Consider the following 67,012-nt stretch of genomic DNA (forward strand, 5'->3'; position numbering starts at 1 on the left):
TTGAACCAGGTCTTCTGAAGTTCATGATGAAAGGTCTTCTGTTATACCACAATTACCTTACTCTTGTGTGGCATTTTATAATTTTCAAGGGACTTTCACTTATGTTATATCCTGTGAGGCTCCCTACAAACCACTGAGGTAGGAAAGGATTTGACAGATTAGAACACAGACTTAGTGTGTTAAATCACAGCCCAAGGTCACAGACACTAATCCCTCCTAGCAGAGGTCTTGCCCTCTACTATCCTGACTTGGGTTTCTTACTCTTTACCCTCAGTCAGCTTTTTCTTTTCTTACTATCCTTTTGTGGGTTGCTCAGGGGTACAAAGTTTTTGAGAACAGCCAAGGTTAAACTTATTTCCTTTCCCTGTGTCCCCAAGTAGAGTACTAGCAATAGTTTAGTGTACAGCCTCTTATTTGGAGTAAAAAAACATACTACACATTTTATATTTATATATATATAATTTATTTATTATAATATATTATTATATATAAATAATATATATTTATATATATATATATATATATATATATATATATTTGTATATTTATATATACTTACAACAGCCCATGAAGTACCTGCTATTATAGTTGAGGAAAACAAAGCACATAAAAGTTAAGTAATTTGTCCAAGGTGGTGGTGAGTGGTGAAGCTGGGATTCTAACCAGGCAGACTGGCCCTAGACAAACCCGCAGAACAGAAAATTAATTGGCTGCAGAACAGTTAACATTGCTTGACTTCAGGATCTTCAGACCTATCCTCTGCCCTAGAATGTTTTGTCTGAAAATCACCCCAGAAAGACAGTGTTCACTATTGATTTGATTGGAAATCTGGAGACATACCGGAGATACACCAACCACCTATTTCTTGGGGAGTCTAGAATCACCCCCTCCTGTTCTGTTATATTTTATAGGGTCCTGAATGTGAATAGAAACCTGAGAACATATTCTTGCCATGTGTGGTGTGGTTGGGTGTGGAGGGGGGTTGGCATGGGAATGGGGGATAGTTGAGCTGTCAGAAGTTAGAGCAATAATGTACCAGCATACCTACTCTACCACCAAGGGTTCTCCATCCTTCCTTTCCCTAAATCCCTGGGCTCAGATTAAATACCCATAGTTAGCCAGGGCATCCCAAACTTCCTTGATCATAAGGATTACCTGAAGGGTTTGTTAAAAAATGTAGACACTCAAGCCCTTCCTCTGAAGATTTGTATTCCATAAGACTGGGGTGAGACCTTGGTCTAGATATTTATATTCTTAGGCACTGGTTATGGGTCAGTTAACACAAGTCAATGCTTACCCTATGCAAGAAGTTGGTGATTCAAAATGAGTAGGGCTCATTCCCTTTCCTTGATGAGCTCAGGGGCCTACAGGCTGTACTGAAAATTAACATATAAGTTTATTTTAAGACATAGTGGGAAAAGTACAGGGTGTGGTGGGAAAACAAGGTGATGGAGGGGTTGGCAGATCCTAAGTTCATCAGATCTGATATAGCATGCACTCTTATCCTGAGATGAATGGGATCTTTCATTTTACTCCATCAGCCAACTGGAGGGCCCCCACATTGTGTCCTCTCTTTCTTCTGGATCCAGAAATCACCTACTGTGGGTCAAGGATGGTGGTGGGTCAAGGATGGTGGCGAAAGGGTGTGGATGGTAGGTCAAAGATGGAGACTCCTCCCTATACCTGTCCTTTTCCACTTTCCAAGCCTCATACTTGTTTGCTTCATATATGGTCCCCACTTTTCCCAAGGTCAGACATTTTATTTTGTTTTATTTCCCATGAACAGCACTGCTCAGCTCAAATGACAGCCTGGCTTAAATGGATGCCCTTGGCTGAGGTGGTGCCAGAGTGGACCTCTGCCTTCCCATTCCCCCACCCCAAGCCCTCCTCTGGACATTTCTCTGCAGAGGTGGGCATAGATGATATGTCACTGGGCTGTGGTACTCTGGCATTGCAGGGAGGGATCCAGCTCACATGGAAGAAGTTGTCTGGTCCTCACCCCTGTGTCATGGAGCTCCGTGGGTCCTAAGACCCTGGTGTCAAAACCCAATTCATTCTGCTGGATCAGGTGCTGTCTGAGTTCCCTAAGTCCCCTGAGGAAATCACAGGGAAGAAGGGAGGAGAGTTCCAGTCTTTTGTCAACTGTGGCAAGTTTGGGTGATTAAGCTAAAAAAGCAAAGTCATTTTGGTCCAGAGGATTAGTTTGGAGGAGTGTTGCAAGTCTACAAGTAACTTATTGCCTGGGAGGCAAACCAAACCCAAGATGAGTCTCAGCTAATTGCTTGCCTTTCCTTGTGCCAAGCCTAGCTCTCTGGTATATAAAGGCCACCCTCCTTTTTGTCCCCATCCTCTGCCTTCACCCCTCTCAGCCCTTGCTAAGTGGTTGCTAGCTGACCTCCAAGCTCTCTCACCATGAACAGACAAGTCTGCAAGACATCTGGTGGTGGCAGCCAGGGTTTCTCGGGCCGCTCTGCCGTGGTCTCTGGCAGCAGCAGGATGAGCTGTGTGGCCCGCTCTGGGGGAGCTGGCGGAGGGGCCTGTGGGTTCCGGGCTGGAGCAGGCGGCTTTGGCAGTCGCAGCCTCTACAGCCTAGGTGGCAACAAGAGCATCTCCATCAGTGTGGCTGGTGGCTGCCGGGCTGGTGGCTTTGGGGGAGGACGTAGCAGCTGTGGCAGTGGCTTTGGAGGTGGCTATGGAGGTGGCTTTGGTGGTGGCTTTGGTGGTGGCAGAGGAATGGGAGGTGGCTTTGGAGGAGCTGGTGGCTTAGGAGGGCTTGGTAGCTTTGGAGGAGTTGGTGGCTTAGGAGGGGCCGGTGGTTTTGGTGGAGCCGGTGGTTTTGGTGGGCCTGGTGGCTTTGGTGGGCCTGGTGGCCTTGGGGGGCCTGGTGGCTTTGGTCCTGGTGGCTTCCCCGGAGGAATCCAGGAAGTGACTGTCAACCAGAGCCTCCTGCAGCCCCTCAATGTGGAGATCGACCCCCAGATAGGGCAAGTAAAGACCCAGGAGCGGGAGCAGATCAAGACCCTCAACAACAAGTTTGCCTCCTTCATCGACAAGGTGAGGGCAAAGCTCAGAGGTGCCACGGAGGGTTTTGGCTGCCCAAGGTGTTGGTGTATGAAGACACCAGGGGGATCTGCCAGGCTTATAGGCAGAGGTATTAGCTTCCTGTCCTGGTTTTGCCTTGGGCTCTTCAGGAGAGCAGGCATGCTCTTGCTCTTCAGGCCCTATTTTCCTCGCTGTGAAATAGGGAAAGGATTCTAGCTTCTGGTTTTCTTCTAGGGATAGGACTAGGGAAAATGAAGTGAGGGTCCAAACTTGTTTGTTGTCCTTTGAAGAACAGGGCATTAGCCACGAAATTATTATGGTTAACATTCAATTTCTCTTGAAAAGCAACTTCCTGATAATATAAACTAGCTGGTAATCAAACTTGCATTAGTAAGAATCTTGGGACTGCCTCTTAGTGATGAGTGTTGGCAACTAATTTACCTTCTGAATGGTCCTGCATTTTAACTGATATTAATTTGTGTTGTCTATGCTGGGGCAAGGAAGGGTGTGCTGGGTCTGGGGTAATGAACCTGGGGTTTGAAGTTAAACCCAGATCAGCTATATGCTGAGTAACTGAAAGGGAAAAAAAACTAGAGGAAATATGAAACAACTTAGGAAAAGTTAGATGCTGTTGACTGTTTTCACTGCCTGTAGGAAGGTAAAATTTTCACTTAAAAACAATTATAAATAACTTTATTTATGCCTATCTTCTGTACTTGTGTTCTGAAGGATCACCATAGACTAGGGCAGTGATGGCTGTGACTCTTAGCTTGGTCACTTAGTAGTCAGGTCAGTTTGGGCAACTTAAACTGTTTGAGATTACATTTCCTAGGTACAAAGGAATAATAACACTTCCTTTTTAGGTGGTGGTGAGGATTAAATGAGATCGAATAAGTGAAAATGGTAGGTACAGAGTAAATAACACATTGTAGCTCTCCCTTGTCTAAATTCTCATTCTTCTCAGTTAAAAAAAACCCAGAGGCTACTGCAGATTGGAAAACTGGGTTCATTTCCACATTTTCATTCTTTGGGATGCATGGTCCCACTTGCCCAACTCAAGAGGCTCATTCCTTTTCTTTTTCACCTGATACAGGTGCGGTTCTTGGAACAGCAGAACAAGGTCCTAGAGACCAAGTGGGAGCTGCTCCAGCAACAGACCACAGGCTCTGGCTCAGGACCCAACAACTTGGAGCCTTTCTTTGAATCCTACATCAGCTTCCTGCGCAGGCAGTTGGATTTGGCTCTGGGGGAGAGAGGGAACTTGGAAGGAGAGCTGAAGAACATGCAGGACCTTGTGGAAGACTTCAAAAAGAAGTAAGGGCCTCAACTGGGGAGTTTCCCCTTATGGGGGATTAGCAGGGAGGTGTAGCCCCAGCTTGAGATTTTAACTGTTCCAGACTGTACCTTCAGTCAATACTCTTAGATGGACTTGCTGAGTGAGGCATGACCAAGTGGAAGGGGATAAGAGGGTGGGGAATGAGACTTCAAGGTGGCTGATTGTGACAGATTTTTCAGGCTCCAGGGACCCCCTCCTACACTAGCCTAGTTGGATAAGAGAATCTACCCAGAGTTAAAAGCCCTTGGGGATGGAGAGTCTGCCCTCCACACTTACTGTACATAGGAATCACTTTGGAAGCTTGTCAGAAATGCACATTCCTGTGCTCTGGTCATAGATATTCTGAATCAGTAGGTGTGGGGCAGGTCCCAGGAATCTGAGTGCCCCATAGCTGCCAGGAATTCCTGGCAGATGCTCTAGGGCCACACTTTGTAAAGTACTCTTTCATTGTGCCCAATACCCTGTCTCTGGAGCTTTAGTCAGCCCCCTTCTGCATGTTTGGGGTTGTAGTTGACACCCTCTGAAGTCTGTAAGAGGTAAATTGGGCCTCTTAAGGTGGGGAGGGAGCTCTGGACATCCCCAGGGTCAGGACCCACAGGGGTGGGCACCCCTGTTCTGAGGAGGCCCCGTTTGGTTTAACTGCGCAAACCTGGCAGACACCCAGGCTTTGTGCTGAGCACTGGGAATCCAGTGGCAACTCAGATTAACATTGCTCAGAAATCTCTTCTCCTGGAACCATTCCATTTTTCAATATTCATTTGATCTAGACCCCTGGTGGGAGATTATAGCCATGAATAAGCAGGAATCTCATAACCTTGATGCATTCAGAAGATATGAATTTATTCTTAACCCAAATTCCATAAAAAGCAACTCTCATTAATGAAAAGAAGCAGAACAGAGGCGGAAAACCTGGTCTGAGCAAATACCTTTCTGGGTCTCATATACACATCTTATGCTTTGTGATGTCTTCCAGAGCCAGGCAAGTAGTCAGGCTCCTTGAAATCTTCTCCCACCCTGCCTACCCACACTTCAGCCTGTCACCAGGACTTGGGGGAGAAGGGTAAGGTAGTGGCCTCAGCTCTGAGAGGCCTGTAAGCCAGACTGGCTACATAATTCTGAGGGCTCAGTGCAAAATGAAAATGCAGGGCCCTTGTTAAAAAAATTACTAAGAATTTCAAGATGGCCCCAGCAGAGCATTAGACTGAATGAATGTGAGGACCTTCTGAACCCAGGGCCTTGTGTAACTGCACAAGTCACATGCCCATGAAGCTTGTCTTGTCTCTGGGTGAGTGGATTCTGTGTGAGTACTTGGGATCCTCTCTCTCTTTCTCTTTACTTTGGAAATGTCACTGTCCAAATGTGTGCTTCTTTCTGTCCCAGGTATGAAGATGAGATTAACAAGCGCAATGCAGCTGAGAATGAGTTTGTGGGGCTCAAGAAGGTAAGAGAGCTGGGAAGAAAATGTCGAGGCTTTATTTCTGAGCACTAACCCATGGAGTCAGCTGCTCTGGGGCATAAGGACCCTATGCTGTATGTGGGGTTTACCTTTCTCCTTACATTTTCGGAAACAAAGGAACCTGCTCTAAATACATTACTGGTGAGGGAGACATCTTACAATGTTACTGTGCTTAATGAATTGATTAGTAATGTGAACTAATAATGAAGGTTTTATGTGTAGCATTAATCAAGGTCTTCAGCCTACAAGTGCACCTTGGATGTTATTAATAATAACAATCATCCAGAACTTGTAGCTTACTTAACTAATCATCATAAAGATGAGGTAGTGAGAAGAATATCCTCATTTCTATTCAGAAGGTTGGTTATATAGCACCCCAAACCCAAAGTCACAGTTAGATAAATGTGATTTTTCTACCCTTACTCCAGTGTCTTGCTAGTGGTTTATATCTTATTAAAGCATTGGGGTTTAACTGGTCAAGGCAACTAAAGGGAAGAAAACCACTTTGATTTTCTTTTAGAAGGGAAAGTGAGGAGTGGAAATTAGGAGAACAGGGGAAGGATAAGGAGGAAGGATGAAGGCTTAGGAAAGAGCTGTGGTGTTTGGGGTAGAGTGGGTCATCCTGTTGGGTTTCTAATTTCCTGCCTCCATACCCTGTAGGATGTGGATGCAGCATACATGAACAAGGTGGAACTGCAGGCCAAGGTGGACAGCCTGACAGATGAACTGAACTTCTTGAGGACCCTCTATGAGATGGTGATTTTTTGATTCCTTGGTTTGCCAAGCTCCAGAGCCTTCTTGTCTGCATCTTCCCAGACATACTTCCTGAGTAGGACTTTAGGGGATAGTCAAGTGGCAGAACTCACCCAAAACAAGCAACAGGGCTCGGAACTCAGCTATGCTCCACCCAGAAAATGCTAACTTTGCTCTCCCAGCCTGCATAGACCTGAGCCATAGGGCCAAGATCCCTCTTTTTCTTTGTTTTCCCTCTGTTCTCAAGCTATTTTGCTCTATACCTTCCCTCTGGTCCTATACCAGTATCATAGATAGCTCCTTCAGAGTACTCCTTCCTACAGTAGTCCCATGGAAACCCACACAGTCGGGCTCACTGCCTGATACTCTCAGGCTGACAACATGATTGTATTTACACATTTGTCTTTCTCTTTAACTTTGTTGTCTGGGATCTCTTAGGCTATAGCCAGGCCTGAAACACAAGCTTAGTTTTTTAACTGTCCCATTCCTGGCCCCACTGTTGGGATATCTTTGTTGGCAAAAGATTCTTGGACTTCTTCATTCCCAGCATCTTCTGGGGCCAAGGGGTGGTGAAAATGACCATCCATGTCCCCCATAGGAACTGTCTCAGATGCAGAGTCATGTCAGTGATACGTCTGTTATCCTGTCCATGGACAACAACCGCTGCTTGGACCTGGACAGCATCATTGCCGAAGTCAAGTCTCAGTACGAGGACATTGCCCAAAGGAGCAAGGCAGAGGCTGAGGCACTGTACCAGACCAAGGTGGGAGCCTTCTCCTTGCCCCCATAGTCTAGGTTTAGGTCTTGCTGACCAAGAATGTTCTAACCCTGCAAAACTATGTTGATTGGTTTCCCTCTGTTAGCTTGGGGAACTGCAGACCACCGCTGGCAGGCATGGGGATGACCTGAAGAACACTAAGAGTGAGATCATGGAACTCAACAGGGTGATCCAGAGGCTGCGAGCCGAGATTGAGAATGTTAAGAAGCAGGTGGGTCCGGACCTAATGGAGAGATCCTGGAGGTCCTCTGGGTCTTGAAGAGAAAGAGAAGCAACAATTATGACTCTGTCACATGCTTTCTCTGTCCTTTCATGGTGTCATATGTGGGGTAGCTGGAAGAGTCCATCCTCCCAGAGATTCTTTCTTGAATCTGAGCTTCTTGGAAAGTTCCCTAAGGAGAGATGGTTGCTCATTCTGGCTTTCCCAGCAAATCTTGCAACTGTAGGGATGGCCTTAAACACTTGGTTTCAGTAAGATCTGCCTTCAGTGAACTATTTATCATGCACTTCACATAACCTCACTGGCTAATTTGTATTACTGGAACAAAGTGATTAATTAGGCAAGGGAGTTTTTAACAGTCTTGCAAACAAACAAACAAACAAACAAACAACCAGTTACTAGACCATTACTCCCTTTACCAGCAAATCAGTGTTCCTTTGCTTGATGAGACAGAGTTAATTTCAGTGGGGTGTGGGATGGGGGTGTGGGACGGGGAAGAGAACTTTCAAGAAAGATCAGCTGTTTTGTTTCTTGGTCACTATGCTAATTGGTCTCCTACCTCTTCCTGTCCTAGAATGCCAACCTGCAGGCAGCCATTGCTGAAGCTGAGCAGCGTGGGGAGATGGCCCTCAAGGATGCCAATGCCAAGCTCCAAGGCTTGCAGACTGTCCTACAGAAGGCCAAGGATGACCTGGCCCGGCTGCTGAAAGAATACCAGGAGTTGATGAATGTGAAGCTAGCACTGGATGTGGAAATTGCCACCTACAGGAAGCTGTTGGAGGGCGAGGAGTGCAGGTGAGGTGCTGTGGAGTCAGCATTCTCCTGATAGGATTTTAGAGTGACCTTTGATAACAAAGAAAGAGAGAAAAATGATTGGAGAGGACAACCCAGACAAAGGGTAAAGAATCTCCTGAATGACAGAATTTAGGATTCAAGTGCCCCCATTTTTTGGTCAATCAAGATCATCCAGTTCTCCAGTTTACCGTGGCCAACGATGTTGTATTACATAGCTCTGTTGATCTTCTTTATGAGCAATGAGTAAGGAGGAGTGCTTTGGGGTTATAACAAAAGTTACAGTGCTGTCCACTGAATTTCCTGAGATGACAGAAATGTTCTATGTGCTAATACAGTAGCTATTACTCACTTGAGTATTGAAATGTGGCTAGTGAAACTGAGGAATTGAGTTTTACACTTAATTTAATTTTAATAAAGTTGGCTAGCTTCAAGTGGCTAGCAGTTACCATATTGGACAGCACAGTACAGACAGTCCTGTAGCCCTCCACCCCTGAGACTGAATCCATAGGGAAAGTGGCTGATGCACACACACTCTGGAAAAAATAGCACAGTATCAAGTAGCAGATAAGGGTTTAGTGAGTGGATATCAAATGCCAAAGGACTGTCAGGGCTCGAGAGATCTTTCTGCTGAAAGCTGCTCTATGTATCCTATCCTCAGACAGCTTCCAATTTGATGGAAGAAGCAGAACTCAGGTGTGAGAAGGAAACTTAAGGATTTTTTTATAACTTCCTGTGAAAAGGAGTGGGAGTGATGATGGTGCTATGTGTACTGGGAATTCCGGGATGAGGTTGGAGTGGTCAACAACAGTAGGTCCCACACTGGTAAGGTGTGCAGACATGCTCCATGTCTGCTCAGATATGTGGACATGCCTTCTCCATGAATAAGAACAAGGCATAGAAAGATGGGTTGTGTGGACAGGCATCTTCAAACTCATCATGTGTTGAGTGTCAGCCCCTCTCACATTTTACTCATCTGAACCATTGAAAGGCTAACCATCTGGGAGTTGGGTGTTGAGCAGTTGGCCTGGAACAGATGCTCTGGAAACTAAGGGAAAGAGGATGGACAGATGGAGAAATAGAGGGTGGCTGGTGAAGCTCCTGAACACCTCAACTCCCCCAAAGCAGGCTCTTTTCCTGGGGATACGGGTTATAGAGACACTTGGAATAGCCTTTCTTCCCCTGGGGGCTTGACCCTTCATAGGGCAAATAGGGGTGTGTGGCTCCCAAGGTTATGAACCCTCAGCTTTGTGGCTAATGACTCATGGCAGAAATAACCCATGTTTCCTTCTTTTCCTTTTAAGGATGTCCGGAGAGTGTCAGAGTGCTGTGAGCATTTGTAAGTAGCCCTTCAAAACTTTCTCCCTGGGTTGCAAAAAGGGTGACCAGGAACATCTTCACTGCCAGCCTACAGCAGGACAGCTTGACCCATGCAAGGAGGCCAGGCCACCAAACAGTGCCACAGTCTCAGGCTATGGCCACACAATCCCCTGCTAGCATAAGCAGGGAACTCTAAGGCCAAAGCTAAAATGCCTGTGGTCTTGGAGAGTTCCCTAGATTGGAGAACCAGAAATTTCTGTGGATGCTGCTGGCTCTTGTTCTTGGGGGACACCAGAGGGCCAGACTCACTCTTATCATTTACCAGTTTAGCCCTCAGAGAAGTTGAGTATCTTTCTCAAATTTGCACAGCTAAGCAGGGTAAAGTTGTGATCCAGACCTGGGCCTTTGCCTGAACTGAGTGCCTCTTCTCCACAGCGGTGGTCAGCAATGTCACCAGCACAAGCAGCAGCTCTGGTGGAAGCCGTGGAGGGTTCAGTGGCAGCAGCAGTGGTGGCTACAGAGGCAGCAGCAGCAGAGGCAGCAGTGGTGGCTATGGAGGGGTCAGTGGCAGCAGTGGCAGCGGCTACGGGGTCAGCAGTGGCAGCAGTGGGGGCTACCAGAGTGGTAGCAGTGGGGGCTACCAGAGTGGTAGCAGTGGGGGCTACCAGAGTGGCAGCAGTGGGAGCAGGCTTAGTAGCGGAAGCAGCACCTCTGTGAGTCAGAGTGGAATTGGCTCCAGCTGCGGTGGCATCCAGACCTCAGGAGGCAGCAGCTATAAGTCTGGCACTGGAGGCAGCACCGGGATCCGCTTCTCCCAGACCACCAGCTCGAGCCAGCACTGCTCCAAGTGATCCTCTGGGGTTAAGTGTCTGTGCCCACTTGCAACCCTCTCAGCCTGCCCACAGCACTTCCCACTCTGCTTGGCATCAACAAATGCCAAACTCAACCTCGCTTTTCTTCAAGTTCCCTGGAGAAAGGGCTGAACTTCTTGGCTCCTCCATCCTCAAGATCTCTCCTAGGCCAGGGAGGTCCAGCTGCTCATCTCAGATGATGATGCCCCTGACGATGGTAACGGTACCTGAGCCCAAACTCCTGTGGGCCTTCCAGCCTGGCCTGTTCCACCCTGGCCCATCTGCCTCTCTCACTGGGAGCTGATGGCCTGAAGCAGGCATATGTCAGTCCCGCTGAGGAGGGGAGTGCTGGAGGGTGAATGGTTAAGTTCTCCGGACTGTTGGTTTGCAGGGTGCCCTCCCCACATTTGGGCATCTTGTCCTAACTTATCTCTGTCCCTTTAATTCCCCCAGCTCTGGATCCTCTGGTGATGATTATGTTGTACTTTCTTTTCTCAATAAATTGCACTGTATTTCACATTCTGGTGTTTGGCTTTCATTCAAGGGGTCATAGAATAGACCGAGGTCCAAGAGTGGAGAGAAATCAGGTGTGGATGGTGGTCTTCCAAAGTTCATTGGTGGGTAGAAAGGATACTCAGTAGTCTTGGCTTCTCCTTTATCCATTTAGCCAGGTTCTTGTGATAGGTCTGCCCAAGAGTATTTATGTTACTTAAGTGGGGGCCCCCATTCCCAAGGAGGTCTTCCCATCCATCCTCCCTGCCTCTGAGCAGGCCTCTGGGATCCAGTCTTGGAAAAAATAAAGTTTTACAGTTCATCAAGGGAATAGATTCTACTGAGACTGCAGCTCCTTTTCTTCAACTCTCATGCTGGCCAGACACAACACATTCTCATTTATTTATTTATTTATTTAATTTCTTTTCAGTGTAACAGATTTCATTGTTTATGCACCACACCCAGTGCTCCATGCAATACGTGCCCTCCATAAAAACCCACCACCAGGCTCCCCCAACCTCTCACCCCTCTCCCTTTGAAACCCTCAGATTGTTTTGCAGAGTCCATAGTCTCTCATGGTTCATCTCCTCCTCCAATTTCCCTCAACTCCCTTCTCCTCCCCATCTCCCCATGTGCTCCGTGTTGTCTCTTATGCTCCACAAATAAGTGAAACCATATGATAATTGACTCTCTCTGCTTGACTTATTTCACTCAGCATAATATGGACGGGACTGGAAGAGATTATGCTGAGTGAAATAAGCACAGCACATTCTCTTGCTGAAAACACAGCTCCTGGAGTCTGGAGGGGTCAATACGTAACACCCTCTTTTCCGTGAGCCAGTTAAATAAAACAAAGGAATGAGCACATGGAGACCCAATATTGCTTTTATTACCAACAAAGAAGATACTGGAGAATACGTTTATACCTCTGATAGAATGGGTCTCCTAAAACAGGACCTCAGGATTAGGCCAGATTTCCCACCTGGGCAGACATAATATAGGGCCATCATTGCCTTCCCTGAAATATAGCAGCCCTGGTCTCAAGACTTGGAGGAGACTAATTTTAAAGTTCCCACTTGAGAGTGTAATAAATCCTTGCTGATTTTTTCAAGGCCTGCTGGCAGGAGGTAGCCCCTTTCCCATTGACTCTTGGCACAGTTCTGGGTACTGTGGGAGCAGGACAGGCCACTCTGGTTTGTTGCTCTTACTGGTCTTTTGGAGACCTTACAAGAAGCATCACCAATCCCTAAGAAGACATCCCAGATACTCTGCTCCTTGTATTGCCTAACTTCCTGGGTAGAGGCTGACAGCACTGCACTAACCCAGCTGTCATCAGACTGAAGAAACAGGGTTTGGGGATGGCTGCTCAGACCCTTATCCATCATTCCATGTGTGGAGAGTTTGTTCCTGAGTGTGGTCTTAGGGCTCTGCACAGCGTGTGGGACATGCAGTGAACATTTCGGGGGTTAACTGAAAGAACGAGGAGAGTAATAAGAGCAGGACCTTCCTTCCCTCAGCCTGGAATAAATCACACCCCAAGTAGGATGAGGCTGAAAGTTGACAGTGAGAGCCTGGCACCTTCTTATGAGTGCTTTCGAGGAGACATGGTGGAGAGGGTAACAGAGGAAGGAGGTAGTGAGAGATTACAGGATGCTTGGAATTGAGAGAGGGGGATGATCAGGTGTGTTGGAGAAGAAGCCCAGAGCAGGCCTGGGAAGGAGAATCTGGGTGACATGGAGAAAGGGCAAGGTTATAGAGTAGATATCCAGACCAAAGCCCAGGAGAATCTAGGACTAGCATCTTGTTTCATGTCCTTGACACAGGCTGGGACAAAGCACATGCTAGTGGAACAGGGAAGCTTCCAAGATGAGGCCATCATGTCTGAGGCTAGGCTAGGGGCTGGAGAAAATTGATTATCCCTAAGTTTCTGGGAAGGTGGTAATCCTGAGCTTTTGGAGCCATGAAGAATCCCTGAAATCCATCTCCCATGTGAAGACACAGCTGCGGCCATCTTTTGCTTTTGAAGGCAGCCAGGATATGGAGAATAGGTATTTACTTTTATGGAATGGGCAGAGGGGTAACAGGAGTCTACCCAAATGGAAGCTTGAAATCCTACCAGTTATGTCCTTAGGATTAAACAATCTGTCTCCTAGAGGCAACTGTTTCTTTGTTCTCCATCCTTTAACTTTCCTCCTCCTTCTTTTTTTTTTTTTTTTTTAAGATTTATTCATTTGAGAGAGAGACAGAGAGAAAGAGAGAGGCATGGGAGAGGAAGAGAGAGAATTTTGAATAAACTCTGCACTGAGCGGAGCCTAACACAGGGTTCATTCCCATGACCCTGAGATCCTGACCTGAGCTGAAATCAAGAGTCAGATGCTTAACCAACTGAGTCACCCAAGCACACCTGTCTTTTATTCTTTATCCTTAGTCTTTCCTTCTTCTTCTAAAAATCTTCCTCTAGATTATAAATACAACACATACTTGTATGAAATACATAAAATTTAGGAAAGTAGAAAAAAGAAAGATGATCTATAATTCCACCTCCCTATGAGATTTTCCTAAGTGTACACAAGTGCATGCACACCCACACATACATGGAGATAGGTATGTTAAATGTATCATCTTTTACAGAATAGGGCCTTAAAAATACATACTGTTTTACAACCTGATTTTTCACTTTGTTGTGGAATTTATCCATTTAGTCATTCAACAACTAGACTGAGTGCCTATCATTTTCCAGACATTGTGCCGGGATCAGGAATAGAATGGGGACCACGGGTAATCTCAGCTCTCAAGAGTTTACAGTCAAGCTGGGAAGAAACCTATCAAATAATATTTCCTATAACAATGAGTATAGATGGAGATCATTATTTTCTTTTTCAGTGCAGATTCTTATTTTTTCTTAAGTAGGTTTCATGCCTGGGGTGTCTGGGTGGCTTAATTGGTTAAGTGTCTGCCTTCAGCTCAGGTCATGATCTCAGGGTTGTGAGAATGAGCTCTGCATCAGGCTCCCTGCCTGTTCAGCTGGGAGTCTGCTTCTCTCTCTCTCCAAAAATAAATAAATAAATCTTAAAAAAAAAAAGTAGGCTCGACACCTAATCTGGGGATTAAAATCACAACCCTGAGATCAAGAGTTGAATGCTCTATTGATTGAACCAGCCAGGTGCCCCTCAGATTCTTATTTTTACTTAAAAAAACCCCACGGACATGTTGCTACAAAACTTGGGTATTCATCCTTTCTTTTTTCTTTTTTCTTTTTTTTTTTTTTTTTTACAGCTTTATAAACATATATTTTTATCCCCAGGGGTACAGGTCTGCGAATCGCCAGGTTTACACACTTCACAGCACTCACCATAGCACATACCCTCCCCAATATCCATAACCCCACCCCCCTCTCCCAACCCCCTCCCCCCATCAACCCTCAGTTTGTTTTGTGAGATTAAGAGTCACTTATGGTTTGTCTCCCTCCCAATCCCATCTTGTTTCATTTACTCTTCTCCTACCCCCTCAACCCCCCATGTTGCATCTCCTCTCCCTCATATCAGGGAGATCATATGATAGTTGTCTTTCTCCGATTGACTTATTTCGCTAAGCATGATACCCTCTAGTTCCATCCACGTCGTCGCAAATGGCAAGATTTCATTTCTTTTGATGGCTGCATAGTATTCCATTGTGTATATATACCACATCTTCTTTATCCATTCGTCTGTAGATGGACATCTAGGTTCTTTCCATAGTTTGGCTATTGTAGACATTGCTGCTACAAACATTCGGGTGCACGTGCCCCTTCGGATCACTACGTTTGTATCTTTAGGGTAAATACCCAGCAGTGCAATTGCATGGACGGGACTGGAAGAGATTATGCTGAGTGAAATAAGTCAAGCAGAGAGAGTCAATTATCATATGGTTTCACTTATTTGTGGAGCATAACAAATAGCATGGAGGACAAGGGGAGATGGAGAGGAGAAGGGAGTTGAGGGAAATTGGAAGGGGAGGTGAACCATGAGAGACTATGGACTCTGAAAAAACGATCTGAGAATTTTGAAGGGGTGGGGGGTGGGAGGTTGGGGGCACCAGGTGGTGGGTATTGTAGAGGGCACGGATTGCATGGAGCACTGGGTGTGGTGCAAAAATAATGAATACTGTTATGCTGAAAAAATAAAAAAAAAACTAAAAAAAAAACAACAAAAACCCCACGGAAGTACACATTGGGAATTAAACAACATTTTTTCCTTCTTTCTAACGGTGTGACATACATGTTTTCTGGTCATTAATACTCTAACAAACATTTTATTAAACTTAAGCCAGATAGAGGATCATTAAAGTTCTTTGGTATCCCTCTCTATTCAGGCTGAGTTAGAACAGTGAACATCACTTTGGCAGGGAGAAAAATAGAGTTGGAAGAGCAGAGCTTGAAGAATCACATTTTTTTTTAAGATCTTTTTTTTTTTAAAGATTTTATTTATTTATTTGACAGACAGAGATCACAATTAGGCAGAGAGGCAGGCAGAGAGAGAGAGAGGGAAGCAGGCTCCCTGCTGAGCAGAGAGCCCAATGCAGGACTCGATCCCAGGACCCTGAGATCATGACCTGAGCCGAAGGCAGCAGCTTAACCCACTGAGCCACCCAGGTGCCCTGAAGAATCACATTTTTACCAAATGCGTCTTAATCCCAACCCAAAACCTAACAAACTGATTTATACATAAAGAATTTTAAGCAAATCTGCCTAAATACTCAATGTGCCATAAGAAAAGGATAACTTTAGTCTATTTCCAGCATACAGTATATATTCCTTCGTGTCTAGTAAAATAGTAACTCCAATGAACAATGTACTTGCCTTCATAGAGCTGACAGCTAAAAATTATAGCCATTTAATATTTAGACCTTTAAGGGGGTAATCACATAAATTCTAAGAGCAAACCTATGGAATTAGTCTGAGCATTCATCTGCAGAAATATTTTTTCAGGGGCACCTGTCTGGCTCAGTTGGTAGAGCATGTGACTCTTGACCTCAGGGTTGTGAGATCAAGTCCCACACTGGATGTGAAGCCTAGTTTAAAAAAAAATGATAAAATTTCTCCCGGGCCCCAAAATGATTCTTATTAAAAAAAGATTTCTTTTGCAGCAGGGGGACTACATCAGGACTAGAAGAAGACAGTGATAGAAGAACTGCAAATCCAAGACTGGAAGTTGATTTTTACACATAGCTTTTGGGTAAAAGACATCCTTTTATTAGTTTTTCCCACAGCCAAGACTAGTTCTAATTTTCCCATAATGGTGGGCTGAAAATAAAGGCATTTCATTAATCTGAAGATAGGGGCAGCTATTTTTTTAAATTAATTTTTAATTTTTTATTAACATATCACAGCACTCACCATAGCACATACTGGGGCAGCTATTTCAACACCATAAATAAACATTCCTAAATAGTCAAAAACTCCACACAGGTGGGACACTGGGTTTGACGGACTGAAACTCTAAACTAAGTGAAAGAACTGTGAGCACCGAGGAAGATTTATGCAAAGCCTGTCTGTGGTATTTCGGACAGGGAGGGTATGTGATGGTGTTGTTCCACTTGTTGTCACCAGAACATGTATTCTGGGGGCAGGGATCTTCCAGGTGGAACACCTGACATAGTCTTGTTCCAGAGCAGTCTGACTCTCAGAAGCACCTGAGAGACGTGTCTGCTTTGGCAGAAATACTAGTGGTTATTGAATAGAAGAAAGTGTTTCAGGAAAAGCAGAAGTCCTGGGAAGTTCAGGTAATTATTGTTCTGACCAATCAATACCTAACAATAAACCTTGTAGAAAGAACCATTCTTTCCAGGGTGTATTCTCCAGTCATCCCAAGCAGAAGCCTCTCCTGGCCTATTGGGCCCATGTTGTCCAGGAAGCCGCCATTGCCTGCAGGCAGGGATTTTCAGGACGCTGCCACGGGAGAAGATTTGCACAATGAAGTCACTACTAAATCATTACTCAAGGTCAGTCTTTGGCCTTCTTTTTCTTCTCTGTAGTCCAGAAATACCTGCTTAAATGCCAGAAAGTCTGTAAATGTGAGTGGCATGTTGAATAGGTCATGAAGCCACCTCATCTTTGCGGTGCTTTCCTGTTGCTATGGGAGCCGCCATGTTGAATCCGGGAATCCGCGTCAGCAGCTGCTCTTCAGTATACTTTTCTACCAAAGAGAGGTATTCGTTAAAATTGGTGTGTAGGCGAGTGTATATTCTTCTGTGTCTTCAAATTCCCGGCATTATCTGTCCATGAAACTTCTCAGCAGTACGTAGAACTCTCCATCCATGACAACGTCCTCCATAAATCCAATCCTATCATCAAATTCAGCTTCAGAGGCGGAAGAGATGGTGCAATACTATCTTCTTCAGAGACTTCTGCAGCTCCCACCGGCCCCGGCTAGTGGCTGACTGGCTTCCCTCCGAGCCCAGGAGACCGCAAGTCTGCACTTGTGCACTCGTGTGGGGGTGGGGTGGGGTGGGGTGGCGTGGGGGGGAGGCTAACAGGATTGCAGGGGAGTGGGGCCAAGTTCCAAGTGGGCAGGAGCCAACTCAAAATCTTGTCTGCAGTGGTAGGTGAGATAATGGAGTTGGGGAGGGTGGTGCTAAGAGAGAAACAGAAGCAGGGTCAGCCCCAGAACGTTGAGGGGTCTGTTGCGGATTGCCCTCCAACCCCAATCCTGCTTCATTTATTCCCCTTTAGCGTTGGTCCTAAGATCACTCCAGCACATTTTCTGACTACTGTTTCCATCTCAGAATCTGTTTCCTGGGAATCTGACCTGAGAAGGGCTGAAGGAGCAGCCAGGTGGTTGCTTGACTGGGATTTGAATGAGGAGGATGCCTCTCTTCATGTAAGAGCCACTACCCCCAGGGAGAGTGGAGAAGACCCTAAGATCCTTGAAGCCCCTGGAGGTTAAGAACCAGAGGCAGTGGGCAGCCCATGGCTTACACCCAAGATGTCATTACAAAATTCTGCAGGGATTTGGAGGGGAGTGGGCTTGCCTGGCTTGCTATCATCTGATTAGTTGTAAACCTTTCCTGGGACATTCAGAAAAGCTGAGCTGGGGCTGGGGCAGGGACCAATGTGCTAATTGGGTCAGTCTCCCCAGCCCAATTCCTAACTTGTCTGTCCATTCTGGACATCCCCTTCCTTCCTCTCAGCTGGGTTTCTGAGGACTCCACTGTGGTGCCCAAGGTCAATGAAGTGAAGACTCTTATTAACTGATCTCTGGCTGATGGAAATAAACTTCTAAACATTTTCCCTGGCTCCAGGATGTTGGGGCTAACCTCCTCCAACCTATCCTTTACTGGTAACTGGGGAAAGCAATGGGCAAAAAGTGTGCATTAGCTCTCCTTTCTCATGCTACGGTTTAGACTAGTCTTTCGGTTGTTTCAAGCCAGGTTCTGACTTATTAAGGATGCAGTTATTCAGTCAAAGCCTATGCAGTCCACATTTGAAAGCCCATGACTTTATTTCATGCACCCGTTGCCTAGAGAAACTGGTAATTAAGACGCAGGGTCTTAGCTGTCCAACAATAATCCTTTGTGATGGAAGTACAAAGAAAACCTGGGACAAGGCATTTCTAACAGTTGTTTTCAGCTTTGCATAATTATTGTTATTCAGTTAGAATTAAGTACAAATTTCTTTTTGAGAGAGGAAGAGAGAGAGATGAGGGTTAGAGGATGGGAAGGAATCCCAAGCAGGCTCCACACCTAGTGTGGAGCCTGACACGGGCCTTGATCTCATGACCCTGATATTATGACCTGAGCTGAAATCAAGAGTCAGATGCTCAACCGCCCGAGCCACCCAGGTGCCCCAAGTACACATTTTAACAGAGTTGAGTGGGTCTACCCAATTTCCCCACCCACACATGGCTGATGCATCTGAGTCTTCTGATTATAATCCCTGCTTTGCCCACCACATACCTACACACACAGAGACACACACACTCACACCCACATGCCTGCCTTTTTGAAATAGAGAAGCACTTGTTAAAAAACAAAATTCAGTTGAGTAAATGTGAAGATCTAATTGGCTTTATTAAGTGATTCAAGAATTGGGCAGTATTCCCTCTAGCAAGTATAGGGGAGCTCCACTGAACTAAATGAAAGGATTTTAAAGGCAGAGAGAGGGCGTAAGAAAAAAAATAGAAAGGAATTTATTAGCAAGGAATGCATTGTCTAGGCAAGGTGACCTAGGAATGGAAAGGGGGGTGTCTGTCAGTAAATTTCCTCGTATTGACCAGGAAATTCTGCATTGACTGGCTAAAGGTTATACTCCTGGGAAGGAAGCAGTTAAAAAGTGCAGTTAGTTTAGGTACTAAGTCTTGGTTTGCTGTCTTGTCCTAAATGATACTATTTTGGGGCCTGTAGTTTTCTTTTTAACACACTAAACAGCAATAGGACATCCCTTCCTCCACCCTACACCCCTGCAAACACACAGATACACCCCTAATGAGGACTCTGGTGAGAGGCAGTTATGTTTGGTTGATATTCAAGAGAAGATTATCTGTCATGGTACATAGGATGACACAATTAGCTAAGAGCTAATGTGTACTGAGTGCTTATTATGCCCCAGGACCTGTTCTAAAATAATCCTTTCAACCACACTATGAGGTAAATAATATTGTTATCTTTATCTTTTTGATGGAAACCAAGGCACAGCATGTGAAGCGACTTATGAAAGTCATATAACTAGGAGCTGGAACTCAGGCAGTTTTACTATAACATGACTTGACTGACCCAAAGACCAGTGAGATACAAGGGAAATGAAGGTTTTCTAGTAGAGGATATTTTCTGCAACAAGACTCATCATGTCCAGATCTGGTGCTCCAAGGTCTCCTTGGCCTGTCTAGTCTTTTTGTGAATTAGAAATAGGTGTCCACTCTGTGCAGACACAACTCCACAGTCTTGGCAGAGGGCAGCACTTTATGTAAAGTAAAAGATGCCTTCACTTGGGATGGACACAGCTCATGCCACAGCACACAGGTTGGTGACCAGAGTATGGGCTAGATTTTGGTCCCTTTTCACATACATCACCTGGAACTCTTGTATGGGACACAGTCTACACAGATGTACATGACAGCTCTGGTAGTTTGTGTGTCTAAGCTCTGAGATCTGGGGATCAGGGAAAATATCTCTAATTCTTTGTTGATTCTTTGGTCTCTAGCCTCTGCAGCTGGACTGCCTCTACAGCTTTTCATCCAGGGTTGGCACTGTCTTTCTAGAACAAGAGAGTAATTATACAACCACTTCTTTTAACCTTCTCTTCAGTGGCCCAGGGTCCCACAGAGTCTTAGGGTTTTAGATTCACTTGAGCCTGCAAAAGATGGGTATGTGCTCTCTACAGCAAGGAATGCTTTGCCCATATTCCTGACAAATTGGATCTATCCATGGTTTATCCACCACATCCAAAAGAAATTTGCCATATTACATGAGAATTAAGAATGAGAATATATGTGGATTGTAACCCTTTAAGGAATGAAAAGATTAAAAAATATAAATATAAAGTTATATTATATATTATTTTATGTGTATGTTAACTTCATTATAAAGTTAGTGAAATGATAATGAAAACAATGGTTTATATATAGCAACATACTAATGCCATGTTTCAACTGTAGACACAGAGAGATCTGGGAGGATGAGGGTCTAAGGGTATTTCTTGGATTTGGCTTTTAGGAAGCTGGGAAGAAATGTACTCTCAGGAGTGTGGTGTCCATGATGCAGGGATTATGTGCAGAGCAAGATTTCATGAGTTTAGAAGTTGACCAGTGATGGGAAAATGTGCACTGTGAATTTGGATTACCCTTCTGATCTTTAATTGAGAAGGGGAAGAGACAAACAGAATAATAGCAAGAAAGTGTCATGGGGTCAAGAGAGGGACCTTAAAGATGGGAAAGACTTGGCCATAGAAGAGATTGAGGATATGGTGGGGAGGAAGGTAACTGATTGAGTGAAGAACTAGCAGAGGCATGTGGGGAGGCTTCTTGTAGCCCTGTACAAGAGGAAGAAAAATAAGGTGAGTGTGGAGGCAGCTAAGAGTGAAGACATGGAAGAGATGTCAAAAGGAGGTCACTTCTGACAACCTGAATTTTCTCAGGGAAGTAGGAAACCAAGTCATCTTCTGCAGGCAGGAGGTGGGGACTGAGAAGGGGCTGGAGGAGAATAGTGGAGGTTTGGGGCAGAGGTTAAGGCCTTGAATAAGAAGATAACAGGACAAGAAAGGGATTGAGCACCCAGCCAAAATGGAAATCAGGACTCAGTTGTGCCCCACATTACATACTTGTGTGATTCCCACAGAAGTGTACAGCTTTTGTGATAGGAGGGGAAAAGAAGGCTGTAGCTTTGTCCTAGACATAGGACTTTGTTAGGCTGATGGTGGAAATGTTAGTAGCATAAGGAAAAGGAGAATGCTGGTGAGAGAGTCATTCAGATGGTTATTAGACTCTTTGCATGAGGGATGGGACAGCATTCATTTTGTTCACCATTCCCTACCACTTGCTCAGTGCCTGGCACATAATAGATGTTCAAAAAGTATTTGTTGCGAGAGTGGACATTCTTGTCGTGTTCCTGATCAAAGGGAAGGCTGTCAGCTGTTCCCCATTGAGGATGATATTCGTTGTGAGGTTTTCATAGATAGATTTTATGAAGCTGAGGAATGTTCCCTCTATCCCTATACTTTGAATCGTTTTAATCAGGAATGGATGCTGTATCTTGTCAAATGCTTTTTTCTGCATCAATTGAGAGGACCATGTGGTTCTTCTCTCTTCTCTTACTGATTTGTTCTATCACATTGATTGATTTGTGAATGTTGAACCACGGTTGCATCCCATGGATAAATCCCACCTGGTCATGGTGGATAATCTCTTTAATGTACTGTTGGATCCTATTAGCTAGGATCTTGTTGAGAATCTTGGCATCATATTCATCAGGGATATTGGTCTGAAATTCTCCTTTTTGGTGGGGTCTTTGCCTGGTGTGGGGATCAGGGTAATGCTGGTTTCATAAAAGAGTCTGGAAGTTTTCCTGCTGTTTCTATTTTTTGAAACAGCCTTAGGAGAATAGGTATTATTTCTTCTTTGAATGTTTGGTAGAATTCTCCAGGGAGTCCATCAGGTCCTGGGCTCTTGTTTTTTGGGAGGTTTTTGATCACTGCTTTAATCTCGTTACTAAATATTGATCTATTCAGGTTGTCAATTTCTTCCTGATTCAGTTTTGGAAGTTTATAGGTTTCCAGGAATGCATCCATTTCATCTAGGTTGCTTAACTTATTGGCATATAATGTTGATAATAATTTCTGATGATTGTTTCTATTTCCTTGGTGTTGGTCATGATTTCTCCCTTTTCATTCATAGTTTTATTAATTTGGGTTCTCCCTCTTTTCTTTTGGATTAGTTTGTCCCATGGTTTCTTGGTCTTTTTTTTTTTTTAGATTTTATTTATTTATTTGACAGACAGAAATCACAAGTAGGCAGAGAGGCAGGCAGAGAGAGGTGGGGGAGGCAGGCACCCCACTGAGCAGAGAGCCCAATTTGGGGCTCGATCCCAGGACCCTGAGATCATGACCTGAGCTGAAAGCAGAGGCTTTAACCCACTGAGCCACCCAGGTGCCCCTGGTTTATCGATCTAATTGATTCTTTCAGAAAACCAGCTTCTAGTTTTGTTGATGTGTTCTACTGTATCTCTAGTTTCTATCTCATTGATATCTGCTCTAATCTTGATTATTTCCCTTCTTGTGTGTGGGGTTGGCTTAATTTATTGTTGATTCTCCAGTTCTTTAAGGTGTAAAGAGACCTGGTGTATTCTGGATTTTTCAGTTTTTTTGAGGGAGGTTTGGATGGTTATGTATTCCCCTTAGGATCGCCTTTGCTGTATCCCATAGGTTTGGGACTGAAGTGTCTTCATTCTCATTGGTTTCTATGAATTGTTTAGTACTAGAAGTCCTAGCAACAACAATCAGACAACAAAAAGAAATAAAAGGTATTCAAATTGGCAAAGAAAAAGTCAATCTCTCTCTCTTTGCAGATGACATGACACTTTATATGGAAAACCCCAAAGACTCTGCCCCCAAACTACTAGAACTCATACAGCAATTCAGTAATGTGTCAGGATACAAAATCAGTGTACAGAAATCAGTTGCTTTCTTATACACTAACAATGAAAATATAGAAAGGGAAATTAGAGAATTGATTCCATTTATTATAGCATGAAGAACCATAAGATACCTGGGAATATACCTAACCAAAGAGGTAAAGGGATCTGTACTCAAGGAACTACAGAACACTCATGAAAGAAATTGTAGAAGACATAAAAAGATGGAAGAGCATTCCATGCTCATGGGTCAGAAGAATAAACATTGTTAAAATGTCTATACTGCCTAGAGCCTTCTATACTTTCAATGCCATCCCGATCAAAATTCCACCAGGATTTTTCAAAGAGCTGGAACAAACAATCCTAAAATTTGTATGGAACCAGAAGAGACCCCAAATTGCTAAGGAAATGTTGAAAAAGAAAAACAAAACGTGGGGCATCACGTTGTCTGACTTCAAGCTTTACTACAAAGCTGTGATCACCAAGATAGCATGGTACTGGCACAAAAACAGACACATAGACCAGTGGAACAGAGTAGAAAGCCCAGATATGGACCCGCAACTCTATGGTCAAATATCTTTGACAAAGCAGGAAAAAATATCCAGTGGAAAAAAGACAGTCTCTTCAATAAATGGTGCTGGGAAAATTGGACAGCTATGTGTAGAAGAATGAAACTTGACCATCCTCTTACACCATACACAAAGATAAACTCGAAATGGATAAAACACCTCAATGTGAGGCAGGTATCTTTCAAAATCCTAGAGAACATAGGCAGTAACCTCTTTGACATTGGCCACAGCAAGTTCTTTCAAGATATGTCTCCAAAGGCAAAGGAAACAAAAGTGAAAATGAACTTTTGGGACTTCATCAAGATAAAAGACTTCTGCACAGCAAAGGAAACAGTCAATAAAACAAAGAGGCAACCCACGGAATGTGAGAAGATAATTGCAAATGACACTACAGACAAAAGGCTGATATCCAAGATCTATAAAGAACTCCTCAAATGCAACACACACAAAACAGATAATCACGTCAAAAAATGGGCAGAAGACATGAACAGACACTTCTCCAAAGAAGACATATGAATGGCTAACAGACACATGAAACAGTATTCATCATCATTAGCAATCAGGGAGATTCAAATCAAAACCACATTGAGATACCACCTTACACTAGTTAGAATGGCCAGAATTAACAAGACAGTAAACAAAAAGTGTTGGAGAGGACGTGGAGAAAGGGGAACACTCCTACACTGTTGGTTGGAATGCAAGTTGGAAAACAGTGTGGAGGTTCCTTAAGAAATTAAAAATAGAGCTACCCTATGACCCTGCAATTGCACTACTGGGTATTTACCCCAAAGATACAGATGTAGTAAAAAGAAGGGCCATCTGTATCCCAGTGTTCATAGCAGCAATGACCACCGTCGTCAAACTGTGGAAAGAACCAAGATGCCCTTCAATGGACGAATGGATAAAGAAGATATGGTCCATACATACAATGGAGTATTATGCCTCCATCAGAAAGGATGAATACCCAACTTTTGTATCAACATGGATGGGACTGGAAGAGATTATGCTGAGTGAAATAAGTCAAGTAGAGAGGTTCAATTATCATATGGTTTCCTTACTCATGGAGCATAAGGAATAACATGGAGGGCATTAGGAAATGGGGAGGAGAAGTGATTTGGGGGAAATCGGAGGCGGAGACAAACCATGAGAGACTGTGGACTCTGAAAAACTAACTGAGGGTTTTGGAGGGGAGCGGAATGGGGGGTTGGGTGAGCCTGGTGGTGGATATTATGGAGGGCATGTATTGCATGGAGCACTGGGTGTGGTGCATAAACAATGAATTTTGGAACGCTGAAAAAAAATTAAAAAAGTATTTGTTGAATGAATACTACTTAGATTGGGAAGAACAGGAAAAGAGGCCAGGAGAGGGCTAACAGACTGGGAGAAAATGAAGGGATGAAGACAATGGGAGTATTTATAAGAATAAAGAGCAGGTGTGGTGGGAGGCAGGTGAAAATAAGCTGAAGGATGAAAGGTTGTGGCCAGAGAGTGGGGATTTGATATTTAAGCTTCCAAGAGGGAACAGTTCTTTGTGATGATCAAGGGCATGGCCCTGAGTATGTGGCTGAGGTGGAGGAGGAAGATGAGTATAACTAAGAAGATCAAGGAATCCCCAGGCCAGGATGTGGGGTGGGTCATGTTCTCAGAGGTGGACCTCTCCAAGGATGATGGTGAGGGAAAGTGTGGGAGCATCATGGGATCCCAGAACCCCAAGTGTGGAAGAAAACTCAGAGGTCGTTTGGCCCAACTTCCCACCAAACAGTAGCAAGAAATTGGTTTGGAAGGAGTGGTAAGGCCTTAATAATAAAGTGAGGCATGAAGGAGGAAGGAAGGAACAAGGGGCAGAGGTGGAAGGGTGTTACAGGTCAAGAGAAGGTCATTCTTCTAGAACAGGAAGCCTAGTCATTTTCTGAGTAGGAGAGTGACATGTTGAAAGTGGTATTTGCATAAGATCATGTTGGCAGCGATGGAGGAGTGGATGGGAGAGCAAGGAGAGACTAGAGGCTCTGGATGGGTCTTTGGGGGGAGAAGTGAACCACGTCCAATTCCATGACCCACCACAGTTTGCCAGGTTGCCATGACTAGCATAATTTCTTCCCACGCAATGGGTCAGGCTGGCACATGCCCCTGCATCTCTGTATATAACATGCTCCCCTTTGTTGCTTTCAGTAGCTTCTGATGATCTTGCTTCGAATAAAGCTATAATGTTTGCTGCACAGACTGGTTCTTGCAAGTCTTTTTCATCCTAACATGGGATACTGTCTGTCTACTTCAAATTGGCTTCCTCGGGGAAGCCTTCCATGGCTAATGTCCCACCACAGTTCCCAATTCCATCCCCTCTTGTAACTGCAGTATACATGTGGCTCCATCTGTTCATGTCTTGTGTTCTGAGTAAGAGTGTCAGACTGCCTCTTAGAACTCCTTATTTTATGATATAATAGATGCTTAATAAATGCTGGATAGACCCGTTTTTGTTTAAACTTTAGCTCTCATGCTGTCTTATATGCCTTGCAGTGAATATGCTTCCCACACATCTTTGAGAACTGACTTGCCATCCCATGAGCTATTCCCATGGTGCTGTCTGTAGAGGCAAGGCATGGTGTTAGGTCCATGCAGATGCCAAGGTTGAACAAATGTGTGTTCCAAGCCCAGTGTAAGCTCCTACCAGAGGCAGGAGGAACTCTGTAAACTGTAGTACACTTGGGCTTGTCTGCCTCCCTCCATCTGCCCCCTCCCTTTCTTTATCCCCTCCCCTCCTTCCCTCCCTCCTTCTTTTTCTTTCTTCCCTCCTTCTACCACATGTAACTAGAAGGTACTCAAGTCCCTCACACAGGGTCAGATGGCAGTGGACTTGTGTCTGACACCCAATCATGACTTCCTTTCCTTCTAGAGGAGATGCTACAGCAGCCAGGAGTGCTCCAGCACTTCTAACTGCTCTGTAGGGAAGGCCTTCCCCATCCCCTCACTGTATTGTGTCCTTTTCCTTGGCCCGTGTTCACCAGAAACCACCAGATTCTAATCTCTCCTTTTAGCTAGGATGGCTATTGCTATTACCGCAAGTGTGGAGTTCTTAATGGAATCATCCGTCTTTTGTTTATTTTGAGGACAATGGAGCCTCTCTCCCCGGCCCCCCAAGGGGGTCAGACTTTCACCACAAGCATCCAAGGTAGGATGTGTGGGGGTTTAAGAGGGGTAATAGAGTGTAGGAGTTCAAGGGAGGTTTAAGGCCTTCTGATCAGTTGGGTCCTTTCACCCACTTGTGGGCTATCTGGTTGCATTTCCTATACACTTAAAATGGGCCTGATACACAGGTGGCACTTTTAGCAGAGAGGGAAGCCATCCACACAAATGGCAGCTAATTTAATAGTTTGTGTCTTAAAACCCTTTCCTGAGCTCACAGTTACAGGGCTTTGTCCTGAGCTTGGGGTAAGAGATGGATTGGATGGGTGAGTGTCTTAAGGGACAAGGTTTTCTTGTCCAGTGTGATGATGGAGGTGGGACACATATAGGGACCCACATAGAGGGGCAGTACCAGAAGTAGGAAAAGCTGGGCAGCCATTCATTCTACAAAACCTGTGAGCCCACGACGGACTAGGCACTGTGCTGGGCGATGGGGGTACTGTTGGACCAGACAGATAAGACCCAGCTCTCATGGTGCCTATTGTCAAAGGGACAGGGCTACAGCCTTCATGCAGGGAAGAGGAAGGAAGGGAATGCAGACAGTAGGAACCACAAGAGCTTGAAAGGGGGAGGCTTCCTGGAAGGGGGATCGAGGAGGCATATTTGAAAGAGGAAGAGACCTGGTGTGGGAGTGAAATAGGGGATGTGGGTCCACCTGGGCAGCAAGTTGAACAGGAGCAATAACACCATGCAGGGAGCCAGGGTAGACAGAAGGGGACATTAGAATTCTCTTGGTCACCCCAATGGTGAACAGTGCTAAGGCTCAGATGAATGTCTCTAGTATCTAGTCCACTCACTTAGGCCTCTGGGTCAGTCTGGAGCATTCTTGCCTGACACCTGCCCCTCTGTGACTGGGATACCAGAGGAGCTGCTTGTGTCACAGGGCCAGGGACAAATCAACAGAGGCTTTCTGGTGAGTTCCATGGATACACACTGTGAGATATGGAGGTGCTACAGGTAGGAGGGAGCTCACTCTCCACTCTGTCTCTCCTAAACACAGGAATCTGCGTGCGCCTCATTCATTCTGGGAGGCAGACAGCTTAGTGACACGAGAGGATGCCCAGGGTTTTGGGGGAATGAAAAAGCCACAGAGTCACCTAATTGAACCTGCTGCCTCCTGAGAAGCTGATGCCTGGGGCCCTGGGACTGGGCCATGCCTGGCAGGAACCAACCTCATTCATCAAGGGAGGGCCCTGGTTTGGTAGTACACAAATTCTGCACAAGGCTAACTACAGGAAAGACTTGAAATGGAGACTCTGGGATTACAGCAAAGGAAATTGGTGTGGGGATTAGTTGTAGCCAGTGAATGAAACTCTGGAAATGAACCAGTTCACTGGAGCCTATAAAAAGGGCCACCTGTTTCCCTGCATCAGAAGGTGCCCTTTCCTCAGAGGCTTCTGACCCAAGACATCTTCCTGTGCCCAGAGAAAATGATGAGCCAGCAGTCCAGCAGGCTGTCCCAGGCCACCAAGGGCTCTAGGGGCTGCTCTGCTGTTGTGGTGTCTGGCCAGAGCTGTATCAGCCCCACTAAGTCCCAGTCAGCCTCATGCTCGGGAGGAGGCAGGACCTCCACATCCTGTGTCGTGGTAGGGGGTCCCTTTGGCAGCCAGAGCCTGTACAGTCTTCAGGGGAGCAAGAAGGTCTTGCTCAGTGTGGCCAGAGGTGCTGTCCAGACTGGGAGCTCAGCATGGGGTTGCTCGGGTGCCTTTGGAGGGAGTCTATGTGGGGCTGGAGGAAGGGGCATGAGAGGTAGCTCTGGATGAGGCTCCATTAGCAATGGAGGAAGACCTGGTGGTTTGGGAAGGATTCCTGGAGGAGCTTTGGGCCTTGGGGGCTCAGGGGGCTTTCCCCTCAGTATCCAGGAGGTGACTATCAACCAGAGCCTCCTTCAGCCCCAGAACATGGGGATTGACCCTCAGATCAGGGAGATGAAGACCCAAGAGAAGGAGCAGATCAAGACTCTTAATGACAAGTTTGTCTCTTTCATCGACAAGGTGAGGGATCATGGTAGGGAGGGGGGCCTGGAAATATGAGGCATAGGTTGGGGCCGTGGGTCTGCCCATGAACCAGAGGCTGGGTAGGCCATGACCTCTGCTCCCTGGTTGACCACAGGTACGGTTCCTGGAGCAGGAGAACAAGGTGCTGGGGACCAAGTGGTGCCTCCTGCAGGAACAATTGACAATCTCCAGGGCCAGCGCCAATGACCTGCAACCTTTCTTTGAGTCTTATACCAGCTGCCTCCAGGCCTACCTGGATAGGCTGCCGAGTGAGCAGGGTCAGCTAGATGGGGAACTGAGCACAATGCAAACACTTGTGGAGGAGTATAAGAGGAAGTGAGTGATGGAGGTGCTGGGGAAGCAGCCACTGGGTCTAAGTGATTGTGGTACAGGTCAGGAGGTATGGAGGCTTTTTGGCTGGGAAGTTGTTTGTGCATGTCCTCAAGGAATCTGTAGGCCGCAGGATGGGGTGTCAGGATGTGGGTCTGATGAAGGAGGATCTGCTTTCTTTTGATATTTGTGTTGGCGCCAAGGAGAATGATATGTATATCAGAGTGTGGGCTTCAAGGGGGCCCCCTTTAGACAGAGATCGATATCAGGCACTTTGGCATTAACAACAGTGGGTCTTTTTTTTTTTTTTTTTTTTTTGACAAATCGAGATCACAAGCAGGCCGAGAGGCAGGCAGAGAGACAGGTGGGTGGAAGCAGGCTCACCGCTGAGCAGAGAGCCTGATGTGGGGCTTGATCCCAGGAACCTGGGCTCATGACCTGAGCCGAAGGCAGAGGCTTTAACCCACTGAGCCATCCAGGTGCCCCGACAACAGTGGGTCTTATACTGTGCTGCTTACCGGAATCACTTTGGAAGCTTTATAAATTCTGTATGCCCAGGTTGCACACATGACTCATTGAATCAGAATTTCTAGGCATGGGATCCAGGCACTGGGTAGCTTTTATAGAGCCTCAGGTGATTCCAACATACTGCCAAGAGTGAAGACTAGTTAGAGAATGCGTTTGTGCTGGGTGATGAGGGAGATTCAAGGGGATGTGGGACACAGATGGAGAAGGGAACAGCTGGGAGCTTCAGGTGTAGGTGGGAGGTGGCCTTGGGAGCGACCACAGGTTTTTTGTTCATGAGGACTAACCTGAGTCCTTGCAGTAGAGAATTCAGAGACCTGCATGAATGTGTTGCCCAAGGACACCAGGGTTTATGTGCCAATTCCATCACTTGGTTTATCTTCTATTTCCAATATTCTGGAGTGTCAGAAATGGGGTGCCAGTGTGCTCTTAAAGGCCCTACCATTTTAATAAAGCATGCCACTCAACTGGCTTTAGTTTGGTCTTATCCAGGGAATAGTCACCTACATCTCTGTCCTAGGTTACAGACCACCCTCTGGAATAAAGACCTTTCTCTGGGCACATGGGCACATACACTTGGCTCAGTCACCCTCGAACATGACCTCTCTCCTTCCTTGTAGGTACAATGATGAGCTTAATAAGCGCTCAGAGGCTGAGAATGACTTCATGATTCTGAAGAAGGTGAGCAGGCCTGTGGGGAAGAACAAGCTGTCACAGGGTCCTCCCATGGCACAAGGGAAGTGGGGGGGATGGTGGCATCTTCCAGGGATGTGAGACTGGCTAGCACTTTGTCCAGAGCAGAATTCCAAATGTTGTCCTGTTGTTGATGGCCAGAACAACGCCAGCCTTGCATCTGAGCCTATGCCCTGAGGGCTTTCTGTTTTTGTGTGTGGGGGTGGGTTTTTTTGTTGTTTTTGTTTTCTGTAGCTAGGATATCTCTCAAGTGTGTTTGGCTCAACAGTTGCAAAACTGCTTTGAGCCAGTCCTTACACATTATAGTTTATTGCAACTCTTAATAACTACTACCCTAACTATCCAAGCTACAAAAATGGATAGTGGTGATTTTTTCTAACACTGAGCTCAATTATCAAAACTCTCTACTACAAGTGTAAGGTCTGGTTTAAATGATTTTTGGTCCCTCAACTATGTAAACATGATACCAATGTTTTTAAATTCAATGGTAACTAATGAGAATAATACTGAAGCTAAGAAGACTAATTCTCCGTTTTTTTTTTTTACTTTCTTTTTTATTTTTAAGATTTTATTTATTTATTTGACAGAGAGATCACAAGCAGGCAGAGAGGCAGGCAGAGAGAGCAGGGGAAGCAGGCTCCCTGCTGAGCAGAGAGACTGATGCAGGACTCGATCCCAGGACCCTGAGATCATAAACTGAGCCGAAGGCTGAGGTTTAAACCACTGAGCCACCCAGGTGCCCCTGTTTTTTACTTTCAGGATGTGGATACTTCCTACATGACCAAAGTGGACTTGGAAATAAAAATGGAGAGCCTGACCAGTGAAGTCAACTTTCTGAGAGCCCTCTTTGAAGCTGTAAGGACCTTCATACTGTCCTGTAGGGTGGAAGCCATGACACAGGGTCTCAAATCTTGCTTGATTCTGGGGATTCAACTTCCTTTGTGAAATCTATTTGGCAGCGGCATTTGCAGTCTTTCCCATCTCTATCCCTATTTCTTCTTCATCTCTTCAATTTTACACCTCCTTAATCATATTGCTTATGTTCTCCCTCTTCTCCTTCCCATGGCTCCAGGCTTTCAGAATCTGCAGTCCATGCCTTTAGAATCCACATGTACATAGGCTCTCAAGGGAAATATGTAAAAGAGAGTTAAGGGCAATCCCATACTGCCTGCTGGGAATTTTCTTACTGCCTGGTTTCTGGATCACTGTCTTGTCCTCTTCCTTTCCCTCCAGTAAGATTTAATTTTCTTGACCCCACAACATTCCAGAGCCAATGCTTGGAAGGTTTAGGGCATCCTAGAGAGATGATGACACTGCCCAATGGTGTGTTCCTATGTGCATGTAGGAGTTCAACCAGGTCCTGTCAGAATCCAGTGATATGTCCATCATCCTGTCCATGGACAACAACCGGCATCTGGACCTGGAGAGCATCATCACCGAGGTCAAGGGCCAGTATGAAGAGATCACCCAGAGGATCAAGGCTGAGGCCAAGGGGCTATACGAGGTCAAGGTAAATAGGAGTCCCTGCAACAGTTAGTCTAGACTAACAAGATTTATCCAGGGCTCCTGCTCCTTCACCTCCAGCCCTTCCTGGCAACATCCCAGATAATGCAGTTTGTTCAGTGGAAACCCACCAAAATATCTTTTACAAATACCTATGACTTGCAATGTTTTCCTTTCTACTGCCTGATTTCTTTAAGGGCAACTTTGATTTTTAGTTAAGTGATCCTTTCCATTCTAAATGCCCGGTGGACTTCTGTGTAATATTAGGACTTTCTGGATTGACTGCACTTCTATTCTCTTTTTCATACACATGTATTTGAGGGCTAGGGATAATTTCTCCCTATCTGCTCCTTACCTTCCAGCTTGGGGAGCTGCAGACTATAGCCAACATGTACGGTTATGACTTGAGGAGCACCAAGAATGAGATTGCAGAGCTCAACAGGATGGTCCAGAGGCTGCAGACCAAGATCGAGAGCATCAAGATGCAGGTGGGTGTGACTCCCCAAAGCCTGGGATTGTAACTGTGATAACAATGGTGCTCTGAGATGCCAGTGGGACACCTGAACCTAGTAGGGTGGAAAGTCTTTTGGGTCCTTATTGGAAGCTACAATGGAGCTTCCCAGGTAATACCATATAGAGTGATGGCTTCATGTATGTTACCTTTATTCTTACCCATCATCTTCAAGATAGAATGATCTTCCCTCATTTCATTTGTTGTGGCCCCAAGGCTCCATGAAATATGTGGGACTGAGTTTCTGGGGTTTTATACCATAGATTATACCCCTTTAAGAGATTGGGAAGCAGGTGATCAATATCTCTGGGATCTCTGGGTAAGGATTCAAATGACCATTGGAATTTCCTAGCATCATGTAGCTACATGAATGTGAGTGATATGGGCAGAAGGAGTTAGCATGGTCACCTGCCATGTGCCCAGGTGATTTTAGAGATTTAACCCTTCTCTTCTCTCTCCTCCTTCAGAATACTAACCTGCAGGAGACAATTGCTGACACTGAACAACAGGGTGAATGGACACTCAAAGATGCCCAGGCCAAGTTGGCAGAGCTCAAGAAGGCCCTGCAGCAGGCCCAGGAAAAGTTGGCCTATCTCTTGCTTGACTACCAGGAACTGATGAACATCAAGTTGGCATTGGATGTGGAGATCGCCACCTACCAGAAGATGCTGGATGGTGAGGAGTGCAGGTGGGTAGGGACTCTGGCTAAGGCAAGGAGGACAATTCGAGAATCAAGTTTCAAATGATTTTATGGTCCTTGGTTAGACACAGTGGCAGAGGACAAAATAGGGTCTCCACAAATGCTTGAATAACTGAATTATACTGTCTAGCACTCACCTCTTTGGGCTCAGGAACACCAACTTTGTTAGAGCTGAATACTTAAAGCTTCCTAACAGGCAAGTAGTACACCCCAAAGGCCAATGCCAGCCAATCCTGATATGGTGGACAATACAGATAGGTAGTAGGTTGTCCTAGCAGCCTGATGCTCTTATTCTCCAAACTGGTTTCCACTTCCCTCCACACCAGTCACTCTTCTTTGCCTCTCTATCTCTGGCACAGATAAGAGCTGTGTCACTTTTGGTAGGCCAGACACTGTGCTAGACATTCTTTGTGGCTTAGTTCACTCTTCTCAACAAACTGAAAAAGAAGTATATTATTCCAGTTTTGCCCAGTGTGCATCCGTGAGTATCTTATGCATTCCATTTCTAGTGTTTGACATGATTTCTCATGACTTTGCTTCAGCTCTTCAGAAAAATTGCTTTTTCTATAGCCTGATTGCCAGAGTAAAAGAAAGGGAGGGGCAAAGGGAGATCCATATTTGGGTAGGACTTATCGAATGTCCTGTGCAGAGTATGTCCTGGATTTGCCTTCTGATAAAGAACTTCCACCCATGGAGATATATATATATATATGATTTTCCTCTTTTTGGATTTTCTCTGCCATTCATTCCTTAGATAGGAATGCATGCAATGGACATTTAGACAGGTGGCATTGAACAACCCATTCTCATTGCAGTTGTGGTCAACCACACATCTGGCAACAAGAGCATTAGTGCTGGGGGCAGCAGTCGCAGCGGCAGCAATGGCATCTGGGGCAACAGAAGTGACCAGGGCATCCAAGGGGACTGTGCATTCACCAGTGTGAGGAAGGGTATCCAGTCCAGAAGCACAAGCACCTCCATGGATCAGAGTTCCAGACTGGGCAGCTCCTCCTCCTCCTCAGCTAGGATTATGCAGACCACTGCCAGGAGTGACGAGCGTTCCTGCATCAAATACTGAGACTGGGCCCTGATACATGACTGTACAAATTTCCCCTACCTTTAGACACACTCTCTACAATTGCTCCTCTCTCCCCAGGGCTGGTGATACTATATTCTCATATGCTTGGAGGCTCAAAGCCAAGAAGGGGCCCAGGTAGACATCTTCAGTTTAGGAGTTTGTCCCTGAGCCCGTCACCCATCCCATTACCACCTATTGTCCACTTGTATATAAACTCTGCTTTGCATCCTCTCTGCTCTCTGTTAATTTTTCTTCATTAAACTGCAATAGATGATGATGGATTTAACTCTATGAGTTTTTCAAAATAATAGGGACCCATGATATTTGCTGAATCAGAGGGCAATACACTAAAAATATGGCCTGCAGGAAGTTATGTTAGCGCTGTGCATGGAGTGAGTGAGAGTTGAGAAGAGGATGAGGGTGCTGAGGGAGTCTTTGGGGGTAAGCCAACTAGGTCAGACTTCACAATTAGCCCAACTGCCATGAACTGCCATGCAGTTCACTTCACTTTTTCTGGATCTATCTCAGGGCAGGCCACACCCTGGGGTTGGAACACTTCTCATACTGGCAACAGTAATCCTTGCCAAGAATTCCAAATGGCTCAGTGGCAGCCAACGGACTAACTGCAGTGCCAAGTCTGGGTCACCTCAGGGGGCGGCTTTTCTTTATCACCTCCCTTGGTGTCTTTGGTGGGAGAACATGGTCAAAAGCTGTCCCTCTGTCCTCATTCCTTATGATTCAATGGTAGTTGCCCCCTTTCCCGGTAAGACTCTGCAGCATTCTGACTCCCTCTTCCTCCCCGCACCTGAGATCTCAAGGCTCTGGAAAATCAATAAATGAAACCAAGTTTTATTTAGTAATTTCCACCTGTTCAGACATTGTTCTGAGAATTTCACACATAAATAGTTTAATCCTCACAATGATCCTATGAGGTAGGCATGATTATCCTCACTTTATAGATTAGAAAAAGGAGCACAGAGACATAAAGATGATTCCATGCCAAAGGTTGCAGTTAGCAAGTGGTATAGCCAGGGTTTGAACCTGAGTGGTTGGGGCCTAGAGTCCTAGAGTCCATGCTTGTAACTTGCATTTATATAATGTCATATGCGTGATTTTGTTTTTTCTTTGTGTGTGTGTGTGTGTGTGTGTGTGTGATAGATTTGGGGGTAGAATGTCTTTGGTCTTCGAAGGCAGAGGCTTAGTTTATTCAGATTCCTGCTCTGTCCTTGGTTCTGAAATCTGGTCCAGATACCTGGGGACTCTTCTATTTCAAGAGGCTGACACTTGCCTCAGTCCCTCCAAACTTGACTTCTCAGTCCCACCTTTAGTTCTGACTATCTGCATGTGCTCACAGATTTCCTGCTTAAGATCAAGTAAACAATGAATATCGGAACACTGAAAATATTAAATTAAATTAAAAAAAGAAGAATACAAGCTCAAATAAAGCAAAGAGGGTAGAATAAAAAATAAAATAAAATAGAAGGGGAAAAAAAGATCAAGTAAACATTTGTTTCAAAGCTCAACTTTAAAAAAGACCCAGACCTGGTCCATTTTGTTTTGTTGCCTTTAAAACCAAGAACAACATAAAAGTCTCAAAGTGTTTATGGATAATAAAACTTACATAATTTAGCATGTTTACCTTTTTGTCTCAGCTGCTGGGGAATATTTTTCATTAGATTATTAGAATATTTGCTTCCTTTTTTAAAAACATGGATTATTTATATTATTATTTTTAGAGAGAGAGTGTGGGGGGGAGGTTGGGGGAAGAGATAGAGGGAGAGGGAGACAGAGAGAATCTCAAAGAGACTAAATGCTCAGTGCCAAGCGCAGCCCAGGGCTTGATCCCATGACCCTGAGATCATGACCTGAGCTGAAATTAAGAGTTAAACGCTTAACTGACTGAGCCACCCAGATGTCCCTGTATTATTATTATTTTTTTATTTAACTCTCTTATTATTGGGACAAGAGGAAAATAAAAATAAAAGAAATTGAGAAAATAGTCTTCTCTTGATTAGAACTAGGTTCATGATGAGCAATTTGGAAATGGGCACTCACGGAGGAAGAGAGTGATTTAAAATATTAGCTATTAGTATTGTAGTAATAAAAATAATACCTGCTTCTCAGAGATGTTTCCAAGAATACATGAAATAATATACATGAAAGTGTTTTATAAAATGAAAATATTCATATAGATTTTTTTCTTAAATTTTTATTTATTTTTTAAATTTCTTTTCAGGGTTCCAGAATTCATTGATTATGCACCACATCCAGTGCTCTATGCAATACATGCCCTCCATAATACTCACCACCAGGCTTACCCAACCTCCCACCCCTCTCCCCTCCAAAACCCTCAGTTTGTTTTTCAGAGTCCACAGTCTCTCATGGTTTGTCTCCCGCTCTGATTTCCCCCAAGTCCGTTCTCCTCTCCATCTCCCCATGTCCTCTGTGTTATTCCTTATGCTCCACAAATGAGCGAAACCATATGATAATTGACTCTCTCAGCTTGACTTATTTCACTCAGCATAATCTCCACCAGTCCCATCCAAGTTCATACAAAAGTTGGGTATTCATCCTTTCTGATGGAGGCATTATACTCCATAGCATATACCTTTTTTTTTTTTTTAGATTTTATTTATTTATTTGACAGAGACAGTGAGAAGGGAACACAAACAGGGGGAGTAGGAGAGGGAGAAGCGGGCCTCCCCGCCAAGCAGGAAGCCCAATGTAGGGCTCAACCCCAGGACTCTGGGATCGTGACCCAAGCCGAAGGCAGACGCCTAATGATGGAGCCACCCAGGTGCCCCCTCATATTCATATTCATTCATGTGTGCAAATTTTGATTAACAACTAGCTTATAAGCTCTTTAAAGAGAGGGACTATGTCATATATTGTTTGTATGTTATGTAATACTGGACAGGAAGTGTTTACTTGTTGACTGATGGACTGCTTAAATAATATAATGCATGCTAGAGCTCAGCACAGTTCTTAGAACAAGATAAGTACTCAATAAATCAGAGATATTACCATTATTACTTCAAGCGTTACCACTATTAATTAATTTATGAAGATTCAGACTCTCAAGGCTAGAAATAACTTCAGAGGCCCTGAAAAGGATTCCCCACTTAGACATTGAAGTCTTCTCTAAAACACCATTCCACAATCAGCACCCCATCTTTCTGTGGAAGGTAACACCTCTCTTTCACAGAGGATGCTCAGGTGAGTCCTACCTTATAAATTCCACTCATTGGTCCAAGTTTTTTCCCTCTGTGGCCATAGGGAACAACCCTAAGTCCTCTTATGCATGGCGGTCTACAAATAGTTGAGGATGGTTTTTCCCTTCATTGGATTCCTTCTCCAGATGGAATATTTCCATTTCCTACTCTGCTTTGGGATGCTCTCCCATAGACACCACATCCTCTGGATGCCTGAAACCCAACCCAGACTTCCAAGAGTGGCCTGACTAGCCCAGGAAAAGAGTGGGCATGGGGCTTCCTGTTGTGTATCCTTCAACGTTGTAGGTGAGTTTGGCATCTCCTTCCTGCTGCTGACTCATCCTGAGCTGATGCCATTTTATACAAGCCATTAGGAATTTGTGTTTCCCCATGCTGAACCGTACTGCTGCTTTGCTTGAATACACCTGTAGGATTTTATTTTACATTAATCTCTGTTAAATCTTCCTTGTTAGATCTGGCTCAAGCTCTAAACTGTCAAATTATTTCTGGATTGTGATCATGCCATCCAACTTCTTATTACTCTGACCATGTTCGGGCCAGTTGTTAATGTGAGTTATATGCACAACTGTCCTTGCTTGAGTGTACTGGAAAGAAAAACTACTATAAAGGAAAAATGACTTATTTATAACAGAAGAGGAAGGTGTTCTATTTAATCTTAAGTAGCTTTTTAAAAACCTCTTTATTATAGAAAATTTCAAATAAATATAAAAATAGAGAGACTAGTACAATGAATGCTTGCTTCTGTATCCATCACCCAGGTTGACAATTAACTCATTATCCTGTTTCATTTCTATTCTCCCCACTCCCTTTAACCCTCCAGATTATGCTGAAGCAAGTCCCAAATAGTATACTATTTAATTCATATATAATTTTTAAGTTCCTCTGAAGGATAAGGACTCTTTAAATAAGATAACCATATTATGGTTTCACTTATTTGTGGAGCATAACAAATAGCATGGAGGACAAGGGGAGATGGAGAGGAGAAGGGAGTTGAGGGAAATTGGAAGGGGAGGTGAACCATGAGAGACTATGGACTCTGAAAAACGATCTGAGAATTTTGAAGGGGTGGGGGGTGGGAGGTTGGGGGCACCAGGTGGTGGGTATTGTAGAGGGCGCGGATTGCATGGAGCACTGGGTGTGGTGCAAAAATAATGAATACTGTTATGCTGAAAAAATAAAAAATTAAAAAAAGATAACTATATTAACAATATCACCCTTAACAAGGTAAACATTAATTCTTTAATATGATTTAAAAAATCCAGTCCAGTGTGTCAGCTCTATTCAAGTAAAAATTAAAAAGAACTCTTGCTGAGGTTCACAGTTCCTGTAATGTCTTGTGAATGTTTTCATTAAAATCACTTGTTTGAATCTGGGCCTAAATCATCTTCATGCATTGCAATTGGTTCAGATCCCCCTTTTAACCCACTGAGCCACCCAGGCGCCCCTAGATCCCCCTTTTTATTCCTTGTAATTTATCTCTTGATGAAAGTTGGCCATTTGTTTTGTGGATTTAGTGTCCTACTTTAGTGGCCCCCCATCTCCACCCCTCTGCTGTGCTATTGTTCAATATGTTCCTTTTTCTGTTGTTTCTATTTTTAATGATCATAAATTGGGTGTACTATTCTGTAAATTTTAATACAGTTACTCATGTATAGATTTGTGAAGCCACGACCACAACAAGAGGGTAGAGAACAGTTTTATCATCCCCCCTCCAATTCCTTCATGTTACTTTTTTATAGTGACACACTCCCTCCACCTCTAACCAGGGGCAACTACTGATTTGTCCTCCATCACGATAGTTCAGTCTTTCTGAGAATCTCATACCATCAAATCACACAGTGGGTAACCTTTTGATATTGACTTCTTTCCCTCAGCATAACGCCTTTGAGATTTATCCAATTTGTTGTAGCAACAGTTTGCTTCTTTTTATTGCCACGAGTACTGTATGGAATTGATGTACTATGGTTTGTTTGTCTCCTCTCTTCTTGAAGGACACTTGAGTTGTCACCAATTTTTGTGATTATTAATGGAGATGCTATAAGCACTCATGTACATGTTTTCGTTTGAATGTAAGCTTTTATTTCTCTAGAGTAAATACCCAGCAGTGGGATTTTTGGTCATATGTTGTATCTTGAATTTTATAAAAAAATTGCTAAATTGTTTTTAAGAGGGGTTGTGCCATTTTGCATTGTGTGAGAATTGCCCTTAAATTGCATCCACCAGAGCAAGTTGTCAGTATTTTTAAACTTTAGCTGTTCTAAGACATATGTAATGGTGTGGCTCTTTGCTTTGAATAATTTATTGATGCTTTGCTTTTGAAAGGTGAGATCCTCTCCCTCCCTTTCTCCCCATGGAAATCTGGAGAGGGTGAGACAAACAGGCCTTTGTTATGCTAGATGCAAAATTAGAGGGATTTTGAATTTTCATGGGAGATCCAGGAAAGAAGGCCAGAACAGACCATGGAAAGAAGAGGAGGGTGAGGAGGTTTCAGCTCAGGTCATGATCTCAGTATCATGATCTCAGGGTCAGGAGATCAAGCCCCATGTTGAGCTCCCCACTCAGTGTGGAGTCTGCTTGGGATTCTCTCCCTTTCACTCCTCTTTTGCCCCTTCCCCTACTTGCTCTCCCATCCTCTCAAATAAATAAGTAAATAAGTAAATTAAGTAAGTAAGTAAATAAATAAATAAATAAATAAAATCTTTAAACAAAAAAGAGCTTCTAGCTGAGGGCTAAGCAGCAGAGTGGTGTCGGCGGGGGAGGTTCAGTCCATCATCTGAGAACCAAATTCTGCAATTCTGGGACTATATCTTTTTGTGGGGGGAGCATCTTTATCTGATATGCTTTCACAGCCTGTGCCATGGTAAGGAGCCAGGGAAGGGACATGAGAGGTAGCTCTGGAGGAGGCTCCTTTAGCAACAGAGGAAGTTTTGGAGAAGGTGGAGCATGGTCCCTGGTTCCCACAGAGCCCTCTGTCTGCAGACCAGATCTGCCTTGGAAGCAGCAGCAGCAGCAGAGATGGGCCTTAGGCATGGCGGCGGGGGTGCAGGGCCTAGACTGAGTGAGGGGCTCCAGAGAAAGAAGCCTGGATATTCGGTGATTGAACCATGGAAAGAGCACTGGATGGGAACCCTACGAATTGCTGGATGATCATTTGAGGTTTACCTGTCCTCACTGTGTAGCTTGAACAGGTTCCATCTCCTCTTTGATCCTCGTGGTCCTTATCTTTACAAAGATACCTTTGGAGGTCTCTAATCTTTGAGGTTTCTTAAGTAACATCTCAAGTGGGAGGGGGCTCTATGTTCTTGTAATTTTTTTTTCTTTTCCTTTATACAGCAGGTTGTCTGGGGTGTGTCATCACTCTGTGCATCTGTAAGTATCTTACATATTTTTTTCCCTGGAGGTTGGGTTAAATATTGCTACTGAGATTGCATAACTACTTCCCTTAGGATAAAGCAGAATGATTCAAACTTTCACAAAGGGAAGGTCTCTATATAACAAAGGCATTACTGAGTTTTCCACATTCTGACCTCTTGGAGCTGGAGGAAAAGAAGAAGGCATCTGCTGTTACTCCTTATGTCTGGCTCTGCTACAGCTGAGCTCACCACCTGCTGTGGCCACCTACCCTCTAATACTCCTGTGTGCCCCTCACTCCCCACCCCTCAGCCCCGAGCACCTCTGCCTTCTCCATCCATCCACGTAACCAGCACCTAGAGCAGGAAACAAACATTCCCATTGCCCCAGATGTCCCCACTCTGGTCTCTCTTCCAGCTATGTCTCCCACCCATCCCCACCCCTGAAAGGGCTAATCTGATTTCTAACAGCATAGGTTAGGGGTTAAATGTTTTTATATTTCATGAACATTTTTCAGTAGCTTCATACAGTTTGTGTCTGGGCTCTTTTGTTTAACACAATATAGCAAAATTCCTCCAAAGCCAACTCTGTGGTTGCAGATCATTTGTTCTCATTAGTATGCTGCTGTGTTCAGGGCATGTGGGAGGCTCAGTTGTTAAGTGGCTGCCCAGAGTCCTGGGATGGAGCCCTGAATCAGGCTCCCTGCTCAGCGGGAAGCCTGCTTCCCCCTCTCCCACTTCTCTCTGCTTGTGTTCCCTCTCTTGTTGTCTCTCTCTCTGTCAAATAAATAAATAAAATCTTTTAAAAAAAAGTATGCTGCTGTGTGGCTAAACCCAGTTATTTACATACTCTGCTACTGTTGGACATGGTGTCTGAGTTCAATTTTCAGCTATTATGGACAAACCTGCAATGAGTATTCTAGTACACGTCTTGTGGTGAATACATGAACACACTCAATGGTTTGTGTACATCTAACAGTGGAATTGTTGTGTCCATAGCGTATGGTATGTTCAGCTACAGCAGATACTCTGAACACTTAATATTTCCTTTCTTTGGTAGTTTAGCCTTTTTGGAGGGGATACTATATATATCTTTGTGATTTTTAAAAATTTGCACGTCCCCTAGTGGTTAAGGATGTTGAGCTCCTTTCATACATACACTGGCCATTTTGGGTATCCTCTTTCATGCACATCTTCAGCCCATTTTCCTATTTTTCTTGTGAATTTACAAGTGTTCTTAATATGTTCTGGATATGAGTCTTTTGTTAGATATATGAATATTTCCACCCACTCTGTGGGTTGCCTTTTCACTCTTTAATGGAGCTTTTTTGATCAACAGAATTACTTAATTTTATAAATTCATCATATTTTTCTTCAGTGTGGTGCTTTTTGTGTCCCATACTCTGCTCTATACTCTAAAGTCATGAAGACACTCTCTGGGGTCTTCCAAAGGCTTACTGTTTCACGTTTCATGTTCAGATCTGCTGTTGATTCTTATGTATTTTTTCCCCCACACATACATCAAATTGGAGATTCTATAACATTTAATTATTAAAAGAGAGATGTCCATCTGGCTAATCTTGGTGGTAAGTACACAGGTGTTTGCTATATTGTTTTCTGTATGATTGAAACATTTTACAATTAAAAATAAAATGAAAAAATATTTAAGCATTGATATTTCCTTGGGTTCCCTCTTTGATCTACAGTTCTTTTCATGTTACATGATCTTCCTGGGTGAGTTTGCCTACTTCCCTTCTAGTCATCTATTTATTTTAATTTCATCAAGCACAAATTCTGTCCATGTACCATGCAGTTGCTGGCCACAGAGAGGAATATAACATGGTTATCCTTTTAAGGGACTTACAGTTTGGTATATATGGTGACAGAGAATTGCAGTAAAGTTCCTTGGAATAGCTATTGCAAAGGACACCTCCTCAGAGCTCATGTTCTCTTCAACATGAGTGTTCAATTTTCCTTCCTCCTTTTCTTGTTCCCTTTTTAAAATCAACTTCATTGGGGCACCTGGGTGGCTCAGTGGGTTAACGCCTCTGCCTTCGGCTCAGGTCATGATCCTGGGGTTCAGGGATCGAGCCCCACATTGGGTTCTCTGCTCAGCAGGGAGCCTGCTTCCCTACCTCTCTCTTCTCTGCCTGCCTCTCCGCCTACCTGTGATCTCTATCTGTCAAATAAGTAAATAAAGTCTTTTAAAAAATTAATATATTTTTAAAGATTTTATTTATTTATTTGACAGACAGAGATCACAAGTAGGCAGAGAGGCAGGCAGAGAAAGAGAGAGAGAGGGCAGCAGGCTCCCTGCTGAGCAGAGAGCCTGATGCGGGACTTGATCCCAGGACCCTGAGATCATGACCTGAGCTGAAGGCAGCGGCTTAACCCACTGAGCCACCCAGGCACCCTAAAAAGAAAAAAAAATTAAAATCAACCTCATTGAGGGATGATTTGCATATGATAACAATGCAGCCATTTTCAGAATACATTTCAATGAGTTTTGACAAAAGTATATCCCCATGTAAGTACAACCACAATTAAAATACAGGACATCTTCCAAAAATTTCTCCCACGCCCCTTTGCTGTCAATCACCTGCCAATCCTCAGGCACAGGCTGAGGCTTGCTTCCTGTCACTATGGGTTAGTTTGCCTCTTCTAGAATTTCATGTAAATGAAATCATACAGAATGCATTCTTTCTGTGTCTGGCTTCTTCCCATCATTGTGATGTTTTTGAGGTCCATCAGATACATGTATGCTCCAGGCCATGGTGTGCCTTTGCTTGCCTTTTCTCAGCGATGGGTTTCAAAGCTCCCTGCCTCCTTTCCGGCACTCTGGTGGTATCTCTCACTCTTCAGCATATGCACCTGCATATAAAGGCTGGCTGCTCTACCCGGCCTCTTAGACTAATTAGCAATCTCTATCTAGTCTGAAGACAGGGCAGGTGATTCTCTTATTGCTTCTCCAGCCTTTCATAAAGACGTGGAACTTTTCCTCCTTTAATACAGTGGCTGATGTTATAGGAATTAGTACATTAGAATTAAAGTAAACTGTAGCTCTAAAAGAATACCAGCACCTGGGCCAACATTCTCTAAGATTCTGATTCAGAAGGTCAGGAATAAGGCTTGAGGACCCGGATTCTGAAAAGCTGCCCAGAAGTCCTGATGTGCAGTCAGCCCTGAGGGCCACTGTCCACCGAGTGAAGTCTCGATTCTGCAGCATGGCACAGAGAGACTATCATAATCAGTTTCAAACTACACCTTTGGCTCTTTCTGCACGACCTGTCTTCCTCTTCCATGTTCCTTACTCCCTACTCCCTGCAAGCATGTGTGATCTCTCACCAACACTCCCCCTCACCTGTATGTGAAATGTTTTCCCCTCTAGTAGGGATGTCTTCTCTTATTGTCCATCCACTTGGCCCACTCCTACTCATCCCTCAATAACCCATTCCAAATTACTTCTTCTATGAAGTATGAAAGGCCTTCCATAGTCTTTCTTCTCCCTATGCCCATAGTAGCTGTCAAAAACACTGACCCCGTTATGATATAAGGAATTGTTTATATGACTGACCCCTCCTTCAATACAACTATGAACTTCTCCAGACCATGGGCCCAGTCTTGTGCAGCATCATGTTCCCATTGGGTAGCCTGGTGCCTTACACAAGTAGGTGCTTAACAAACGATTGCTGAGCGAATGAATGGACATTTGGAGAGAAGAGTGAAGGGATGGTGGTCCTTGATGTATCCCTCGGAGGGCATGAAGTCCTTGGGGAAACAAGGGCTGGATAATCCTGCCTGGGTTCTCTGAGCATTGTGCCTGACCCTCACTCTCAGCTTTGGTTTCCAAGCCTCTTGGGAGAAAGCAGAGTTAGAGGGTAGGTTGGGATGGCATTTGACTTCTGACTGCATCAGTCTTCAAACCTAGTTCATGCTTAATGCTCTTGTCGTTTTCATTTGGGGTTGCTGGTTGTTTGAGTCTGTGAGTGTGAGTCACAAAGGGTGTGTGTCTGTGTGTGGCATGTTTGCTCATAAGTCTGTCAGTTTAGATAAATGAGAGGATTTTAAAAAGTTGAAGATATTCTATAAATGTCAGATACTATTAAGTGCACTTATGCTTACATGTGTACTTATATGCACAGATGCACTTATATGCACATACACTTATATGCACAGATGCTTATGAGGCTGTGGCTTGGCATTTTTTGGAAACAAGACCTTCTCAAGTTGTGCAAGGCTGGCTGGCCACTGAGGGTATAGGGACAGTTCCTGCCCTCCAAGGACTTCCCCACTGGATGAGGGAAGGAAAGACATTCTCATTTGACTTTGGGTCTGGTAGGGACAACTGTGTACCAGGAGCTGTTAGAGAGGAGAGCTCAAGGGGCCAGGCTAATCATACAAGACATTGCTGTGGGGCTGGGCTGCTTGCTTTTTCCTAAATTATGGGTCAGTTTGGGTGTAAAGAAAAGGGGAAGGGGGCTTTAAGAGAGAGGACCCTTCATGGTCCCTAGGACAGACCAGGAACCAGTCAAAAGAGGTCAACACAGTGCCCAGTACAGAAAGGCGCTCAGGAAGGGTTGGCTGGGGAGCAGGTGAGGGGGAAGGCAGAAGAGCCTCACACTAGAGCTTCACTTAGAGGCTGGGCTACTGGTTGTGAATTGCTCAGTGTCAGGGCAGCCCAGGCTCTGGCCTGTGGCTCACGGGCTTGCAAAATTGGGACTGTGAGCCTGACTAGGAAAAAGTGAGATGGAACAGCACAGACTGTCCCCTCTGCTGGGGAATTTGCAAAGTGGCCTTGCTAGGGACCATGTTTAGACAAGAGTAGGGTCCTGTTTGTGTCTTTTCTCCCTGTTCCGTACTCTGTTGTCTTCTGCCATTTCCCCAAACTTGATCAAATCCGAGTCAACTGTTCAAAGTCAGAGCTTGCTCCATGAGCTAAACTCTGGGTGGGAACACAGAGCTCCCCATGGGGCCCCCACACAAGGAGCCTTTTCCGGAGGCCTGAGCCGTGCATGGCTATTCCCTAGACACAGGCTCCAGACTGGGGCAGAACTGGATTGGAGGCCACATCCTGTCTGTGGGCCCTTGGACAAGTGATTTAACTTCTGAGTCCCAATTTTCCTCTTTTGTGAAATGGAGCTTTGTGCCCTTCCCTATAGGGTTGTGGGGAGGGTGGAAGGGAAGAGGTCTGTAAATGTCAATCGTTGAGTCCACCACTTGGCCAGCACGCCATGGCTTGCCTTCCTGCCAATATTACCAACCTCAGTTAACACAGCACATCTGTCCTCCCATTTATAAAGCCCTTTATTGCACTGTCCTCACCTCCCAACTCCCAGCCGCTCTGCTCCACAGACAGAGGAGGGGATTTTCACCTTTATTCTGATTGGCTAAATGGAGGCCTGGAAGGATCTGGAGCCTAGGAGCAGGGCTTCCTGTTTCTGTCCAGGCTGCTTTTTAAAAAAAGATTTTATTTATTTACTTGAGAGAGACAGAGATAGTGAGAGGTAGCGTGAGTGGGGAGGAGAGGGAGAAGTAGACTCCCTGCTGAGCAGAGAGCCTGACAGGGGGCTCCATCCCAGGACCCTGATATCAAGACCTGAGCCAAAGGCAAACCCTTAACCGACTGAACCACCCAGGTGCCCCCAGGCTGCTTTCCATGGCTCTGATGGCCTCCTGCGGTGGCAGGGTCTGGGTACTTTGAGGAGGCCACCCACCCGTCAGGGGCCCTGTCCCTCAGGGCTGCAGCTGCCGAGTTCTAGATGCAGCGAGGCTGGCCCCTCAGTGAGACTTGGCTCAGAGCTCACCTGGTATGGGACAAGAGTTCTTTACGGAGCCATGTTCTCTCCGATCGAAGACCATAGGACACCAGAGCTCAGGCCCTCACCCACCGACCCAGTGCCCCCCATCCTGACACAGCCCTGCATGCTTCTCCCTCCTCAACTCCTTCCCAGCCCCACCCATCCCATGCTGTCCCTGGCCTATGTCACCTGCCATCTGCTGTGCAATGTGTTGCTAAGCTGGTCCTTAACCCTGAGTGCCTGCGTCTGACTGCCCTGTTTCCCCAGAGAAGCTGGGCTCCCGGCAGTCAGGAGCAGTTTCTCCTCCACCTCCCTAATTCCCCCAGGGAGGGCTCAGGTTCCCCAGAGCAGAGGGGGCCTCTGTCATGGTACCAGCCCAGGAGGCATAGCCATGACCATGGAAAGGAGAGGCTTCAGGACCCCGTGTCTCTCCGGAAGCCCCTGTGCCTTCCCCTCTGGAAAGGCCCTTCTGGACTAATTCTGTTAGCAGCATACTCTGTTCCTCTCTTAAGAGGCAGCTGAGAAGAACACGGGGTTTTATAGTCTGTAGGTGCAGGGGATTAGCAGTGGGCTTTGCCAGGAAGGAGGGATTTGGGATGGGCCCTCATTAGAGCCTCATACTTCCACCCCAATTTCTTTGGAATTTGTTCTTGATGTTTAAAATGCAAACTGACTTCTCAGCATATTCAAACTGGGCCAGGTCATTGGCAACGGTCAAAGGGCGGAAACCACTGAATTGTTCTGCAGTGTGTCCCTGCAGAATAGCAAGGATTGAAAAAAAGGTAAGCAGGGGCAGGAAGACAGTGTGCGACATTTCCTCGTTTGCTCCCTAGGTCTCTTTTGAGGAAGACCATGGACCATATTGAAAAAGCACCCTTTGGATTTTGGAGTCAGGACCAGACTCTCATACCTGTGAAGAAAGTGACTTTAGGCATTGCCATAAAGTCCCCTCCCCCCAACCCCTGGCCACCAACCCACCCTCCATCCACTTTCCCCAGGATGACTCTGTCCTCAGTCAGCATCACAGATGTCAGCAGGCTGAGGTGGTGGAGGCAATGAGGCTAGGACACTGGGGTCCCTTTCTCCCACGTCCATACCTCCTTTGAACCCCGGCCTTCGAGAGGTCTAATGTGAGCCCTCTGCTCAAGCCTGAAGGCCTGGGTGGGCAGAGGAGGAAGCTGGGTACTAGGAGAGAGCTCAGGTGTGGCTGAGTCACACCTGTGTTGTGAACTCTCAGTCTGTGCCCCTATTCAGCCCTGGTTGCCATGTCTTGGTTTCTCAGATTAGCAAGATGCTTTGAGCAAGAATCAGGGTCTTGGAGGGGTGGAGCGAGCACCTGTGTTTTGAAGGGGGCAAGGAGGGTATTTCCCATCTGTGACATAAAGGGAAAGAGAGCATAGGACAGGGCACTGTGATGATAGCGTGTGTGGTTTTGTGAGTATGTATGTCAGTATGTGTGCGTTAGTGGGAATGCACACTGTTCATCTTGTGTTCTGCTTCTCTCTCTCTAGGTAGAAAGTCTGGCAGTCTGAGGACTCAGAATTCTGAGGAAGGGAGAGCTGGATCAGGCAGAACCTCCACTTGCCCAATCTTTCTTAGCCCTTCTTCCTTGAGGGTCTTTGTGACTTTGCGGGTTTGAAGGGTTTTGGAGCTGCTCTAAGATTTGGTGGGTCACTGGTTTAAAATGGTCATTTCCCCAGTGAGCTTGTAAGGGAGCAGTTTTCTTGCACTCCTGGTGTCAAGTGTAGGAGCCCAGTGGCCAGAAGTGGAGGGGGTGAATGGGGGGAAAGACTGAGATAGATGAGAGAGGGTTCTGGGAGGAGCGTGTGTCTAGCATGGAGGCCAGATGTGATGGGAGAGGGGAGGCTCATTGTAAAGGCGGATGGTCTCTGTGGAGACTCATTTTCCAGAGAGTGCCTTGGGTTTTGCTGCCAGGAGCAGAGTCATCAAGACTGGTCTTTGCTGTTGAAAGGAAGTAGGCGACAAGTGTTATAAAAGGGACCTACCTTCACATTGCACACAATTTATAGAGAGCTTTTCTCATACATGATCCTCTCAACAACCTGAGGAATAGACAGTATTTTTCTTCTTCTTTTAAAAAAATAACTTTAATGGTAATAATAAAAGGGAAATTGGCAGATTCAATGGGGTTTCTGTGAAATTTCTAGATTTTAGGCAGTGTGTACTAGGAAAAGAAGGAGAGATGAGGACAAGTGTGCTACAGTCTATTGGGAGATACTGACTTAGTGTTTCGAAGATATCTGAAACTTTTATCTCTTGTATGGAAGAAAGAGCAATGTAGAGAATTTTAGGATAAAAATCTACTCCTTGATCATGATGTGTTGAATGTAACCAGCCCTGAAGTGTACATCACCATGATAAATAGATACTTCAGAAAACTCATGATGGAAAAGAGCCTTCACTTGCTTCACTGAGTCAAGTTCAGAGGCCACTGCCCAGCTACAGAAAAGAGGTGATTTTTTAGCTTCCATTCTTCTTAAAATTTCCTGGGGAGGACCCCAACCTTTCTAGATTGGGAAGGTGGTGTCTTTCAGGTGAGCCAAAGAGGAGAGGCCTTGGGAATCCTGCATTTGTTTTCTTTTTCTTTTTTTTTTTTAAGATTATTTATTTATTTATTTGACACAGAGAGAGATCGCAAGTAAGCAGAGAGGCAGGCAGAGAGAGAGGGGAGGAAGCAGTCTCCCCGCGGAGCAGAGAGCCCGATGCGGGGCTCGTTCCCAGGACCCTGGGACCATGACCTGAGCCGAAGGCAGAGGCTTTAACCCACTGAGCCACCCAGGTGCCCCATGCATTTGTTTTCTTAATGTGAGCCTGGAAGAGGAAAGGCTGGTGGTTTCTTGGGCTTGGACCAGTGGTCTAGACCCCTCTTCCTGGCTGGACTGGCCTTCGTCCAGCTTTCCCCTCTCCTCGGACCCCTCTCTCCCCCTGCCCCTCCCTCTCATGGGTCTTGGCCATGGTCAGTACTTCCTCCTGGTCCCCTGCACATGCCTACCCTTCTCAGACTGACCCTTCTCTCCTACCCCACTCCAGCTCTCCTTCCAAAACCCCCGTGGCTAAGAACTGGCTCCATGTGTGTTTCACATGCAGGCTTTCTCCTCCCTGGAGAGCAAGAGCCCAAGAGGCGTCTGCTGCCCCTTACCTGATCCCTGTAATCTTCTGAGGCTGGATGGGCTGGCAGAGTGGCCTCGGGGACACGGGTCAGAGAAATGCTGACCTGTCACTCCCAGGGAGTGAGGGTGGGGGGAGACTAAGTCTCTTGGGGATTAGGGGTTGTGTCCAGCCCTGCAGGATGGCCCCTCTCCCAACTTGAGCTTATTTCAGGTGAGTAACCCTGGGAAAACAAAGCAATCAGGAAATTTGGGGTGATTACCAAGGTGTGTTACGAATTTTGGACTCAACTTCTTGCTGCCAGGCAAACCAAAGCTGATAATACCTCAATTAGTTGGCTGGCACCCAAAGCCAGCCAAGCTCCCTGGCCCTATATAAGGGCCATCCCCAGCCCAGAACTTCAGAAGGTGTCTGAGTTTCCTCTAGCCTTTCTATCTGTCCTTCCTTTGGAATATCTTGCTGTCCACCATGAATCGCCAGGCCAGCCACAGCCAACAATCTTGCAGATCTTCCAGCGGGGGCCACCGCCAGGGCTTCAGTGGCCAGTCAGCTGTAGTGTCGGGCCAGAGCCGGGTTAACTTCACCAGATCCTCCTCAACATCCCGCTCAGGCAGGGGCGGTGGTGGGTCTGCTGCCTGTGCCATGATGGGAGGAGGTTTTGGCAGTAGGAGTCTCTACAACCTTGGGGGCAACAAGAAGATTTCCATCAGCGTGGCTGGAGGCAACTCCCGGGCTGGAGAGTTTGGGGGGACCCGCAGAGGCAGTGGTTTTGGAGGTGGTGGAAGAGGGATGGGTGGGGGCTTTGGTGGAAGGGCTGGGGGCTTTGGAGGAGCTGGAGGTTTTGGTGGAGGAGCTGGTGGCTTCGGTGGAGCTGGTGGCTTTGGTGGAGGAGCTGGTGGCTTTGGTGGAGCTGGTGGCTTTGGTGGAGCAGGTGGCTTTGGTGGGCCTGGTGGCTTTGGTCCTGGTGGCTTCCCTGGAGGAATCCAGGAAGTAACTGTCAACCAGAGCCTCCTGCAGCCCCTCAATGTGGAGATCGACCCCCAGATTGGGCAAGTAAAGACCCAGGAGCGGGAGCAGATTAAGACCCTCAACAACAAGTTTGTCTCCTTCATTGACAAGGTGAGCCCATCTTGGGACAGCTGGACAGTGAGGAAGCCTGGCTTAACTGGGATGGTCTCTTTTTCTTCTTCTCATTGTGAATCTGAGGAAGAACTTGTGGGTTCATCCTACACCTCGCGTCCTCTGTGGCATGTCAGCAAGTGGTGTTACTGCAGATGATGGAAATATTGGCTGGCATTACCGCCCCCTCCACGTGGCCCATCACTGCGGTTTGTCAGAGGCACTGCTGGGATTGTTCATTGCCATCACGGATATCTCCTCACTATTGCCCTCTGAAACCCAAGCTCAGAATTTCCTCTCTATGCCAGGGGAGTTATGAGCTATTTCCCTTTGAAAGAGAGGCTGACTCTGCCCAAGCTGGATTTGTCTGAAAGAGGAGTTCATCTGCCATCAGCCTAAGAAGAGGGATGCAGAGAGGTTTTGGGAGGTGGGATGGGTAGGGGTAACAGGTACCTCCTCCTCAGTGGTTCTCATGGGAAGACTTTGGTGTGGGGACCTGTGGATATTGAGGCCATTTGGCATTTGTATACTTGTGTACATATGCAAGCAAGGTTGGGGAGATGTTTTCTAGGGATTTCTGTGCTTTGGATATTCCATGCAAGGGCCACAATGCTAATTGTTATGGTCACCAGAGGGCATTGGGTGGCTGCTGACTGAGGATTTCATCCATACTGTTGAGTATGATTGTGGGGAAATCTCTTTGTGATCCTGGGACAATATTAGGCCTTAAAGAGAGAGGATTCATAGGGACTCTTTGGGGTCCCCTCACCCTACACCTGTCCTGGGCAAAACCAAAAGAAGAAAAGCATCTTAACATTGGAATACCAGACCTTTGCAGAGGTGAAACTCTTCAAAATCAAGTGGCCTGCTAGTTGCCAGCAGATACATGGGTGTCCTGATAAAGAACTCACAGAAAGGTGGAAGGCAATGTGACAATGCTGCTCCTCCAATGCTGGGCCCAGGAGCAGCTCTCAGCAGCAGCTCTCATCACCCTTCAAGGGGGATTCCTGGGTCTTGGGGTCCTGAGTGTCCAGCATGAGGCCTGGCAAGAGCTCTGCAAATGTTTGTTGAATGGCCAATTGACTGGCATTTATTCCACATGTTTATGCAGTTGGCCTTGAACTTGTGTGCAAAAATGTTTTGCAGCAAATGAAAGTTTGAGACACCTTTAGCTAATGGTGCAGTTTAAATGCAGCTGAGCCTTGTATTTAAACAGGCTTGGCAGAGGGGGCTGAATCTAGATGCATTTGGACCCTGTTCCTGGGACAAGGGCTGCCTGAAATCCACTTCCCTATGGCTTTTGTTCTTTCCCAGCTTCGTGCAGTGTACCCACCCGTACTGCAAACCTCCTCGTGAGGACTATGGCCGCTCTAGGATGTTGGAATCTCCTGCTATTTGTTGAATACTTAATGATTGAGGAATGAATGATGGAGGGAGGAATGAATGAATGAATGAATGAATGAATGATATAGCAGAAAGATCATCAAGTATATGTATCATGAAACCTCAGTTCTGTTTTGTCACTGACCTGTGTGACCATTGTCATCTCTGGGCTTCAGTTTCCTTATACCTGCTCAGTTGGGCTCTCCACATCACACCAAAGGGCTGTCCACATGGGGTTAGCACTAAGCTATGGCAGCATTCAAAATGCAGCCCTGCTGGAGAGACAAGGAGACCCCCGGGACTTGGTTTGGGGAAGTCATGAGCCTGCATGACTGGAGCTGGCTCCAGACAGCTCCTTGATGCTCTTCTCATTGGGCTGCAGGTGCGCTTCCTGGAGCAGCAGAACAAGGTCCTGGAGACCAAGTGGAATCTCCTACAGGAGCAGGGCTCTGGTTCAAATACCAACAACAACAACCTAGAGCCTTTTTTTGAGAACTACATCAGTAGCCTCAAGGCCTTCCTGGATGGGCTGCACTTGGAGAAGGACAAGCTGCAGGGTGAGCTGAGGGGCATGGAGGAGACGGTGGAAGACTTCAAGAAGAGGTGCGTGCTGCTCAGTCCCAGGGTACGGTGGTGGGGGGGTGGAGCTGGAGGGTGGGAGGGGCAGATGGCAGGATGCCTAGTCTCCAGCTTAGCTCTGTTCCAGTTGGCTGCAAGCTTGGAGGAATTACCCCATCCTCTTTGACTCTCGATAGCCCAGTCTGTAAAAGAGAGGCTCATGGCTTGCTTGAGGCTGAAGTCCTTTGGAGACTTTAATGAAAGGGCACAGACATATAATTTGGGGAGTCCCAAGACACCCTGAAACTCATTTATGAACCTAACAGACTCAGAAAGCATTGTCTGTCCTCCCTGGGCTAGATTATCTTCAAGTTCCCCTTCAAATAGGAATTTTATTTCCCCTGTCAATAAACCTCTCAATGAGTAGCAACTTGCTGTGCCTTGGTCAAGCCCCATTCTGCCACTAATGAGCTCTGTGAGCTTGGGCAAGTGCCTCAGCTTCTCTGTTTTGCAGTCTCCTCACTGTAAAATGGAAATAGTGGAAGTATTGACACTATTTGTTGTAATGAAGATGGGATGAGTTAATACAAGCATAATTCATGAAGCAGGACCTGGCACATTCTTAGCGACCCATGCTTGGTTTTCATTAATTCAGAAAATATCTACTGGGAGACCATGGGGCTACTATACTTGCTATACACAGAGTTGGCACCACATATCTCCCCCTGAAAGCTCCTAGCAGCTCAGTCATCTCCCTTTGCTTATATAAATGGTTTTAAAAAAAAATCCCAAGTTCTCCAGGAAGCCTTCTGGGATCAATCAAAATAGGACCCCACTAGGACGAGGCTCCTACTGTAGTGTCCAGTAATTACCATCACCACTACTACATGGTACCTGGCACATAGTAGATTCTCAATAAAGTCTGTTGAATGAACTCTCATCTGAATCCAGAAGGCTTTGCTTTGCACCGACGCCATGTCTTGAGCTAAACTGGCAGAGGCCCTGAGTCCATGTTACTTCTGAGAATTGCATGGGGACCATGGGGACATGCCAGAGAAGGCAGATCCAAAGGGGACTCTTATCTCACAGGTATGAAGAGGAGATCAACAAACGTATGGCTGTAGAGAATGACTTCGTACTCTTGAAGAAGGTGAAGGATCTCTCCCCTTCCCTCCCAGCCCAAAGCTCCAAAAGCAGAGTGGTCTGAAGGTTGAGGGGAAGCACGAGTTTAGTCCTGCTAAGCGAAGGGTCTTCTTTAGGCCATGTAGGTGAGGGCCCGGGCTAGGGAGGGAGCCTGCAGAGCTGGGCAGGCAGGGGAAGGGCCTGAAGATTCTATGCAGCAGGCTATAAAAGGCCTAACAGACTTTGGCCATGCTCCTTGTCCTCATGGGCCCATGGGGTTTATGAATTTGGTTAGGCCTTGAGTTTTGATTAGAAATAGGGTTTTGTTTTTTTTTCAGGAACACATTCTCAGGAGCTATTTAAACAGAAGTTTTGAGTATTGCAAATTTAGATTCTCCCTCAGGCCTTCCTCACAAACCCTCCACACCTAGGCCCAGTATGGGTGGCCTCAGCCCCGCTCACCTTGCCCCTCTCAGCCTTTCGCCTCTTCTGCTCCTCTCTGTCGGGTATTTGCCAGGCCAGCCTGCCAGACAGCGGTCTAGTCCTATTATGATATGTATGCCTGGGCCTCATTTCCCCTGAGTGGGAGCTCCCAGGGGGTAGGCTCTTGTGGCCCCTTCGTCAGGGCTCAGGACTGGGCCAGCCCACAGGTTGGCGGGGACAGTGACTGAGCTGTCCCTCAGGATGTTGATGCTACCTACATGACCAAAGTGGAACTGGAGGCCAAGGTGGAGACTGTGACAGATGAGATCAACTTCCTGAAGGCTCTCTATGATGCTGTAAGTCTGCTCCTCACCTGCAAGCCTCTGACCCACCTGCTTTCCACCTCCTGGAGAAGAAGGCTCTCACCAGAGCTTTACCAGGAGGCCCTTGAGTCACATCTGTGCTTCTGACAAAAGTGATACCTTCCCACCTCGTCCTCAGACCCAACCCCTTCTGAGCTGGTGGATCCTTGTCTTTTGGGGAACCCTGGTGTGGGTCTGCTCCGGAATAAGCATGTCTGCCTGGCTCTGCAGGAGCTGTCCCAGATGCAGTCAGACACCAGTGATACGTCCGTGGTGCTGTCCATGGACAACAACCGCAGCCTGGACCTGGACAGCATCATCTCTGAGGTCCGTGCCCAGTACGAGGCGATCACCCAAAGAAGCAAGGCCGAGGCCGAGGCGCTGTACCAGAGCAAGGTGGGCGACACCATCCTGTAACTCTGGGGACTCTCACTTCCCCATCAAGCTACCTGGGCAGCCCTTGCCTCCGAGTCATTCTCTTCTATATCTCCAGTGTTGCACTTCCCCACTGGTCTGGCGTTCCCCACATCCATCTCCCCCCGCTTTTTAAAGCTTTTATTTATTTATGTGATAAAGAGAAAGAGACAGAGGACACAAGCAGAGGAGTGACAGGCAGAGGGAGAAGCAGGCTCCCCACTGAGCAGGGAGCCCCATGCAGGATCTGGTCCCAGGACCCTGGGATCATGACTTGAGCTGAAGGCAGACGCTTAACTGACTGAGCCACGTAGGTGTCCCTGCATCTCCCTTCCTAATAAAAGAGCTCTGACTTTGCTGTAACTTGGTGCTTCTCACCAGGAGGGGAAGGCAGGATTTTTCTCCCAGGAGCCATATGGAAAATTCTGCAGACACTTTTGGTTGTGGGTGGGGAGCAGGGGTTGCCATTGGAGCCTAGTGGGTAGTCTAGAGGCCAGGGATGCTGTTAAACATCCTACAATGTTGGGGCGCCTGGGTGGCTCAGTGGGTTAAGCCGCTGCCTTCGGCTCAGGTCATGATCCCAGGTCCTGGGTTCGAGCCCCACATCGGGCTTTCTGCTCAGCAGGGAGCCTGCTTCCTCCTCTCTCTGCCTGCCTCTCTGCCTACTTGTGATTTCTCTCTGTCAAATAAATAAATAAAATCTTTAAAAAAAAAAATCCTACAATGCATGACCCCACCTCCCAACAACAACAAAAAATTATCCTACCTAAAATGTCAGTAGTGCCAAGGTCGAGAAATCATTAGTCCCTCTGGCTGCATTCCCTTTATTGCTGGGGACACTTCCATTACTCCTCCTCCAATCTGGACCTTGTCATTGTGTGCTCTGATCTGATCGCACTGAGGGGTTGAAGCTAGTGTCTGGAAAGAAGATGGGGGAAGGACAAGGAGACTGAGCAAAGGGACCCCAGAACTTGTGTCTGTCCCCCTCTTTCCATCCCAAATCTGAATGGGGCATAAATTTATCCACATATTGTTGACTCTTCTGGCTTTTCTTTCTTCTTCTTCTTCTTTTTTTTTTTAAGGTTTATTTATTTATTTATTTATTTGACAGGCAGAGATCACAAGTAGGCAGAGAGGCAGGCAGAGAGAGAGAGGAGGAAGCAGGCTCCCTGCTGAGCAGAGAGCCTGATGTGGGGCTCGATCCCAGGATTCTGGGATCATGACCTGAGCTGAAGGCAGAGGATTTAACCCACTGAGCCGCCCAGGTGTCCCCTCTTCTGGCTTTTCTGCCCAAGGAGGGACAGACTGCTGGTGAAGAAGATGGTTCTAGCATCTGAAATGTTTGCATTCAAGTTCCAGCACTTTCACTTGATAGCTAGATGAGTTCAGTCATGGAACTTAAGCAATCTGTGTCTCAGTTTTCCCATGCATAAAATGGAGATAATCATACCTTTCTCATCAGGTAGTTGTGAAGTATAAGGAGATGAAGCACAGGGCTGGGCACAAAGTGTCTGTTCCACGAACACAGCCATAGTGCTAAAAGCCAGGTCCCCGGGTGCAGGGGAGAGAGTACCTGGTTCCTCCAGCTGACTGACCTTGCACAGTCACGTGTCTGTGTTTTGGTTTTCCTGGTTGGGTTAGGGGATCCGTAAGGACTCTGCTGGCTTTCTGAAAGGGGGACTCTTTCCTGGACACAGCTAGGGGAGCTGCAGACCACGGCCGGCAGACACGGGGATGATCTGAAGAGCACCAAGAGTGAGATCATGGAGCTCAACAGGATGATCCAGAAGCTGCGGGTGGAGATCGAGAGTGTCAAGAAGCAGGTGAGAAGAAGAGGAAGAGCGTATGTCTGAGATTGCGGGCTCATGCTTGCACCGTAACACTCAGGGCTCAGCACTTACTCCAATGAAATCCTGTCCTAGACTCGCATGTGCTGAAGTGGACCAGATGCAGTTCCGGGCTGCGTCCTGAACAAAGGTCCTGTCGTCCCTCTGGAGTCTGGTGGCTGATGGGGGTCAGAAATACTGAACACCGGCAGGACTAGGGAGGTTGGGAAAAGAAGCTGATTGTGTGAACACTGAAATGGGAAAGTAGCCTGGGAAGGCTACTTGTGCTAGGGCTGGGAGAAAGTTTCTCTGATGATTCGGGAAGACTTGGAGGAGGGAGGTCTTCAGAAGATTCTCAGTCTCTTACCATGAAAGGGGAGAAGGTAAAGGAAGAGTCTGACTCCTTCTGAGCTGGGCTAGGTTCTTGAGGCCAGGTGTCGCTAATCCCACTCCTTGATGTGCTAGGGCCTAGATGGAGGCCCAGGCTTTAACCTCTATGGGCTGTGACTTCCTCATCTGCCCTACATGAGGGGACCCATATGCAGGCACCAAGCACACAGTGCAGGCCCTCAGTATATGAATCTAAATTGGACTCCTGGCACCCTGTACCCAGAATGCCAACCTGCAGACGGCCATCGCTGATGCAGAGCAGCGTGGGGAGCTGGCCCTCAAGGATGCCAATGCCAAGCTTCAGGACCTCCAGGCCGCCCTGCAGCAGGCCAAGGAGGACCTGGCCCGACTGCTGCGCGAGTACCAGGAGCTGATGAATGTCAAGCTGGCCCTGGACGTGGAGATCGCTACCTACCGGACCCTCCTGGAGGGCGAGGAGTGCAGGTTAGTGGGAGTCCCTCTGGTTCCCAAGAGGCCCAGGGACCTGATGGCTTTGCTGCCTGAGCCTGCTGCCAGGTACCCTGTGGGCGCGTGTGCTCATCACTAGAGGTGGCGCCAAGGCCTCGGCAGGCCCAGCCTCCTCCTCTTCAGGGCTGCAAGATGCTGCCAGACCTCCAGGAGAGCTGTGTCCCCATGCAATAGTGACACTCCAGAGTCTTATCTTGCATGGGCTTTCCCCTCCTTCTCGTCTCATGTTTTGGCTGTAGAATACATGTCTGCAAACAACAGTCATAGGCAGAAAGATTATTTCTAGGCCATTTCTTTATTATTGCCTTAATTGTAGGTTTCTGTAGAGTAGGTTCCTGTAGCCTAGCCCTTAGGTAAGGACCCTGGCCTATGTGGATTCAAATAATATTCACTGAATAAAGAGGATCCTCAGGAGTGGGAAGAGGATGCCTGGGCCAGGGAGTGCTCCTCAGCTGTGACTCTGTGGAATGTTAGTGGAAAGGGCAAGAACTTAAGTTCAACTTGACCTAATAGAAAAAAGGAACGCATGCCATGATTTTTCAAGCAACTACCATCCTATTTCTTATTGTCAGCATCAATTGTTGACCTAGGTAAGGTACATCTGGGGAAGGGAGGAGCTGCACAGGTCACTGACACTGGGGTCTGGTCTTCCTACAGGATGTCTGGAGAGTGCCAGAGTTCCGTGTCCATCGGTGAGGACCCAGGTTTTTCTCTGGGAAGGGGTTGGATGGCTGGGAATAATGCTTCTCCAATCCGAGGCCAGAGCCCGTGAGAGAGCATTCTAGCTGCAGGCTGGAAGAGATTTCCGGTGGTGGCCTGAGTAACCCAGGGGCTCTGAGTCTCAGTCTCAGGGGCCAACCTCCTACCTCTGCTGGCCGCTGGCCATCGCCACCCTGTGCCGAGTTTCAGTCGGCCGGACCTCGGGGAGCCCAGAGGGCAGAGGGGGTGCATCCGGGACTAAAGCACGCCCCACAGACTCCCTGATCCCAAATGTTCTTTGCAGAGATGGTGCACAACAGCAGCAGCAGCGGTGGCAATGGCAGCGGGGAAGCCCTGGGAGCCGGTGCCCTGGAAGGCAGCGCTCTGGGAGGCGGAGCTTCGACCCGTGGGGGCCGGGGCCGTGGGGGCCTGGGCTCAGTGGGGGGCTCGGTGGTGCGCGGGGGCGGCTTCTCCCGTTCTGGCGGCTCTTGTGCTGTCAGCGGCGGCGGCAGCAACAGCTCAAGCCGCAACTCGCAAAGCTCCTCCCAGAGCCAGCGGTTCCACCACATATTCTGAATGGGGGTCCAAGGAGTCCCCGGACCCCTTCACCTGCCCGAACATCTGCATCTTCTGACCTGTGCCCTGGAGCCCCACCTTTCCAGACGACTGGCATTGTAGTCCAGAATTTGCTGGGAAGGTTGATTGGCTTGAAAAACCATCTATCCGCACAAAGCCAGGCTGAGGGGCAGGGCCCGGGAGGTGGGTGGATACATCTCCTCAGCCTCACAGGTGCCCACACTCCAGCCCCACATCCCATTGCCTTATGGAAAAGCTTCACCCAGCCCCTGCATGCACCTCTTTCCCCATCTTGCAGCCAGCTGTCCCCCCCCCCCCCCACCTCCTGCTGGTGCTTTGATTTCCCATGAGTGATACTTGTCCCTTTTTGACTCAGAAAAGAACTCTCTATTCTGTATCTTCAATAAACTGCATTGTGTTTCAGACACGGTGGTAGAATTTTCATTTTGAATTAGAGGGTCACTGGCTCTAATGGAGCAGTACCATTCACACAGGGAGTTCTGGCCTGAGCCTGGAGGGAGACTCTAGGGAGGAAGTTCTAGAGTTCTCAGGCAGGAGAGGCATGCTTTTCAGCTATCAGATACTAGCCAGGATACAGATCGACTTCTTCTTCTTCTTCTCCTTTTTTTTTCTTTTTTAAAAAGATTTTATATATTTATTTGTCAGACAGAGATCACAAGTAGGCAGAGAGGCAGGCAGAGAGAGGAGGAGGGGAAGCAGGCTCCCTGCTGAGAAGAGAGCCTGATGTGGGTATGGATCCCAGGACCCTGAGATCATGACCTGAGCTGAAGGCAGAGGCTTAACCCACTGAGCCAGCCAGGCGTCCCCAGATCAACTTCTTTAATTAATAAGATTTTGAATTCTTAAAAATTTCATTACATTTGAAAAAAGTTGTAGGTTCAATTTCCTTGCTTTTCAATAATTCCAGGTAGGTCTGAAATTGTCCATTAATTGTAGCTCATTGTAACAGAATGAGTTGCTGGTAGACAAATATTTTCAAAAAGCAGTGATAAAAATTCAAATGTTTTCTATCAAAAATTACATATGCCAAGGATATATTTTATCATGTTTGATTTGTTTGGGGGTGAAGCCTTCCAATATGAAGAGTTATGAGAGCTGACAAAGAACGTAGAATAGCCTCACGGCCGGTCTCCCCCTACTCCTACACCAGACACAGCACACCATCAAGGCGGATCTGGAGGCACTTGGACAGAACAGAGGCTCAGTGCAGGGCCAGGAAGCCCCTCTCAAATCAGGGACGCGTAGGTGGGAGAAGCAAAATAAAAGGTGAACAAATATAGGAGTTCGTGCATGAGTACCTTCCTTATAAATCATGGTCCTCATTAGCATAAAGGACTGACAAAGAATGTCAGATAAGCAGAAAGAGGAGACACACCTTATAGTGATCACAGACACTCTTATCTAAGTAAACACACACTTGCAGGAGGGCCAGGTGCTCACCAGGCTAGAGAAACACAGCACACAAGTGCAGCTTTGACTGAGAACATTCTGACTCTAGAGTGGAAAGTTTACCTGGAACAGCCAGAACAGTCAGAGAGAGGGAAGTGTGGGGACTGTCCCACCACAGCCAGTCCTCACCAGGGTTGTAGCCTCACCTCTCAAAAGCAAACCCACTGTTGGCCATACACCCGCCCTGGCTGGTGAATGTAGCTCGGAGAGAGGTACCTTTAGCCTCATGACTCATTTCATATGTACAAGAAATTGCCACATTCCTTTAAGCAGAATAGCTAAAGAAGAAAGCTTTCCGCATCTTTCATATGATTTAAAAATATCACAGCGCCATGTTTTCTGGCTCATGATGCCATTCTGATTTGTTAAGGGAATCTGGATGGAAAATACAGTTTGGTTCATTGAAATTTGCATATATTGTGTAGCAATATAACCTTTGTTAAAACCAATGCCCTCTTGTGATTTGCCTGGCATTCTACTAGCGGCTTTTTTTTTTTTTTAAATGAATTAAGTCATTCAATCTTCACAGAGGTGGGCAGCGTTATTATCTCTACTTTACAAATGGGGAAACTGAGGCATAGAGAGATTTAAGTGGTGGAGCCAAGATTCAAGCTCTAACAGCCGAACTCCAAAGCATCCTGAAACTGTCTCGTAAAGCGAAAGTAATACAGCGCCACGGGAAGTTCGCAGGCTTTAGAGGCAGGCCGGCCTGGTGTGTGATCTGGGCCTCCTCCTTGTAAGCTGTGTCACTGCGGGCAGGCTGCTTGATACCTGCCCCTGTGCTAAATCTCAGCAATAAAATGAGTTTGTTCGGGTTGAATGATGTCATCTGTTTAACTCCTGGCACACTGTGAAAGCTCAGTAAAGTGTCATTACTTTTTATGGAAAACATTTCAGGAGCCCACCTATTCTTTAAAGGAGGGAAGGGTGACAAATTGTTAATTCCTTTTGTTTGTGTCTCTCCCATCACCGGCAAGGTGAGACATGACCTGGGAGTTTCCCACAGCTCTCATATTCTGCCCCCCACCCCCAACGGATTTGTGGTTCTGGTCCCCACTGCAGCACTAACTAGCCATAACCTTGAGTTTCTCCCATTTTCCTCTTTGACCCAGCATATAGAAGCATCCTCTGCCAGACAATCCCAGTTCCCTACCAGGGCCTCGAAGTTTCTCTTGGAAGTCAGTCCTGGTCTAACCCTTATTTTCCTTGGGCCCACACCTGTGTAGCTGCTCCTTTTGCCTCAGAGACAAGAGAGAGTTGCCAGCTTTATAAATGGGTGTATAAATAGTCATGACTTCAAGCATTTTGGATGGAGGAGCACAATATGCCTGGAACAACATTATCTCTGGACCTTGGCCATGAGAATATGCAGGGCTGCCCTGAGACTTTGGGAGGGCTTGAGGGCCCAGAGCACCTGTTAATTTTTTAGGAGAAAGAGAGACATTGCCTAATAGTTTCTGGGTAGGTCCTGGGATACTCGTCAAAAGGATATTAGAGGTGGGGGTCCTGGCAGGTTTGGAGCCTGAGGAGAAGCTTGAAGGCTTAGTCGTTACTACAAACACCTACCATAACCCAGAAGTCAGGGGAAGGACTCCCCAGGGGTGTTCCTGTGTGCCCGGCACCGCCTTCTGACCCCCCTAGGCAGGGCATATTAGAGGTTGGAAGTGGGTCTCCCCCACGTCCATCTCCCCCAGGCTGCAGGAGCACAGAGGCTGTGGGAATTCTTCAAAGGCTCATGTTCTTTTTGGTTTGGGAGGCAGGGTACCCAAGCTCTAGTTCTCTGCACCAACCACTTTCCCTATCACCTTGATTAAGTCCTTGTTCTCTTTGTAGCTATTTTCTTTTGTAAAAGGAAGGCTCTGGGCTGGTGGTCTCTGTCACCCATCCAGGTTTGACATTCTTTTGTAGGGAGAATAATGGTCTCAGGGTGTAGAGGCCAAGACCAGGAGCTTTGATTCAGTCCCAGGACACTGCTTTCTCTGATCCCCGTCACATCATTGCCTTCCTCTGTTGCCCAGGGGTCTAAAAACTCGCATTTGAAGGAGATTAAAAGCATCCATACCTACACCAGTACTGCAACTGTCCCCTCCTTCCTGGGCAGGCTGGTAACTGAAATTCTTCCACCCTCCCTTTCTCTGTCCCCACATCCCTGCCACACGTGTGTGCTGCTCAGTGATATCCACCTCCAGATGTGGAGCAGATCTGCAGGGGCTGCCCCTGCCGGTCATGCCAGCAACTCCTCTTGAACCCTGCCTCCCACTGCTGCCCGAGACTGTGATTTGGTGCCTGATAAGTGCCCTGGGCCTCACCCTCTTGGCAGCCCTCGGTTTCAGTACCCGGGAGACCAGCAGGCCAGTTCAAGCCTTCCACTGACTCGTCCCTTTCCTTTAAGGAGAACGCTGGTGGCAGGTGTGCAGAGTGTGAAGGGGAGGAAGGGGACATCTTTTTCACCAGAGAGCTCACCTCTTCTGCAATACATGTGGGTTTCGGAGTGGTTCAAATCTCCGCACCACCGCTCTCATCTGTGCGTTCTTGAACAAGTTACTTGATCTCTCCGTCTCCTTTTCCCCACCTGTAAAATGAACGTGATTATCAGAATGACTTCTATCCTTTCTCCAGCTCCTTTAGGTGTAGGGTTAAGTTGTGTACTTGAGACCACTCTTGTTTCTTGAGAAAGGCTTGTATGGAACTAGAGGATATTAGGCTGAGAAAAGTAAGTCGATCAGAAAAGGACTATTATCATACGATCTCTCTGATATGAGGAATTTGAGAGGCAGGGCGGAGGGTCATGGGGGGTAGGGAGGGAGAAAAATGAAACAAGATGGGATCGGAAGGGAGACAAACCATAAGAGATTCTTAATCTCAGGAAACAAACTGACGGGGGTTGCTAGGGGGTGGGAGATAGGAATAGGGTGGTTGGGTTATGGACATTGAGGAGGGTATGTGTGATGGTGAGTGCTGTGAAGTGTGTAAGCCTGATGAAATCACAGACCTGTACCCCTGAAACAAATAATACATTATATGTTTATTTTTTAAGACTTTATTTATTTATTTGACAGACAGAGATCACAAGTAGGCAGAGAGGCAGGCAGGGGCGGGGAAGAAGGCGGTGGGGGGTTGGGGGGGAAGCTAAGCAGACAGTCTGATAGGGGGCTGGATCCCAGGACCCTGAGATCATGACCTGAGCCAGAGGCAGAGGCTTAACTCACTGAGCCACCCAGGTGCCCCAATACATTATATGCTAATTTAAAAAAAAGAATGACTTCCTTATCATGTTGATTTTTAGTTGGAGACTTTCCATGTTTTAGACCTAGTACTGTGCATGGCCCACTGAAAAAGTACTCCGTAGGAGGTTAACTACTATTATGATGCTCATTATTATTCTTTTGTCCTTAGCCTGAATAGAATCTCAAGAGGCCATTTCATTGGTTCTGCTTCCTTCAAGCTGGTGATTCCCAAATTTGGCTGCCCATTAAGCCCCTCTGGGACCTTTAAAAAATTCCAGAGCCCAGACTACACTCCAGACTGGTGAAATCCCGGTCTGGGGGAGGGGAGCTGGGGGAGGTACAGGCATCAGTTGTTGCCGAAGATCTCCAGGGGATCCCAGCCTGTAGCGAGTTTAGCAATCACTATTCTTTGTCATCCAACCAGTGGAGGGGTTTCCTTTAGGGATAGCAGTTTGTTCCAGAAACCTCATCCAGCATTTAATATGATCTGAGGTCAAGTATTTCCTTTGGGACTATTAAAAATCTCTCGTGCATCACCTTGACTCAATTTTCTCTTACACTGAGGGAGTAGAGAATAACCGTCACCCTAGAGCAAAGGCTCAGGGAATAGTATTTGCTGGGTCCCCCACCCCTAAGCCTTTGAGGGGGTGACAGCAGCCTACTGGGGACCATCCAGCTGACAAGAGATAGACTGGGGTGTTGCCATTGGATGCTGGTAGCTGGTCACAGCCAGAGACCAAAGAAGCTTTCTAAACTCTGTCTGGAACTTCCTCTTTTATTTTATCATAATTTAGTAATTCCCTATATTCAGCATAGGGGTAAATATAATCCTTGGTGAGCTTCCTATTTATTTAGTTGGCAGGAGAGACACATGAGAAGGGGTTAATGATGCGCATTCCTCATGGCAGGGGTTGAAAGTGAGTGGCACAAGAGAGCACTGTATCAGGTGAGTGCGGGGTGAGCTCACATGCTCTGAGGTGTTCATGGAAGGCGGCCTGAGGAACTCCCCTTTTATGACTCTTTGGAATTTCTAATGTGCTCTTCCATGTTTGATGTCAGCTACTCATTATAATCACCCTGTGAATCTGGCCTTATTTTCCTCCTTTTTAATAAACCAAGAAAGTGAGGTTCAAGGAGGTAAGAGTTTGTCTAAGCCATGGGACCGGGAAGGGTAGAGCCAGGATTTGAAGTTGAACCCAAGGATCTTTCCCCCACACCACTGCTGCTTCCTGTCTGGGACCTACCATCCCTTCTCCATATATCCTCTGTTTTTTCTGCTTCTTCTCTCTGCCTCTCCTGACTCAGAATCCTTGCCTTCAGATATCTCCTTTACATGACCCATCCTACTCCATATCTCCACTTCCCTTTCATTCCTATCACTCCACTGGTTTTCTCCTTCTGTCTTCCAAGCCTGGGGGCTGAGCCATGGATTCCCTCTCCTACCAAGAGGGTTCCTTCTCCTACCCTCTCCAACCCCAAAGTGGTTAGGGTCAGAACTAGAGCTGTGTGGCCCTAATTCTGATATGCCACAACTAGGGTGGCAACTGTCCTGACTTGCCTAGGACTATCCCGGTTTAGGCACTGAAAATCCAGGCAAAGTGGGACTCTTGGTCATCTTACCAGGTTCTGAGAGTTAACTATATCTATGCTTGTTTAGTGTGTTATAATGTTCCATGCCTTTTCACATGCCTTATAGCATTGAGAAGTTTCCTTGAGAAATAGCTTCTCTGAGTCCTTTACATAAGTGAGACTCTGGCGTAAGTGACTTGCCTAAGATCACAGGCTAGTAGAAGCAGGGCTGGGAGCTGAAACCAGTTTTTGTGACTATAAATTTCAGGTTCACTTTCTGTCTATCCCACAGTGTCTCCTGGAGACAGTCCACTAAAGCAATTACTGAGCAGATAAGGTGGGGAGACTTGAAGCTGCCCACAGAGCCCCTCCCAGCCTAAGGTGCCTTCTCCTCACTGCAGCTCCACGACACCTGTCTTGTTCTTTCCCACCACCCACCTTTCCCACCTCTGTAGTTGTTGGCCGCTGTGGTTTCAGTTCCAACTTTTGTGAAAATATTTACTTATTGCATAAATACAAAGGAAAAGGACATTTAAAATATTAGGAAAAAACCCTCCTATAATTCTCAATAAGTTGATGTACTTTTTTGGTTACTTTTTAAGCCTCCCTTCTGTGCATTCTTAAGTTTTATGAGTTCATAGTGCAGACACACTGGTGTATATTTAGCTTTCTTCATTTAACCTTGTATCATAAGCGTTTTCAACAATGCTGCCATTCAGTCTCCTTACAGATAAGTTTAAATAGTTGTATCTAAATGGGCAAGCAAACGTTTAGCCATTTTTCAGACTCTGGACATTTAAGGCTATTTCTCCCACATTTATTATTATTATTATTATTATTTTATTATTATTAAGTTTCAGCTGAAAGCCACCGTCCATTTGAGTTCAGAGAGCAAACACACATTTTTGTTGGATGACACTGATGCTCAATGAAAGAGCTTCATTCCAGGCTTGCTGGCAGTGCTTTCCAGAATTTGGGCCCATACACTAGTGTTGGTCCAGGGCACTTTGTTACAACTTTGAGAAGAGATAAATACAGAATGTGAGAATAACCATTTAGAAACTTAATTAATTTTTCCCATTTACAATAGAACAACTTTATGTCTATTGAACTTAAAAATAAAAAATTGGGGCCCATTTATTGTATATCTTTGAAAAATTCTCCTCTTAAGGGAAATTTTTAAAATTTTATTTTACAAAAGCATTGGTCTCAAATACATTGGACATAAAAAAAAGAGATTTCATGATAGTTTGTCTTCTGGTCTAGAAGACTATGTTTAGTCCTGAGAGATGCTCAGTGCATCTGCAACCACAGACCTTCACTGCTATAAGAGCTCATCTTCTTTGCAGAGGAGGAGCCTGAGGCACACAGAACAGCACATGATGCACCCAGCAAAATGCGAACAGTCTTGGGCAGAGTCTCCTGGCTTTCACTTGCACTCAATGACCACAATACTGTTTTCATGTGATTAAAATTTGGGATGTGCATGGTGGTGATCAGTAACAATAGGGAGCAGAAGCAGGGGGAGGGGAGGGGAGAACAAAACTTTCATCTGATCAAGATAATGCTATGGCATTACCTGTTCTACCTCTGTCCCAGCTGTGATCACAAGGCAGCTAGACAACCCCTAGCTTTGCCCCAGATCTCCCTGGTCACACCCCAAGACAAACA

At 46.2% G+C, this 67,012-nt stretch overlaps 3 protein-coding genes across 3 annotated transcripts; all 3 read left to right on the top strand.

Annotated features, from left to right (window-relative positions):
* Nucleotides 1-2,370: 2,370 nt before the first annotated feature.
* LOC125106422 (keratin, type II cytoskeletal 2 oral-like) lies at nt 2,371-11,032 on the top strand. Its single transcript, XM_047740458.1, has 9 exons — nt 2,371-3,054; nt 4,136-4,356; nt 5,759-5,819; nt 6,495-6,590; nt 7,186-7,350; nt 7,451-7,576; nt 8,160-8,380; nt 9,682-9,716; nt 10,133-11,032. The coding sequence occupies exons 1-9, from the start codon at nt 2,413-2,415 to the stop codon at nt 10,546-10,548; spliced, it is 1,983 nt and encodes a 660-aa protein (XP_047596414.1). The 5' UTR covers nt 2,371-2,412; the 3' UTR covers nt 10,549-11,032.
* A 16,798-nt stretch (nt 11,033-27,830) lies between these two features.
* Nucleotides 27,831-40,516, top strand: LOC125106902 (keratin, type II cytoskeletal 2 oral-like). Its single transcript, XM_047741488.1, has 10 exons — nt 27,831-27,845; nt 28,280-28,550; nt 28,707-28,882; nt 29,001-29,221; nt 30,361-30,421; nt 31,193-31,288; nt 31,791-31,943; nt 32,299-32,424; nt 32,915-33,135; nt 40,438-40,516. Exons 1-10 carry the CDS (start codon nt 27,831-27,833, stop codon nt 40,514-40,516), a joined length of 1,419 nt encoding a protein of 472 aa, XP_047597444.1.
* A 9,687-nt stretch (nt 40,517-50,203) lies between these two features.
* LOC125106903 (keratin, type II cytoskeletal 3-like) lies at nt 50,204-59,075 on the top strand. The gene is made up of 10 exons (XM_047741489.1): nt 50,204-50,510; nt 50,667-50,854; nt 52,620-52,840; nt 53,885-53,945; nt 54,601-54,696; nt 54,934-55,098; nt 56,814-56,939; nt 57,556-57,776; nt 58,458-58,492; nt 58,804-59,075. Exons 1-10 carry the CDS (start codon nt 50,204-50,206, stop codon nt 59,073-59,075), a joined length of 1,692 nt encoding a protein of 563 aa, XP_047597445.1.
* The last annotated feature ends 7,937 nt before the right edge of the window (nt 59,076-67,012 follow it).

This window comes from Lutra lutra, chromosome 8 (genome assembly GCF_902655055.1).
Source record: "Lutra lutra chromosome 8, mLutLut1.2, whole genome shotgun sequence".
In the NCBI taxonomy this organism is placed as follows: Eukaryota; Metazoa; Chordata; class Mammalia; order Carnivora; family Mustelidae; genus Lutra; species Lutra lutra.

Excerpts from the sequence above, each read along its gene's own strand:
- LOC125106422 (XM_047740458.1), top strand. The coding sequence starts at position 2,413 with ATGAACAGACAAGTCTGCAAGACATCTGGTGGTGGCAGCCAGGGTTTC. Across the intron at positions 5,820-6,494 it reads AGTTTGTGGGGCTCAAGAAG|GATGTGGATGCAGCATACAT; the intron begins GTAAGAGAGCTG and ends CATACCCTGTAG. Across the intron at positions 8,381-9,681 it reads TTGGAGGGCGAGGAGTGCAG|GATGTCCGGAGAGTGTCAGA; the intron begins GTGAGGTGCTGT and ends TTTCCTTTTAAG.
- LOC125106903 (XM_047741489.1), top strand. The coding sequence starts at position 50,204 with ATGAATCGCCAGGCCAGCCACAGCCAACAATCTTGCAGATCTTCCAGC. Across the intron at positions 50,855-52,619 it reads TTGTCTCCTTCATTGACAAG|GTGCGCTTCCTGGAGCAGCA; the intron begins GTGAGCCCATCT and ends ATTGGGCTGCAG. Across the intron at positions 57,777-58,457 it reads CTGGAGGGCGAGGAGTGCAG|GATGTCTGGAGAGTGCCAGA; the intron begins GTTAGTGGGAGT and ends GTCTTCCTACAG.
- LOC125106902 (XM_047741488.1), top strand. Across the intron at positions 28,883-29,000 it reads TTGTCTCTTTCATCGACAAG|GTACGGTTCCTGGAGCAGGA; the intron begins GTGAGGGATCAT and ends GGTTGACCACAG. Across the intron at positions 32,425-32,914 it reads TCGAGAGCATCAAGATGCAG|AATACTAACCTGCAGGAGAC; the intron begins GTGGGTGTGACT and ends CTCCTCCTTCAG.